The 72,089-nt window shown below is 43.2% G+C and overlaps 4 protein-coding genes across 7 annotated transcripts; 2 read left to right on the top strand and 2 right to left on the bottom strand.

Moving 5' to 3' along the window:
* The first annotated feature begins 48,734 nt into the window (after nt 1-48,734).
* LOC127326153 (pentatricopeptide repeat-containing protein At5g67570, chloroplastic) lies at nt 48,735-59,454 on the top strand. Of its 4 annotated transcripts, none has more exons than XR_007867654.2 (10): nt 48,735-49,375; nt 49,484-49,675; nt 49,808-49,889; nt 50,002-50,193; nt 50,311-50,424; nt 51,024-51,117; nt 51,232-51,389; nt 53,076-53,510; nt 54,025-54,988; nt 59,212-59,454. XR_007867654.2 is itself a non-coding variant. In XM_051353016.1 (9 exons), exons 1-9 carry the CDS (start codon nt 48,834-48,836, stop codon nt 54,766-54,768), a joined length of 2,553 nt encoding a protein of 850 aa, XP_051208976.1. In that variant the 5' UTR covers nt 48,735-48,833; the 3' UTR covers nt 54,769-55,073. The 4 variants fall into 4 exon arrangements, 1 of the variants encoding a protein (XP_051208976.1); XR_011743409.1 differs by lacking the exon at nt 59,212-59,454 and adding an exon at nt 58,068-58,086; XR_007867655.1 differs by lacking the exon at nt 59,212-59,454 and adding an exon at nt 55,099-55,164.
* LOC127326154 (uncharacterized) lies at nt 55,307-57,721 on the top strand. Its single transcript, XM_051353017.2, has one exon. It carries the CDS (start codon nt 55,776-55,778, stop codon nt 57,351-57,353), a length of 1,578 nt encoding a protein of 525 aa, XP_051208977.1. The 5' UTR covers nt 55,307-55,775; the 3' UTR covers nt 57,354-57,721.
* Nucleotides 59,455-63,500: 4,046 nt separating the features above from the next.
* On the bottom strand, nt 63,501-65,047 carry LOC127326151 (uncharacterized). The gene has a single exon (XM_051353014.2). The coding sequence runs from the start codon at nt 64,522-64,524 to the stop codon at nt 63,814-63,816; it is 711 nt and encodes a 236-aa protein (XP_051208974.1). The 5' UTR covers nt 64,525-65,047; the 3' UTR covers nt 63,501-63,813.
* Nucleotides 65,048-65,179: 132 nt separating this feature from the next.
* Nucleotides 65,180-70,793, bottom strand: LOC127326150 (uncharacterized). Its single transcript, XM_051353013.2, has 5 exons — nt 70,358-70,793; nt 66,621-66,885; nt 66,324-66,523; nt 66,062-66,249; nt 65,180-65,780 (listed from the first exon to the last, which is right to left on the bottom strand). Exons 1-5 carry the CDS (start codon nt 70,462-70,464, stop codon nt 65,494-65,496), a joined length of 1,047 nt encoding a protein of 348 aa, XP_051208973.1. The 5' UTR covers nt 70,465-70,793; the 3' UTR covers nt 65,180-65,493.
* Nucleotides 70,794-72,089: the final 1,296 nt, after the last annotated feature.

Here is a 72,089-nt window from a genome sequence, read left to right as displayed (position 1 = left end):
ACCCAAGCATGTCTCTTCGCGGTCACATGACATTTGCGCTTTCACATAGGGGGAGTAATCCCCCGCCCCTCATTGAGCCATCATTACAACTTGATTTGACTATATAAGGCCCAATGATCTTATTGCGAGCATCATTTCAAAAATGACTTATGATTCTTGATATACACTTCGAATCATGCCCATTGTTGCTATTCACATCTTGTTTGGATTTTCTCTCCAATGGGTATGCCTAGAGAACTTTGTGTTTCCAACCCCATGTCTATGCTCATCTCATCATCATCTATCTATCTATATGTACATGTCATCATTTGAGCACTCACACACATTTACACAAAGCATAGGGGCAAAAACGAGGCAAAATTAGACAAATCTGGGCTGGCCGGTCCCTGGCCCGGTTGGACCGGGTCCCTGACCGGATGGTCCGGTTGACCGGGCGGCAACCGGGGTCTGAGCCGGGTCAGCCGGTCACCAGCCCGGTCGACCGGACTCCTGACCGGTCGCGCTGCCTACTATATATTGGGGAAGGTATACCCCTTGGGGTCATCTTCCCATTGTTCCCCAACCTCCACACTCCATGGCCGGCGCCCTGACCATCTCCACTACAGCCTAGGTCCTTCCCACCGCTAGTTTCTCCCCAAACTTCACCCAACCGTAGATCGGGGTCTCTCAAGCTTCTTCACCGAAGGATTTGGTCCTTCTCAAGCTCGTTTGGGAGATCTTGGGGATTTGGCCCTCAAGTCATCTTCACGTGTTCTTCTTGCTCACTTGGGCAACAAGGACAATGTCATCGGGTAAATCTCCCTTCTATTCCCTCTCCTTCTTGCTTTCCCTCTCCCATTGCCACATGTTGAGGAAAGTTGAGAAAACTTAGGGTTAGGGTTAGGGTTTGTAAGTCCTCATGCCTTTAGAGTGTCTCACACCACAATGCACTTCTCCACTATATTGCTATAGTCTATATTCAAGTTTATGAGCTTTTGCATGGTTTTGTGGTAGAAAATCTGGGCACAACATCACAACTCGACAGACCCGGTCACCCGCCCAGTCGACCGGCCGCTCAACCGGCCGGCCCGGTCAACCGGGCGCAAACCGGCCTGTCCGGTCTGCTGCCCGGTTGGACCGGCCTGTGCGCCGGGTTGCCCAGTTTTCGCACAATTTCATCACTACACTTGGATATATGCTATGCTCTTTTGGCTTCCCTCTTACTGATGACATGTACACTTACCCCACTTGAAAGGACACGGATGTCGCCTAGAGGGGGGGGGGGTGAATAGGCGATTTAAAACTTTTACGAGATGGGCTTAACAAATGCGGAATAAAACTAGCGTTTACTTTGTCAAGCCCAAAGCCTATATACTATGGTTCACCTATGTGCACCAACAACTTATTCTAAGCAAGAGTTCACCTATGTGCACCAACAACTTATGCTAAGCAATACAAGCAAGTATGTGATAGCAAGATATATATAACTTCAAGCACGATGGCTATCACAAGGTAAAGTGCATAAGTAAAGAGCTCGGGTATAGAGATAACCGAGGCACGCGGGAGACGATGATTTATCCCGGAGTTCACACTCTTGCGAGTGCTAATCTCCGGTGGAGAGGTGCGGTTGCTTAGTGCTCCCGAACGCCACAAGAGGCTCACCTTGAGGTGTGGTTGCTCGATGCACACCAACGCCACAAAGGCCTCACCCCAAGATGCGGTACTCACACCACACACCGAACGCCACGAAGGCGCCTCACCTAAATCTCCGGTGACCCTCGCCACAAAGGCCTAGGTCACGGTTCCACTAAGGGATTTCCTTCGAGGCGGAAACCGGGCCTTACACAAAGATTGGGGCACACATCCACAACTTAATTGGAGGCTCCCAACAAATCGCCACAAAGGCCTAGAATCCGTCTAGGGTTCCAAGAACCCAAGAGTAACAACTTCCTTGCTTTCACCTCCACGAATCACCGTGGAGAACTCAAACCGATGCACCAAATGCAATGGCAAGAACACCACAAAGATGCTCAAGTCCTTCTCTCTCAAATTCCAACAAAGCTACAAAAGCTATTGGGGGAATAAGAGAGGAAGAACAAAGGAATTCACAAAGAACACCAAGATCAAGATCTAGAGAGTTCCACTCACAAAGAGATGGATTTGATTGGTAGAAATGTAGATCTAGATCTCCTCTCTCTTTTCCCTCAAATGGGGGCAAGAATCATGGAGGGATTGAGAGATGGAGCAAGCTTCTCTAGTTCAACAATGGAGGGGAGAGAGAGTGAGAGAAGCACAGCCCAAGGAGGAAGAAGGGGGGTATTTATACCCCCAAGAAAATCGAGCCGTTTGGGCAAAAACGGGCCGGATATTCCGGCCCAAGTTGGGGCCGGATTATCCGGGGCCGGATAATCCGGCCTCGTGGACAAAACCTGGACAAAATCCGGCCAAAAATCCGGCCCCTATCCAGAGCTGCTTTTCTTCCGGTCCTTAGACGATTTCGGGGGCCGGATATTTCCGAAATATCCGGCCCGGATAATCCGGCCCGGATATTTCCAAAATATCCGGCCTAAGAAAACTGCAGAAACACCAAAACTAAAACGGGCATAACTTTTGCATCCGGACTCCGATTTCGATGATCTTGGGCTCGTTGAAATCACAACAATGAGCTCTACAACAATATGCATAGAAACATCATAGTCCAGCAAAGGAGGATAGAAACAAATGAAGAAAGGTTTGACCTATCTCAAAAAGACATACCGGTAAAACCTCCAATCTTGAAAATGCAACAAGTTGCCCATGGAAAAACCATTCTCAATGAACTAGAGCTTGTCATGAGAATAAGCACAAGCTCTAAAACATCACATGGATAAGATCCAAATAAAACCAAGAAAGATGATGAACCAAACTCGAAAACGCAACAAGTGATCTATGCGAAATCCGTTTCGATGAACTAGAGCTTGTCATGAGAATAAGCACAAGCTCTAAAACATCACATGGATAAGGTCCAAATAACAACCAAGAAAGATGATGCAAGGATGCAAAGGTTTGAGCTCTCTCCGAACGATACGATCGAGTTACTCACTCGAGAGCCCTCTTGATAGTACGGCAACTAAACTATAAACCGGTCTCCAACTACACTATGAGACCGGTGAGAAACAAACCCTATCAAGAGCAAACCTTATACTTGCGCATTCCACTTGAGCTCGATGACGACGATCTTGACCTCAACAAGATGGAACGCCTTTCTTGCTTGTGCTTGCTTGACGAAGTCTTGTGGATTGCTCCCCCATAATCCACCATGGGAGAGCTTCTTCTTCGGCGCATCTTCACATAACCATGACCACCATGTGGATTGCTCCCCCATAATCCACCATGGGAGAGCTTCTTCTTCGCGCATCTTCACATATCCATGATCACCATATGGATGGCAAGACTCAAGCAAAGGATCTCTTCGAGATGGCTCATCTTGAACTTGCACTTCATTTCTTCATTCTTCATCATGTTGATGTCTTGAAGTAGCTTGAGGGCTCACTTCATCTTCATCTTCAAGACATACTTGACACTTGATATCCTTCATCAATTTCTTCTTATTGCAACCTTGAAGCCAACATATGGTTCAAGAATTGCCTATGGACAACTCCTACAAATATAACTCAATGCAAACATTAGTCCATAGGGATTGTCATTAATTACCAAAACCACACATGGGGGCTCCATGCACTTTCAATCTCCCCATTTTGGTAATTGATGACAATCTCTTTGAGAGGGTTTATATAAGGAATTGAAGTAACAAATAAGTTGAATATATAGAGCAAACTCCCCCATAATATATGCATGTGTGAATGATCTTGACTTTCATTGCATATATTGGCATTCAAAGCCTAGTGGAGTTTCCTCTAAATATTCAACTATGCAAAGCAACAAGATGCAATGCAATAAAAGCACATGCTTAAGCACAAAGCAAAGACATAACCAAATTCCTTAAACCCTCCAAACTTCTCCCCCATTGGCACCAATTGCCGAAATGGGTGAAAAATTTAGAAGGCCAATATAGTGAGAGTTCCTCCATAGCGTGTGCATTTCTCATAATTTGAGTGGAATCAAATGCTCATATCCAATGACGAATATTCGGAAGGAATCACACTATAGATAGGATCAAAGATTGCAAAAAGATAACAAAGTCAAGAAGCTTCAACAAATGAAGCAAGCAACCAAATGAACCACAAGGAAGATACCAAAAGAAAGATAGATATTATGATAAGATCAAGAAGATTGCTCTAAATAATATGAGGAAGCTCCCCAAGGTTTGTGCACAAAACTAGACAATTTCCATTAGAGTATAAAGTGCACAAACATGGAATCATCACTCCCATAATATCATTCAAAAATAAAAGATACCAAGTGAATCAAACTCTAATGATCGCCACAAGATAGTGCTCTAAATCAAATGAGGAAGCTCCCCAAGGTACATGCATAAATTAAAATGTTGTATTTGAATACAATATGCATAACATGGAATCCTCACTCCCTTATTACCATTTAAAACACAAACATTTGCAATAGATCATAGATAGAACAATAAGCTTAACACTTGCAACAAACAAATAGTTGAGCAACAAGTAAGAGGCACCATAATAAAAAAGGCTCAACCAAGAGGATATGTGAAAGGCATGATAAAGCATATTATAAGACTATTACAAGGATGAGCAAAAAGCATCATCATAGTCTTCAATGAATTATATTGCTTGGCATGACCAATCAACATGCAATAAATAAAAAAGATATCAAAAGGAGATGTATCATCTCTTATGTGTATAAGTTTCTCTAAGTGGGCAATATCACAAAGATATTTATCCACAAAGAAACATGCACACACAAAATAGATACGCAAGAAAAATAGTATGATATTCAAGACGAAGTCATGCAATATACCAATAAGAATTTTTGCTTAATAGCATGGCCAAAGGCTCAATTTTATCTTATTGTACATTCATGAACTTCAACCACAAACAACTAAAATACATCACAAATATCAACAAGGGATAGAAGATAGTTGGGATGCATTTGAGAAAGGCAACAAGTATCACAAACGGGGATACCAAAAGAAGTAACTAAATTTGCACTTTCATCTATATTGCACATGTGAGAGCCTTGAGGAATTGATATGCAACAAAATTGCTAGATAGGCATAGTTGGGATGGATGAATCATGAGCATGATTTAAAATACTTCCCAACAAATGCACTCATCTCAAATTACTCACATTCACAATAAAGAGGTTTCATTAAGACTTTTGCAAGAAGCACAACATTTGCAAATCAAGAGATTCATGCCAAGATGCAACCATAAGGTTGGATACAAGAAAAGTATGCATGAGAAGATACTTGTTACCAAGATAGCATTGGTGTGGATGTAGTAGATATGTGTTCGTTGATCATCCTAGCTTGCCTCACGTTACCATTGAGTCACCACTTCTTTCCAAGAGTGAGACAAGCATTCAATGCATATCCATTGTACCTAACACAAAGGTAAGTACAAAATGGTCCCCAAACTAATTGGGTCCGAAGTAGTTAGACACACTACAACATATAGGACAAACTCCACAATTCTATGTGCATATAGATATGAAATTGAATTTCATGCACATCTTAGCCAAATTAGGATTTGATGGAGTTTACCCTATATATTGGATCAAAGAAAGTGACACATGTCATAAGATATACATATATTAAATATGCATGCACAATACTTTCAAGAACCAAAGGAGGATACAATTTGGACAAAACACCAAATAAACCAAGAGACAATGGTTGTCCAAATTATATCAAAGAATCAAATCAACACAAGATTGACTCCAAAGACTTATCTCATTATAAGAAGCTAATTAAACCTAAGCACAAAGGAATGAGATAACCAACTCCCAAGAGAGCAAGGTTCCAACAAATAAACCAAACCCTCGACACTTTTTATGATGGCACACAGTACCAAAAAGAAAATTTATGACTCCCAAAACCAAATTTTTGATAAAGATCAAGAGAAGTTTATATAACAAATATAGGAGAGCTCCCCCAAGATTAGTGCATTATCTAGGATTTAGAATATGGATACAAAATGCACACAACTAGGATCATCACACTACCTATATCTACTAAAAAAAGCTAAGAAAGTTTGAATAGAAAAAAGAACACATGGGAGTCAAAGCACAACAAATTCATGGCAATAAATAAGGCAATTTAAACACACGAGCCAATGTAGATATGATCAATAAATATCTACCTCATAATTGATTACCAATTGTCCTAGGACAAGAGGTATTAGGAAATATTTCCCGGTGGTAGTTTGTAAGTATACATAAGATCATATTTACAACGAACAAAGCATATGGTAAAAGATAAGAGTTAACCATCATGCAAAGATAGTTTCTTGATAGCTTCATTTAGTCATACCAACATGCAAGGCAATTAATAGTATTCATACCAACATGCGAAGCAATTAATAGTATTCATACCAACATGCAAAGCAATTAATAGTATGACTTGAAGCACATGGTTTTCCAAAAATGTATTGATGGACACGTTGTGAAAAACCATGCCAAGAAAAACTTTCACAAATAAGATCCACAAAGATATTAGCAATGAAGCCATTTAAGCAAATTGGAGCTTGTTTGAGCAAACATGCCACATAGGAGAGATAATCTACAATATCAATTCTATGTGACACAACCTCAAATGTTCACATTTCCTAGGCTTGTAATATGCACAAAGCTTATTACTCCCCCATAATGTGATAAGGAATTTATTTTCACAAGAGGCAAATAAGATCCAACTAGAGATATTAATGAACATTAGAATTTGAATTTCTCATGAAGATGACATACCACATAGAGACTAGATAATCTTGCAATATCAATTCTAAGTGATATTCCTCATGTACACACATTGTTAGGATTGTGAAATTCCTAAAGGCATATCACTCCCCCAAAATGTTATAGTCCAATAATCTCTCATAAGAGCCATATAAGATACAACAAGATGCAAAGAGGCTCCAACACAAGCACAAATACATGGTGTGCAACCTAACATACATAGCCTTGATTTCTCAAGAAAAACACGTAGGATGCACAACATATACAAACACATGTTAGGAACAAAACTAACACATGCAAAGGGGCGAGTAACTTTCAATATAAATGAGTTGAGCACATGTTACCGCAAGGAGGAACATTGGGTGTATGATAGAAGTAAGATAACCAAAAGACTTGGCTTGAGATAGTATAAATGATGAAGATCCCTTAACTCTTCATGATGTAGCCAAGTCTCCAATGCCCTCCAAAAAGCACCTATTGATCAAGTTTTGGATTGTTGGTCCCCAACTAAGTTGGGTCCTAAGAGGTTAGTCACAATAGGCTTGGCAACCCAAATGGTTCTTTTCTTGACACCACTTTGAGCACCAACATATTTGGCAAACACATTGCCACCCTCATCCTTACAAAGAGAATAAACATCATCAATGGAGATAGAGTTGGATGAGGTACCAATAGTGCAAAAAGAGGAGATGTGGCCCTTCTCACGGCATATGTAGCAAGTTCTTTTCTTCTCCTTCTTCTCACTAGATTTCTCCACAATGGGAGCATTGGCTTGATTCTTCTTGGGAAGTGGAATTTCTTCAACTTGAGGTTGAATATGAGTTTGAGCTTGAGGCCGCTTCCCTTTTTGCTTCTTCTTCAAAGGGCAAGATCTAACATGGTGCCCTTCAATTTTGCACTTGAAGCAAACAATCTTGGCCGGGTCTTTGACTTGTACTTGGCCCTTCTTGTTGTTGTTGTTCTTGGACTTGTTCTTGTTGTTGGATTTGAATCCAAGTCCACTCTTGTCATTGGGGGATTGTTGCACACTTAACATCGTGTCAAGTTTGCATTTCCCTTCATGACTCTTTACCAAGTCGGTCTTCAAAGAAGTGACTTGGGCCTTGAGCTCTTTGATTTCCTCTACATGGTTAGTAACAACACAAGTACTAGAGGAAGTAGAACCTTCATTGTTAGAGCAACAAGGCAAGGAAGATAATTCATCACAAGATTTAGCAATACTATGAGTGGATGAATTACTAGGACTAGCACATGGCAATATAGCATTTTGGGTAGTAGTGCTAGTATCCACATGAGGCTCACAAGGTGTTGCCTTCGATATGATAGTCTCATGAGCTAACTTTAGCCTATCATGGGAGGCTAGAAGATCCTCATGGGAGCTAGAAAGCTTTCCATGATTTTCTTCCAATTTCCCATAATTGCTAGTTAGCAATTCAAGTTGAGCCCTTAGCTCAACATTCTCCTTCAAGATAGATGCTTCACAAGAAGTAGAGTTAGTAGCACAAGCATCATCACAAGACATATTAAGAAGAGAAGGTAACATAGCATGCTCTTTTAAATATGAAGCTTGTAGTTGCTCATATGACTTGGTGAGGATAGAGTGTTCGCTCTCCAAGGCCTTGTGGGCCTTGTCTAGATCATCTAGATCCTTAACAAGTTTATCATGGCCAACACCAACTTTGAACTTTTCATTTTTAAGCAATTTTAATTTAGCTTTAGCATGGTCTCTTTCTTTAGTGAGTTTAGCAAATATTTCATTTTGAGACACCTCAAGGGTTTGAAGTTGCTCCTCAAGAGAGGCTACGGTCTCTTGTTCTTCTTCAAGATCATTCTTTAAAGATGCTACATCATCGGCATACTCTCGTTCAAGAGCACCCTTTTTATCAATGGTGTTCTCATGCATCCAAATAAGTTTTTGGCTCTCAATAGCGGTAGTCAAGATTTCAAAGAAGTGAGAGCTAGCAATTTTATCTTTGTAAAGAACCTTGAATACACTCTCACCTTTATCGCGTAGAGAGACAACCCAATCCTCTTCTTCATATTCATCCTCATTCTTATCACCACGAGACATATTAGGTTCCATGGTAGGAGGTACCGTGGAACCCTTGGCCATAAGGCATATATGAGGACCGTGAAATAAAGATGAGGAGTTACTTGAGGCTCCTTTCAAGATCTTGTCTTGACCAATAGAATCTTTGGTTTCCTCTACATTGTTAGACACACAACAACTAGAGGAAATAGAATCATTTTTATCATGGCCACAAGACAATGCAAGCATATCATCATTAGATTTTTTCAAGCAACTTACACATGATATGCAAGGACTATCAACACAAGCATGTAAATCATTTCTAGTGCTAGATGTGTTTAAGTCCAAAGATGAACCATTGCAATGAGATATAGATGAAGGATCATCAATAGTAAGCTCAATACCAACATTGCAATTTCCATCACCACTCACCATATCATTACCTTGTGTCTTGAAACACTTTGGTGAAGTGGATGAAGATGAGAACTCATCACGGCCGGAAGTGGAAGCAATACAATCATCCTCAATGATATTGGACACATCATATTTATCTCGAAGCTTTGTCCATAATTCATGAGCGCTCCCAAAAGGCATGATTGAAGAAGTAACTACATTGCTCACAACAATGGAAAACACATGAGAAGCAAGAGCATCGAGACAAGAGTTTTTCTTCTCCTCATAAGATAAATTTTGGGGATCCTTAGGAGAAGAAAAACCCATGTCAAGAAATCGCTCCATGTTCGGGAAATACCCCGCAAAATATTAAGCACATAAATTTTCCATAGATCATAATTTGTGCCATCAAATATAAACAAGTTATTGTGATCTAATCCCCTAACCGACATCTTTACTCTCAAGGCGGTGAAGCCTAAGAATGAGAGACCTTGCTCGATACCAATTGAAAGGACACGGATGTCGCCTAGAGGGGGGGGTGAATAGGCGATTTAAAACTTTTACGAGATGGGCTTAACAAATGCGGAATAAAACTAGCGTTTACTTTGTCAAGCCCAAAGCCTATATACTATGGTTCACCTATGTGCACCAACAACTTATTCTAAGCAAGAGTTCACCTATGTGCACCAACAACTTATGCTAAGCAATACAAGCAAGTATGTGATAGCAAGATATATATAACTTCAAGCACGATGGCTATCACAAGGTAAAGTGCATAAGTAAAGAGCTCGGGTATAGAGATAACCGAGGCACGCGGGAGACGATGATTTATCCCGGAGTTCACACTCTTGCGAGTGCTAATCTCCGGTGGAGAGGTGCGGTTGCTTAGTGCTCCCGAACGCCACAAGAGGCTCACCTTGAGGTGTGGTTGCTCGATGCACACCAACGCCACAAAGGCCTCACCCCAAGATGCGGTACTCACACCACACACCGAACGCCACGAAGGCGCCTCACCTAAATCTCCGGTGACCCTCGCCACAAAGGCCTAGGTCACGGTTCCACTAAGGGATTTCCTTCGAGGCGGAAACCGGGCCTTACACAAAGATTGGGGCACACATCCACAACTTAATTGGAGGCTCCCAACAAATCGCCACAAAGGCCTAGAATCCGTCTAGGGTTCCAAGAACCCAAGAGTAACAACTTCCTTGCTTTCACCTCCACGAATCACCGTGGAGAACTCAAACCGATGCACCAAATGCAATGGCAAGAACACCACAAAGATGCTCAAGTCCTTCTCTCTCAAATTCCAACAAAGCTACAAAAGCTATTGGGGGAATAAGAGAGGAAGAACAAAGGAATTCACAAAGAACACCAAGATCAAGATCTAGAGAGTTCCACTCACAAAGAGATGGATTTGATTGGTAGAAATGTAGATCTAGATCTCCTCTCTCTTTTCCCTCAAATGGGGGCAAGAATCATGGAGGGATTGAGAGATGGAGCAAGCTTCTCTAGTTCAACAATGGAGGGGAGAGAGAGTGAGAGAAGCACAGCCCAAGGAGGAAGAAGGGGGGTATTTATACCCCCCAAGAAAATCGAGCCGTTTGGGCAAAAACAGGGCCGGATATTCCGGCCCAAGTTGGGGCCGGATTATCCGGGGCCGGATAATCCGGCCTCAGGGACAAAACCTGGACAAAATCCGGCCAAAAATCCGGCCCCTATCCAGAGCTGCTTTTCTTCCGGTCCTTAGACGATTTCGGGGGGGCCGGATATTTCCGAAATATCCGGCCCGGATAATCCGGCCCGGATATTTCCAAAATATCCGGCCTAAGAAAACTGCAGAAACACCAAAACTAAAACGGGCATAACTTTTGCATCCGGACTCCGATTTCGATGATCTTGGGCTCGTTGAAATCACAACAATGAGCTCTACAACAATATGCATAGAAACATCATAGTCCAGCAAAGGAGGATAGAAACAAATGAAGAAAGGTTTGACCTATCTCAAAAGACATACCGGTAAAACCTCCAATCTTGAAAATGCAACAAGTTGCCCATGGAAAAACCATTCTCAATGAACTAGAGCTTGTCATGAGAATAAGCACAAGCTCTAAAACATCACATGGATAAGATCCAAATAAAACCAAGAAAGATGATGAACCAAACTCGAAAACGCAACAAGTGATCTATGCGAAATCCGTTTTCGATGAACTAGAGCTTGTCATGAGAATAAGCACAAGCTCTAAAACATCACATGGATAAGGTCCAAATAACAACCAAGAAAGATGATGCAAGGATGCAAAGGTTTGAGCTCTCTCCGAACGATACGATCGAGTTACTCACTCGAGAGCCCTCTTGATAGTACGGCAACTAAACTATAAACCGGTCTCCAACTACACTATGAGACCGGTGAGAAACAAACCCTATCAAGAGCAAACCTTATACTTGCGCATTCCACTTGAGCTCGATGACGACGATCTTGACCTCAACAAGATGGAACGCCTTTCTTGCTTGTGCTTGCTTGACGAAGTCTTGTGGATTGCTCCCCCATAATCCACCATGGGAGAGCTTCTTCTTCGGCGCATCTTCACATAACCATGACCACCATGTGGATTGCTCCCCCATAATCCACCATGGGAGAGCTTCTTCTTCGGCGCATCTTCACATATCCATGATCACCATATGGATGGCAAGACTCAAGCAAAGGATCTCTTCGAGATGGCTCATCTTGAACTTGCACTTCATTTCTTCATTCTTCATCATGTTGATGTCTTGAAGTAGCTTGAGGGCTCACTTCATCTTCATCTTCAAGACATACTTGACACTTGATATCCTTCATCAATTTCTTCTTATTGCAACCTTGAAGCCAACATATGGTTCAAGAATTGCCTATGGACAACTCCTACAAATATAACTCAATGCAAACATTAGTCCATAGGGATTGTCATTAATTACCAAAACCACACATGGGGGCTCCATGCACTTTCACCACTGCTATCCATGCTCTATTTTTCTCATTCACAGGTAGTTGGAGTGGTGAGCCCAACCGTGGCAATGTTGCCAAGCGAGGAAGGACTGTTGATCCTCCCCGCCGTTCTAGTAGTCGCGCACCACCTCAAGCTCATCAAGGCACTGACATTGGCAGCTCAGCTCGGGGTAGAAGCAAGTCTGTTGCTAACAAGAAAAAGGATAAGCATGTCGCCCAAGAGGATGATGAGATAGTGCCAACTATCAATGTTGGGAATGCAAACCGTCTTGAGTGGCAGGAATGGAGGACAGTGAATCCGTATCGCTTTGAGAAGCCGACTTACACTGCTGGGGATAAGTCCTTCTGGACCAAGACACAAGCAGCCCTCTGGGAGGGTTACTATGATTCTCATGAGTTTATGAAGCATGGTAATGTTGTATCACCCAAGGCCATCAATCCTGACGAGCTTGCCTTGCATGACGCCACAAAGTACCGCTTTGTGGTTCAAACCTTGAAGCGTATGGGATTGTATGACCTTGTGTGCCTCAAGCCTGATGATACCCAAGATGATCCTACCTTTTGTCCCATCCTTGTCCGTCAGTTTCACTGCACCGTCTTATTCCATGATGATGTGGACCGCACCCTCACCTGGATGACCGGCAGGGAGAAGTACTCATGCTCCTACTCTCAGTTCCGTGCAGCCATGGGTTGTGGTGATGACAGTAATCCAGGGTACATGATTCATTCACGGTCCAGGCTTACTAAGGGTGACATCTCCTTCTGCTATCCTGCGAACCCTACGCCTGGACCTCCCACTATCTCTGGGATGTACTACTCCTATCTGGTACTTGCCAAGATGTTCCGTGAGAACCTCATCAGCAAGTCTGGCGACTCCAGTCAAGTCCGGAACTATCACCTCAACTTGATGTACTATTGTCATCCTGACAGGGTAAGGAAGATTGATGGCTGTGATCTTATCTTCTGTGAACTGAAGAGAGCCATTATGGACCGCATGACTCCCAACTACGCTCAGTATGTTCAGCGGCTAATCAACTACATTGTTCCCGCTCCTCAGAACGTTCTTGGTGAATGAGTCATCATGGACCCATTCAGGTTCCCCATTCAGGAGGCCACTCGTCCAGACGTTCCCTCCATGATGCCCCCCTCTGAGCGCCGTTCCAAGGCACACCATGATCATGATGCTAGCTCCAGTCACTCTCGGCGCTTCCAGCATGGGGCCGCTTGATTCTTCACCAGCATGTGGCAAATGTGCAAGAACAGCAATGATGTTGCACATCAGACCCTTACTATGACCCAGGAGACACGGAGGCGCCAGAATGACTTCATGGCCTCAAGGAACCACCCTGTTCCTCCTCCTGGACCTAAGATGGAGCCTGTGGTAGCACCTCAGTGGGAGATGCCTCCTCTTACCGATGACATTCTCCAGAACTTCGACTTCTCCGTATACGCTCATGGTGCTCTTCCTACTAGGACTGCTCGTGCTCCCACTCCTACTGATGATGATGCTGATGATGATGATGATGCGGGTGATGATGATGCACGCGATGGTGATGGCGAGAGCTCCTCCTTGATCGGGCTTGGTCACTACTGATGGGTGCGATAGCATCTCTCCTCTTTTCTTCGCCTTTTTGGTGTTCCGATGCCAAAGGGGGAGAAGAGAGTAGAGTCTAGGACCACGGGGTTCGTTGATTGCCACAAGCCATGGGAGTTGCTTTATTTGGATTTTATATGGCTTGTGCTTGTTTACTTTGAGTTTTTCAAGAACCATTTGCTATTTCCAATAATTCATGTATGGATGTGTATGGACGACTATTATGTGTGCTACTCTATGTTAGGATGATTATGTGTGCTATGCTTATATATCTTGATATGCACATCTCCATACCATGCTTGTTTCCTAAAGATATTGGGGGAGCTTCTCATGTTTCACAAATGGTGCACTTTGCATTCAAACGCAAATTCTCCAAGTGCACACATTATGGGGGAGCTTTCGTAATATCTTATATGGAATCAAGGTTTAGAGCTTATCATAATATATATTTGTGACTCTAGCTCGGTTTGTCATCGTATACCAAAAAGGGGGAGATTGTAAGGGTATTTTACCCTTATCCATTATTTTGGTAACGATGACACCGTGCTAAAGTATTTGGCCTAATATGTTTATAAGGATAATCTCAGGTATTAGGCAATGAGGCGTAAATGGTGTATCAAAGGAACAAGAAGGCTAAAGGAGACCCCCCATTTCAACAACAATCAAAAAGGGGTTACAGGAGAAATCCGGTCTACAGCCCGGTCCAACCGGGCCAGCAACCGGCCAGTCCGGCGTGCTGGCCGGTCAACCGGGCGGCAACCGGGCTCCAAACGAGGAGCCAGCAGATTCAGTTTGCGCCCGGTCAACCGGGCTACTGACCGGCGGGTCCGGCGCTCCATCCGGTCGACCGGGCGCCAACCGGGCGCCAACCGGCCACCAACCGGAGAAGCGCCAGGACGACGCAAAGGAGATCCGGTCACTGATCCGGTCTGACCGGCCTCACGACTGGGTTGTCCGGTCTGTGGCCCGGTCAACCGGGTTTGTCGAGGAAAAATGCTGAGGTGGCAAGTGGCAACGGCCAGATTTTGAAGAACACTATAAATACCCCTTCTTCTACCTTGGAAGGGTTAGGCAACATACTACAAGCTGTTCTTGAGCTCTATCTCTCTTACTCCATTATTAGAAACACCAAAAGCCTCCGATCTCCCTCCTCCTCCACCCAAACTCAAATCCCTCCGGGGAATCACTAGAGGAGGACCCGATCTACTGTTCTACCAAGCCAAATCTCATTCCCCCTTGGATTCATCGAGAAGCTTGCTTCCTAGGGTTCCTTGGAAACCCTAGGTGGGCAAGAGGAGTCCGGAAGCATCCGGGCTATGGATTTGCTCCGGGCAAGATTGTGAAGGTTTGGAGGCTACCTCAAAGTCTACCACAAGTGAGTGAGCTATTCCTTTGTGGGATAGGCTCCGGAGAATAGGGTGAGCCTTCGTGGCGTGGGGAATCCTTCGTGGGACCTCCACCCCTCCAAACGTGACGTACCTTGTTGCAAAGCAAGGGAACACGGGAATACATCCTCGTCTCCGCGTGCTATCGGTTATCTCTAACCGAACTCCTTACTTGTGATTTAAACTGCCTGAGAGAGCCTTCGTGCTCGAGATAGTTGTATCTTCATATAGGTTGCTTCACCTAGTTTGCATTAGGCTCATCTTTATATTCCGCAAAGCCTAATATTGCAAAGAAAGAATTAAAATTTGTAGAAACCTATTCACCCCCCCCCCCTCTAGGTTTACCATCTCTATACTTTCAATTTCCTTTGTAGGATTTCTGAAACCAAAAACAGCAGAAAACAGCAACTGGCACTTCGGCATCTCGTCAATAGGTTAGTTCCGGAAAACGCATCAAAACGATATAAAGTGTGAACAAAACATGTAGGTATTGTCATAAAACAAGCATGGAACATCAGAAATTATAGATACGTTGGAGACGTATCAGCATCCCCAAGCTTAGTTCCTACTCGTCCTCGAGTAGGTAAACGATAACAAAGATAATTTCTGAGGTGACATGCTACTTACATAATCTTGATCATACTATTGTGAAGCATATGAGATGAATGCAGCGATTCAAAACAATGGTAAAGATAATGAGTAAACAACTGAATCATATAGCAAAGACTTTTCATGAATAGTACTTTCAAGACAAGCATCAATAAGTCTTGCATAAGTGTTAACTCATAAAGCAATAAATTCAAAGTAAAGGTATTGAAGCAACACAAAGGAAGATTTAAGTTTTAGCGGTTGCTTTCAACTTTCAACATGTATATCTCATGGATAGTTGTCAATGCAAAGTAATATGATGAATGCAAACATGCAAGTATGTAAGAATCAATGCACAGTTGACACAAGTGTTTGCTTCTAAGATGGAAGGAAGTGGGTAAACTGACTCAACATAAAAGTAAAAGAATGGCCCTTCGAAGAGGGAAGCATGGATTGCTATATTTGTGCTAGAGCTTTTATTTTGAAAACAAGAAACAATTTTGTCAACGGTAGTAATAAAGTATATGTATTATGTATAAGATGTCCTACAAGTTGCAAGCCTCATGCATAGTATACCAATAGTGCCCGCACCTTGTCCTAATTATCTCGGATTACCTGGATTATCATCGCAATACATATGTTTTAACCAAGTATCACAAAGGGGTACCTCTATGCCGCCTGTACAAAGGTCTAAGGAGAAAGTTCGCATTGGATTTCTCGCTTTTGATTATTCTCAACTTAGACATCCATACCGGGACAACATAGACAACAGATAATGGACTCCTCTTTAATGCATAAGCATTCAGCAACAAATAATATTCTCATAAGAGATTGAGGATTGTTGTCCAAAACTGAAACTTCCACCATGGATCATGGCTTTAGTTAGCGGCCCAATGTTCTTCTCTAACAATATGCATGCTCAAACCATTCAACTCATGGTAAATCGCCCTTACTTCAGACAAGACGAACATGCATAGCAACTCACAGGATATTCAACAAAGTGTTGATGGCGTCCCCAGGAACATGGTTATCGCTCAACAAGCAACTTAATAAGAAATAAGATACATAAGTACATATTCAATACCACAATAGTTTTTAGGCTATTTGTCCCATGAGCTATATATTGCAAAGACAAAGAATGGAAATTTAAAGGTAGCACTCAAGCAATTAACTTTGGAATGGCGGAGAAATACCATGTAGTAGGTAGGTATGGTGGACACTGTAGGGATATGTTGCATAGAAAACAAAAAATTTCCTACCGCAAACACGCAATCCAAGCCAAGATGCAATCTAGAAGACGGTAGCAACGAGGGGATGATCGAGACTCACCCTTGAAGAGTTCCAAAGCCTACAAGATGAGGCTCTTGTTGCTGCGGTAGACGTTCACTTGCCGCTTGCAAAAGCGCGTAGAAGATCTTGATCACGGCGCCACGAACGGGCAGAACCTCCGTACTCGGTCACACGTTCGGTGTTGATGAAGTCGACGTCCACCTCCCCGTTCCAGCGGGCAGCGGAAGTAGTAGCTCCTCTTGAATCCGGCAGCATGACGGCGTGGTGTCGATGGTGGTGGAGAATCCCGGCGGAGCTTCGCTAAGCGTGCGGGAGAGAAGGAGGAGTGGGGCGGCTAGGCTTTGGGGAGAGGGGGGCGCCGGCCACTTAAGGGGTGCGGCCACCTTGTGGTGTTCGGTTGGCCGGCCCCCTCCCCTTGGCCCTCATTATATAGGTGGAACACCCAAGAGTTGGTCTACAAGTCTTCGAATAAGACCCCAAACCAAAACCTTCCATATGACATGAAACCTACCCAAGCTAGGACTCCCACTAGAGGTGGGATTCCCACCTTCCCTTGGGAGGGGGTGGCCGGCCACCTTAGGTGGAGTCCACCTGGGACTCCACCCCCTAGGGTTGGCCGGCCATGGTGGTGGAGTCCCTTCGGGACTCCGCCTTCCAAAGTGACTTTCTTCCGGAATATTCTAGAACCTTCTAGCACCTTCCATAAATGCACCGGATCATTTTCAAACTCATAAAATGACTTCCTATATATGAATCTTATTCTCCGGACCATTCCGGAACTCCTCGTGATGTCCGGGATCTCATCCGGGACTTCGAACAAATCTTCGAACTCCATTCCATATTCAAGTTCTACCATTTCAACATCAAACCTTAAGTGTGTCACCCTACGGTTCGCGAACTATGCGGACATGGTTGAGTACTCTCTCCGACCAATAACCAATAACGGGATCTGGAGATCCATAATGGCTCCCACATATTCAACGATGACTTCAGTGATCGAATGAACCATTCACATATGACACCAATTCCCTTTGTCTCGTGATATTTTACTTGTCCGAGGTTTGATCATCGGTATCACTCTATACCTTGTTCAACCTCGTCTCCTGACAAGTACTCTTTACTCGTACCGTGGTATGTGGTCTCTTATGAACTTATTCATATGCTTGCAAGACATTAGACGACATTCCACCGAGAGGGCCCAGTATATCTATCCGTCATCGGGATGGACAAATCCCACTGTTGATCCATATGCCTCAACTCATACTTTCCGGATACTTAATCCCACCTTTATAACCACCCATTTACGCAGTGGCATTTGATGTAATCAAAGTACCTTTCCGGTATAAGTGATTTATATGATCTCATGGTCATAAGGACTAGGTAACTATGTATCGAAAGCTTATAGCAAATAACTTAATGACGTGATCTTGTGCTACGCTTAATTGGGTGTGTCCATTACATCATTCATACAATGATATAACCTTGTTATTAATAACATCCAATGTTCATGATTATGAAACTAATCATCCATTAATCAACAAGCTAGTTAAGAGGCATACTAGGGACTCTTTGTTGTTTACATATCACACATGTATCAATGTTTTGGTTAATACAATTATAGCATGGTATATAAACATTTATCATAAACATAAAGATATATAATAACCACTTTTATTATTGCCTCTTGGGCATATCTCCTTCAGTCTCCCACTTGCACTAGAGTCAATAATCTAGATTACATTGTAATGTACCTAACACCCATGGCATTCTGGTGTTGGTCATGCTTTGCCCTAGGGAGAGCTTTAGTCAACGGATCTGCTACATTCAGATCAGTGTGTACTTTGCAAATCTTTACTTCTCCATCTTCGATGTACTCGCGAATCGAGTGGTAACGCAGCTTGATATGCTTCAGCCTCTTGTGTGACCTTGGTTCTTGTGCATTGGCGATGGCACCCATGCTATCACAGTATATGATTAGTGGGTCCAATGCACTAGGAACCACACCGAGCTCTACAATGAACCTCTTCATCCATACCGCTTCTGATGAAGCCTCTGAAGCCGCTATGTACTCTGATTCTGTTGAAGACTTCACCACTGTGCACTGCTTCGAGCTTGCCCAGCTTACTGCAGCACCATTCAATATAAACACGTACCCAGACTGTGACTTAGAGTCATCAGGATCAGTGTTCCAACTTGCATCGGTGTAACCGCTTACAACGAGCTCTTGGTCACCTCCATAACAAAGAAACATATCCTTAGTTCTTTTCAAGTACTTCAGGATATTCTTGACCGCTGTCCAGTGTTCCATTCCTGGATCACTTTGATATCTGCTAGTCAAACTAACAGCATGTGCTATATCCGGTCTCGTACATAGCATGGCATACATGATAGATCCTACTGCCAAGGCATAGGGGATATTACTCATCCTTTCTCTTTCTTCTGCCGTAGCCGGTTCTTGAGTCTTACTCAAGACCTTGCCTGGTAACATAGGTAAGAACCCTTTCTTACTTTCGTCCATTCTAAACTTCTTTAGAATCTTGTCCAGGTATGTACTTTGTGATAGCCCTATTAGGCGTTTTGATCTATCTCTATAAATCTTGATGCCTAATATATACGATGCTTCACCAAGGTCTTTCATTGAAAAACTATTATTCAAATAACCTTTTACACTGCTTAATAGTTCTATATCATTCCATTCAATAATATGTCATCTACATATAATATCAGGAATGCTACAGAGCTCCCACTCACTTTCTTGTAAATACAGGCCTCTCCATGACACTGTATAAACCCGAAGTCTTTGATCACCTTATCAAAGCGTCGGTTCCAACTTCTTGATGCTTGCTTCAGTCCATAGATTGAACGCTGAAGTTTGCATACTTTGTCAGCATTTTTTAGGATCGACAAAACCTTTGGGTTGTACCATATACAACTCTTCCTCAATGTCTCCATTAAGGAACGCCGTTTTGACATCCATCTGCCAAATCTCATAATCAAAAAAATGCAGCTATTGCTAACAAAATCCTCACAGATTTTAGCTTCGCTACAGGTGAGAAAGTCTCATCGTAGTCAACTCCTTGAATTTGTCAGAAACCCTTTGCGACAAGTCAAGCTTTATAGATAGTAATATTACCATCAGCATCTGTTTTTCTCTTGAAGATCCATTTATTCTCGACAGCCTTGCGGCTATCAGGTAAGTCTACCAAAGTCCATACTTTGTTATCATACATGGATCCCATTTCGGATTTCATGGCTTCTTGCCATTTGTTGGAATCTGGGCTCATCATCGCTTCTTCATACGTCGCAGGATCCTCATCATTGTTGTCTACAATCATGACATTTAGACAAGGATCATACCAATCAGAAGTGGCACGTTCCCTTGTCGATCTGTGAGGTTCAGTAGTTTCCTCGTTCGAAGTTTCATGATCATTATCATTAGCTTCCTCTGTTGCCGGTGCAGGCGATCTGACTTGATTTACAATCTTTGCGCTACTCTGATCAACGAGTAAAGGTTCATCAATCTCATCGAGTTCTACTTTTCTACCAGTCACTTCTTTAGTGAGAAATTCTTTCTCAAGAAAGGTTCCGTTCTTAGCAACAATGATTTTGCCTTCGGATCTGTGATAGAAAGTGTACCATATAGTTTCCTTAGGGTATCCTATGAAGACGCATTTCTCCGCTTTGGGTTCTAGCTTGTCCGGTTGTAACTTCTTTACATAGGCTTCGCAACCCCAAACTTTAAGGAACGATAGCTTAGGTTTCTTATTAAACCATAATTCATACGGTGTCGTTTCTACGGATTTTGATGGTGCTCTATTTAAAGTGAATGCGGCTGTCTCTAATGCATAACTCCAAAATGATAACGGCAAATCAGTAAGAGACATCATAGAACGAACCATATCTAAGAGAGTTCGATTACGACGTTCGGACACACCGTTTCGTTGTGGTGTTCCCGGCGGTGTCAATTGTGAAAGTATTCCGCATTTCTTTAAATGCATGCCAAACTCATAACTCAGATATTCACCTCCGCGATCAGATCGTAGAAATTTAATCTTCTTGTTACGTTGATTTTCTACTTCACTTTGGAATTCCTTAAACTTCTCGAAAGTTTCGGATTTATGTTTCATGAAATAGATATACCCATATCTACTCAGATCATCTGTGAAGGTTAGAACATAAAGATAACCATCACATGATGCTACACTCATTGGTCCGCACACATCGGTATGTATGATTTCCAATAAGTCAGTAGCTCGCTCCATCATACCAGAAAATGGAGTCTTAGTCATTTTTCCCATTAGACATGCTTCGCATCTATCAAGTGACTCAAAGTCAAGTGATTCAAGTAATCCATCGGTATGGAGTTTTTTCATGCGTTTCACTCCAATATGACCAAGACGACAGTGCCACATATAAGTAGAATTATCATTCAATTTAATTCGCTTAGCATCAATGTTATGTATATGTGTATCACTACTATCGAGATCTAACAGAAATAAGCCATTCTTTTCAGGTGCTCGACCATAAAAGATATTATTCATAAAAATAGAACAACCATTATTCTCAGACTTGAATGAGTAACCGTCTTGCATTAAACAAGATCCAGATATAATGTTCATGCTCAACGCGGGTACAAAATAACAATTATTTAGGCTTAAAACTAATCCCGAAGGTAGATGTAGAGGAAGTGTGCCGACAGCGATGACATCGACTTTGGATCCGTTTCCAATGCGCATCGTCACTTCATCTTTCAGTAGTCTTCGTTTATTCTTTAGTTCCTGTTTCGAGTTACAAATATGAGCAACCGAACCAGTATCAAATACCTAGGTACTAGTACGAGAACCAGTGAGATAAACATCTATAACATGTATATCAGATATACCTTCTTTCTTCTTCTTGACAAGGCCGCTCTTCAGATCAGCCAGATACTTGGAGCAATTACGCTTCCAGTGTCCCTTCTCCTTGCAGTAATAGCACTCAGCATCAGGCTTAGGCCCGTTCTTAGGTTTCATAGGAGGCGTGGCAGCTTTCTTGCCACCCTTCTTGAATTTTCCCTTAGACTTGCCCTGTTTCTTGAAACTGGTGGTCTTGTTGACCATCAACATTTGGTGCTCTTTCTTGATCTCAATCTCAGCAGCTTTTAGCATGCCAAAGAGTTCAGGTAACTCCTTATTCATGTTCTGCATATTGTAGTTCATCACAAAGTTCTTGTAACTTGGTGGCAGTAATTGAAGGACACGATTAATCCCTAGTCTATTAGGAATCACTATTCCCAAGTCACTGAGTTTCTTCGCATGCCCGGTCATAACGAGCATGTGCTCACTAACGGAGCTGCCTTCTTCCATCATGCACTGAAGAAGTGTTTCGATGCTTCATAGCACTCCACGGCCGCATGAGTCTCAAATATAGCTTTCAGCTCATTGACCAACTCATGAGGATCGTGGTGCTCAAAACGTTTTTGAAGATCGGCTTCGTCGCACAGGAGGGCACACTGAACTTGAGAGTACCGAGTTTTCCGAGTCGCGTAAACATTCTTTACTTCATCGGTTTCAGTTTCTGCAGGAGGGTCACCTAGCGGTGCATCAAGCACAAATTGCAGATTTCTGCCAGCGAGGAAGATCCTCACATGACGGAACCAGTCGGTGAAGTTGCTACCGTTGCTCTTAAGCTTTTCTTTCTCTAGGAACTGGTTAAAATTGATTGGGGACGCCATCTCCTTAACATATATTTGCAAAAGTTTAGACTAAGTTTATGACAAAATGAGTTCAAATTTTAATTCAACATAATTAAAAATCTAGGTGAACTCCCACTCAAAACAATATCCCTCGCATTGTCTTAGTGATCACACGAACCAAATCCACTACACCTAAGTCTGATCATCACGAGACAAGGTGTAATTTCAATGGCGAACACTCAAAGTGTTCATCATATCAACCATATGATTCATGCTCTACCTTTCGGTATCACGTGTTCCGAGACCATGTCTGTACATGCTAGGCTCGTCAAGGCCACCTTAGTATCCGCATGTGCAAAACTGTCTTGCACCCGTTATATGCACTTGTTGATTCTATCACACCCGATCATCACGAGATGCTTCGAAACGACAAGTCTTGGCAACGGTGCTACTAAGGATGAACAATTTATTATCTTGAGATTTTAGTGAGAGATCATCTTATAATGCTACCGTCGCGATCTAAGCAAAATAAGATGCATAAAAGGATTAACATCACATGCAGTTCATATGTGATATGATATGGCCCTTTTGTCTTTGCGCCTTTGATCTTCATCTCCAAAGCACGGACATGATCTCCATCATCTTCGGGCATGATCTCCATCATCGTCGGCGTAGCGTCAAGGTCAATGGCGTCGTCTTCATGGTTGTTCGCCTCATGTAGCAACTATTACAACTACTTTGAAATACTACTCAACATGAAATTTAAAGACAACCATAAGGCTCCTGCCGGTTGCCACAATACAATAATGATCATCTCATACATATTCATCATCACATTATGGCCATATCACATCACCAAACCCTGCAAAAACAAGTTAGACGTCTCTAATTTGGTTTGCATAATTTACGTGGTTTAGGGTTTTCGATAGAGATCTAATCTACCTACGAACATGAACCACAACGGTGATACTAGTGTTGTCAATAGAAGAGTAAATTGAATCTTCACTATAGTAGGAGAGACAGACACCCGCAAAGCCTCTTATGCAATACAAGTTGCATGTCGAACGAGGAACAAGTCTCATGAAAGCGGTCATGTAAAGTTAGTCCGAGCCGCTTCATCCCACTATGCCACAAAGATGCAAAGTACTCAAACTAAAGATAACAAGAGCATCAACGCCCACAAAACCATTGTGTTCTACTCGTGCAACCATCTATGCATAGACACGGCTCTGATACCACTGTAGGGATACGTTGCATAGAAAACAAAAAATTTCCTACCGCGAACACGCAATCCAAGCCAAGATGCAATCTAGAAGACGGTAGCAACGAGGGGATGATCGAGACTCACCCTTGAAGAGTTCCAAAGCCTACAAGATGAGGCTCTTGTTGCTGCGGTAGACGTTCACTTGCCGCTTGCAAAAGCGCGTAGAAGATCTTGATCACGGCGCCACGAACGGGCAGCACCTCCGTACTCGGTCACACGTTCGGTGTTGATGAAGTCGACGTCCACCTCCCCGTTCCAGCGGGCAGCGGAAGTAGTAGCTCCTCTTGAATCCGGTAGCACGACGGCGTGGTGTCGGTGGTGGTGGAGAATCCCGGCGGAGCTTCGCTAAGCGTGCGGGAGAGAAGGAGGAGTGGGGCGGCTAGGGTTTGGGGAGAGGGGGGGGGGCGGCCACTTAAGGGGTGCGGCCACCTTGTGGTGTTCGGTTGGTCGGCCCCCTCCCCTTGGCCCTCATTATATAGGTGGAACACCCAAGTGTTGGTCTACAAGTCTTCGAATAAGACCCCAAACCAAAACCTTCCATATGACATGAAACCTACCCAAGCTAGGACTCCCACTAGAGGTGGGATTCCCACCTTCCCTTGGGAGGGGGTGGCCGGCCACCTTAGGTGGAGTCCACCTGGGACTCCACCCCCTAGGGTTGGCCGGCCATGGTGGTGGAGTCCCTTCGGGACTCCGCCTTCCAAAGTGACTTTCTTCCGGAATATTCTAGAACCTTCTAGCACCTTCCATAAATGCACCGGATCATTTTCAAACTCATAAAATGACTTCCTATATATGAATCTTATTCTCCGGACCATTCCGGAACTCCTCGTGATGTCCGGGATCTCATCCGGGACTTCGAACAAATCTTCGAACTCCATTCCATATTCAAGTTCTACCATTTCAACATCAAACCTTAAGTGTGTCACCCTACGGTTCGCGAACTATGCGGACATGGTTGAGTACTCTCTCCGACCAATAACCAATAACGGGATCTGGAGATCCATAATGGCTCCCACATATTCAACGATGACTTCAGTGATCGAATGAACCATTCACATATGATACCAATTCCCTTTGTCTCGCGATATTTTACTTGTCCGAGGTTTGATCATCGGTATCACTCTATACCTTGTTCAACCTCGTCTCCTGACAAGTACTCTTTACTCGTACCGTGGTATGTGGTCTCTTATGAACTTATTCATATGCTTGCAAGACATTAGACGACATTCCACCGAGAGGGCCCAGAGTATATCTATCCGTCATCGGGATGGACAAATCCCACTGTTGATCCATATGCCTCAACTCATACTTTCCGGATACTTAATCCCACCTTTATAACCACCCATTTACGCAGTGGCGTTTGATGTAATCAAAGTACCTTTCCGGTATAAGTGATTTATATGATCTCATGGTCATAAGGACTAGGTAACTATGTATCAAAAGCTTATAGCAAATAACTTAATGACGTGATCTTATGCTACGCTTAATTGGGTGTGTCCATTACATCATTCATACAATGATATAACCTTGTTATTAATAACATCCAATGTTCATGATTGATACGTCTCCGACGTATCGATAATTTCTTATGTTCCATGCCACATTATTGATGATATCTACATGTTTTATGCATACTTTATGTCATATTTATGCATTTTCTGGAACTAACCTATTAACAAGATGCCGAAGAGCCGATTCTTTGTTTTCTGCTGTTTTTGGTTTCAGAAATCCTAGTAAGGAAATATTCTCGGAATTGGACGAAATCAACGCCCAGGGGCCTATTTTGCCACGAAGCTTCCAGAAGACCGGAGAGTCAACGAAGTGGGGCCACGAGGTGGCCAGGGGGTAGGGCGGCGCGGCCCCACCCTTGGCCGCGCCGACCTGTCTCCTGGGCCCCTCGTGACGCCCCCTGACCTACCCTTCCGCCTACAAATAGCCTTCATCGCGAAACCCTGATGCGTGTGGTTGGCACGTCCGTTGGGAACCCCAAGAGGAAGGTGTGATGCGCACAGCGGCAAGTTTCCCTCAGTAAGAAACCAAGGTTTAATCGGACCAGTAGGAGTCAAGAAGCACGTTGAAGGTTGATGGCGGCGAGATGTAGTGCGGCGCAACACCAGGGATTCCGGCGCCAACGTGGAACCTGCACAACACAACCAAAGTACTTTGCCCCAACGAAACAGTGAGGTTGTCAATCTCACCGGCTTGCTGTAACAAAGGGTTAACCGTATTGTGTGGAAGATGATTGTTTGCAGAAAACGGTAGAACAAGTATTGCAGTAGATTGTATTTCAGTAAAGAGAATTGGACCGGGGTCCACAGTTCACTAGAGGTGTCTCTCCCATAAGACGAACAGCATGTTGGGTGAACAAATTACAGTTGGGCAATTGACAAATAAAGAGAGCATGACCATGCACATACATATCATGATGAGTATAGTGAGATTTAATTGGGCATTACGACAAAGTACATAGACCGCCATCCAACTGCATCTATGCCTAAAAAGTCCACCTTCAGGTTATCATCCGAACCCCCTCCAGTATTAAGTTGCTAACAACAGACAATTGCATTAAGTATTGCGCGTAATGTAACTAGTGACTACATCCTTGAACATAGCACTAATGTTTTATCCCTAGTGGCAACAGCACATCCATAACCTTAGAGGTTCTTGTCACCCCTCCAGATTCACGGAGACATGAACCCACTATCGAGCATAAATACCCCCTCTTGGAGTTACTAGCATCAACTTGGCCAGAGCATCTACTAATAACGGAGAGCATGCAAGATCATAAACAACACATAGATATAACTTTGATAATCAACATAACAAGTATTCTCTATTCATCGGATCCCAACAAACGCAACATATAGAATTACAGATAGACGATCTTGATCATGTTAGGCAGCTCACAAGATCCGACAATGATAGCACAATGGGGAGAAGACAACCATCTAGCTACTGCTATGGACCCATAGTCCAGGGGTAGACTACTCACACATCACACCGGAGGCGACCATGGCGGCGTAGAGTCCTCCGGGAGATGATTCCCCTCTCCGGCAGGTGCCGGAGGCGACCTCTGGATCCCCCGAGATGGGATCGGCGGCGGCGGCGTCTCTGGAAGGTTTTCCGTATCGTGGCTCTCGGTGATCTTTGGGGGTTTCGTCACGGAGGCTATTTGTAGGCGGAAGGGCAGGTCAAGAGGCGGCACGGGGGCCCCACACCACAGGGCCGCGCGGCCAAGGGGGGGGCCGCGCCGCCCTAGGGTGTGGCCCCCTCGTCGCCCCTCTTCGTCTCTCCTTCGGACTTCTGGAAGCTTCGTGGAAAAATAGGCCCCTGGGCTTTGATTTCGTCCAATTCCGAGAATATTTCCTTACTAGGATTTCTGAAACCAAAAACAGCAGAAAACAAAGAATCGGCACTTCGGCATCTTGTTAATAGGTTAGTTCCAGAAAATGCACGAATATGACATAAAGTGTGCATAAAACATGTAGATAACATCAATAATGTGGCATGGAACATAAGAAATTATCGATACGTCGGAGACGTATCAGCATCCCCAAGCTTAGTTCTGCTCGTCTGAGCGGGTAAAACGATAACACGTATAATTTCTGGAGTGACATGCCATCATAATCTTGATCATACTATTTGTAAAGCATATGTAGTGAATGCAGCGATCAAAACAATGTATATGACATGAGTAAACAAGTGAATCATAAAGCAAAGACTTTTCATGAATAGCACTTCAAGACAAGCATCAATAAGTCTTGCATAAAAGTTAACTCATAAAGCAATAATTCAAAGTAAAGGCATTGAACCAACACAAAAGAAGATTAAGTTTCAGCGGTTGCTTTCAACTTGTAACATGTATATCTCATGGATATTGTCAACATAGAGTAATATAATAAGTGCAATAAGCAAGTATGTAGGAATCAATGCACAGTTCACACAAGTGTTTGCTTCTTGAGGTGGAGAGAAATAGGTGAACTGACTCAACATTGAAAGTAAAAGAATGGTCCTCCATAGAGGAAAAGCATCGATTGCTATATTTGTGCTAGAGCTTTGATTTTGAAAACATGAAACAATTTTGTCAACGGTAGTAATAAAGCATATGCATCATGTAAATTATATCTTATAAGTTGCAAGCCTCATGCATAGTGTACCAATAGTGCCCGCACCTTGTCCTAATTAGCTTGGACTACCTGGATTATCACCGCAATACATATGCTTTAACCAAGTATCACAAAGGGGTACCTCTATGCCTTTGTACAAAGGTCTAAGGAGAAAGCTCGCATTTGGATTTCTCGCTTTTGATTATTCTCAACTTAGACATCCATACCGGGACAACATAGACAACAGATAATGGACTCCTCTTTTAATGCTTTAAGCATTCAACAACAATTAATTCTTTTCTCATTAGAGATTTGAGGATGTTTGTCCAAAACTGAAACTTCCACCATGGATCATGGCTTTAGTTAGCGGCCCAATGTTCTTCTCTCACAATATGCATGCTCAAACCATTCAACTCAGTGTAGATCGCCCTTACTTCAGACAAGACGAACATGCATAGCAACTCACATGAAATTCAACAATGAATAGTTGATGGCGTCCCCAGTGAACATGGTTATCGCACAACAAGCAACTTAATAAGAGATAAAGTGCATAATTACATATTCAATACCACAATAGTTTTTAAGCTATTTGTCCCATGAGCTATATATTGCAAAGGTGATGATGGAATTTTAAAGGTAGCACTCAAGCAATTTACTTTGGAATGGCGGAAAATACCATGTAGTAGGTAGGTATGGTGGACACAAATGGCATAGTGGTTGGCTCAAGTATTTTGGATGCATGAGAAGTATTCCCTCTCGATACAAGGTTTAGGCTAGCAAGGCTTATTTGAAACAAACACAAGGATGAACCGGTGCAGCAAAACTCACATAAAAGACATATTGAAAACATTATAAGACTCTACACCGTCTTCCTTGTTGTTCAAACTCAATACTAGAAATTATCTAGACCTTAGAGAAACCAAATATGCAAACCAAATTTTAGCATGCTCTATGTATTTCTTCATTAATGGGTGCAAAGCATATGATGCAAGAGCTTAAACATGAGCACAACAATTGCCAAGTATCACATTACCCAAGACATTTATAGCAATTACTACATGTATCATTTTCCAATTCCAACCATATAACAATTTAACGAAGGAGAAACTTCGCCATGAATACTATGAGTAGAAACCAAGGACATACTTGTCCATATGCTACAGCGGAGCGTGTCTCTCTCCCATAAAGTGAATGCTAGGATCCATTTTATTCAAACAAAACAAAAAACAAAAACAAACCGACGCTCCAAGAAAAAGCACATAAGATGTGATGGAATAAAAATATAGTTTCAGGGGAGGAACCTGATAATGTTGTCGATGAAGAAGGGGATGCCTTGGGCATCCCCAAGCTTAGACGCTTGAGTCTTCTTAATATATGCAGGGGTGAACCACCGGGGCATCCCCAAGCTTAGAGCTTTCACTCTCCTTGATCATGTTGCATCATACTCCTCTCTTGATCCTTGAAAACTTCCTCCACACCAAACTCGAAACAACTCATTAGAGGGTTAGTGCACAATATAAATTGACATATTCAGAGGTGACACAATCATTCTTAACACTTCTGGACATTGCATACTGCTACTGGACATTAGTGGATCAAAGAAATTCATCCAACATAGCAAAAGAGGCAATGCGAAATAAAAGGCAGAATCTGTCAAAACAGAACAGTTCGTATTGACGAATTTTAAAATGGCACCAGACTTGCTCAAATGAAAATGCTCAAATTGAATGAAAGTTGCGTACATATCTGAGGATCATGCACGTAAATTGGCTTAATTTTCTGAGCTACCTACAGGGAGGTGGACTCAGATTCGTGACAGCAAAGAAATCTGGAACTGTGCAGTAATCCAAATCTAGTACTTACTTTTCTATCAACGGTTTAACTTGGCACAACAAAACACAAAACTAAGATAAGGAGAGGTTGCTACAGTAGTAAACAACTTCCAAGACACAAAATAAAAACAAAGTACTGTAGGTAAAACATGGGTTGTCTCCCATAAGCGCTTTTCTTTAACGCCTTTCAGCTAGGCGCAGAAAGTGTGTATCAAGTATTATCAAGAGATGGTGCATCGTTATCGTGAGCTCCCCCATCCATAGTGGTACTAAGGGCTTTGTCAATTTTAGGCCTATAATAATACTTCTTTGGTCTAGGCACTTTAGAGACATACATAAACTTTTGCTCCTTACCCACATAAGCTTTCTCCTTATATTTAAGAGAAGAAAATGTTGAACCCAAGGTTCCCATAGCTTTTTCAAGTTCGTCAATCCTATTGATTTGATCATCATGGACAGCATTAGTTTCTAGGACACTAATTCTTTCATCAATTCCTCCTAAGGATTTATCAAGTTCATCAGTTTTATCAAGTAATATTTCCAATTTAGCTTCAATACTTGGAAAATTTTTCTCTATGGTTTCCAATTTTTTCATAACATCTTCAAGAGAGATTTCAGTTTTAACTTTATCAACAGGGGGTATTCCAAATAAACTCTCAATAATGCAGCTAGCTTCTAATGCAGGAGTACTTAGGAAGTCACCTTTTGCGAGACTATCAAGAACATATCTATTCCAGCTAGAGATACCAACATAAAAATTCCTGAGTAAAATAATGGTGGAGTGTTTCTTAGTGCATCTATTATGAGCATCGCTAATTCTATACCAAGCATCTCTCAAACATTCTCCCCCTCGTTGCTTAAACGTGCGAACTTCAACTTCAGGATTACTCATTTTAGTAATAGTAAATAAAGCAAACTAGATAAAGTAAATGCAAGTAAACTAATTTTTTTGTGTTTTTGATATAGCAAACAAGATAGCAAGTAAAGTAAAACTAGCAACTAATTTTTTTGTATTTTGATTTAGTGCAGCAAACAAAGTAGTAAATAAAACTAAGCAAGACAAAAACAAAGTAAAGAGATTGAGAAGTGGAGACTCCCCTTGCAGCGTGTCTTGATCTCCCCGGCAACGGCGCCAGAAATTTGCTTGATGCGTGTGGTTGGCACGTCCGTTGGGAACCCCAAGAGGAAGGTGTGATGCGCACAGCAGCAAGTTTCCCTCAGTAAGAAACCAAGGTTTAATCGGACCAGTAGGAGTCAAGAAGCACGTTGAAGGTTGATGGCGGCGAGATGTAGTGCGGCGCAACACCAGGGATTCCGGCGCCAACGTGGAACCTGCACAACACAACCAAAGTACTTTGCCCCAACGAAACAGTGAGGTTGTCAATCTCACCGGCTTGCTGTAACAAAGGGTTAACCGTATTGTGTGGAAGATGATTGTTTGCAGAAAACGGTAGAACAAGTATTGCAGTAGATTGTATTTCAGTAAAGAGAATTGGACCGGGGTCCACAGTTCACTAGAGGTATCTCTCCCATAAGACGAACAGCATGTTGGGTGAACAAATTACAGTTGGGCAATTGACAAATAAAGAGAGCATGACCATGCACATACATATCATGATGAGTATAGTGAGATTTAATTGGGCATTACGACAAAGTACATAGACCGCCATCCAACTGCATCTATGCCTAAAAAGTCCACCTTCAAGTTATCATCCGAACCCCCTCCAGTATTAAGTTGCTAACAACAGACAATTGCATTAAGTATTGCGCGTAATGTAACTAGTGACTACATCCTTGAACATAGCACTAATGTTTTATCCCTAGTGGCAACAGCACATCCATAACCTTAGAGGTTCTTGTCACCCCTCCAGATTCACGGAGACATGAACCCACTATCGAGCATAAATACCCCCTCTTGGAGTTACTAGCATCAACTTGGCCAGAGCATCTACTAATAACGGAGAGCATGCAAGATCATAAACAACACATAGATATAACTTTGATAATCAACATAACAAGTATTCTCTATTCATCGGATCCCAACAAACGCAACATATAGAATTACAGATAGACGATCTTGATCATGTTAGGCAGCTCACAAGATCCGACAATGATAGCACAATGGGGAGAAGACAACCATCTAGCTACTGCTATGGACCCATAGTCCAGGGGTAGACTACTCACACATCACACCGGAGGCGACCATGGTGGCGTAGAGTCCTCCGGGAGATGATTCCCCTCTCCGGCAGGGTGCCGGAGGCGACCTCCTGGATCCCCCGAGATGGGATCGGCGGCGGCGGCGTCTCTGGAAGGTTTTCCGTATCGTGGCTCTCGATGCGGGGGTTTCGTCACGGAGGCTATTTGTAGGCGGAAGGGCAGGTCATGCGGCGGCCGGGGGCCCCCACACCCCCGGGCCGCGCGGCCACGGGGGGGGGCCGCGCCCCCCTAGGGTGTGGCCCCCTCGTCGCCCCTCTTCGTCTCTCCTTCGGACTTCTGGAAGCTTCGTGGAAAAATAGGCCCCTGGGCTTTGATTTCGTCCAATTCCGAGAATATTTCCTTACTAGGATTTCTGAAACCAAAAACAGCAGAAAACAGCAACTGGCACTTCGGCATCTTGTTAATAGGTTAGTTCCAGAAAATGCACGAATATGACATAAAGTGTGCATAAAACATGTAGATAACATCAATAATGTGGCATGGAACATAAGAAATTATCGATACGTCGGAGACGTATCAAACCCCCAGTACCGAGAGCCACGATACGGAAAACCTTCCAGAGACGCCGCCGCCGCCAATCCCATCTCGGGGGATTCAGGAGATCGCCTCCGGCACCCTGCCAGAGAGGGGAATCATCTCCCGGAGGACTCTACACCGCCATGGTCGCCTCCGGAGTGATGTGTGAGTAGTCTACCCCTGGACTATGGGTCCATAACAGTAGCTAGATGGTTGTCTTCTCCCCATTGTGCTTAATTGTCGGGTCTTGTGAGCTGCCGAACATGATCAAGATCATCTATCTGTAATTCTATATGTTGTGTTTGTTGGGATCCGATGAATAGAGAATACTATGTTATGTTGATTATCAATTTATATATATGTGTTGTTTATGATCTTGCATGCTCTCCGTTATTAGTAGAGGCTCTGGCCAAGTTGATGCTAGTAACTCCAAGAGGGAGTATTTATGCTCGATAGTGGGTTCATGTCTCCGTTAATCTGGAGGAGTGACAAGAACCTCTAAGGTTATGGATGTGCTGTTGCCACTAGGGATAAAACATTGATGCTATGTCCGAGGATGTAGTTATTGATTACATTACGCACCATACTTAATGCAATTGTCTGTTGTTTTCAACTTAATACTGGAAGGGGTTCGGATGATAACCTGAAGGTGGACTTTTTAGGCATAGATGCATGCTGGATAGCGGTCTATGTACTTTGTCGTAATGCCCAATTAAATCTCACTATACTCATCATAATATGTATGTGCATGGTCATGCCCTCTCTATTTGTCAATTGCCCAACTGTAATTTGTTCACCCAACATGCTGTTTATCTTATGGGAGAGACACCTCTAGTGAACTGTGGACCCCGGTCCAATTCTCTATAATGAAATACAATCTACTGCAATACTGTTCTACTGTTTTCTGCAAACAATCATCTTCCACACTATACATCTAATCCTTTGTTACAGCAAGCCGGTGAGATTGACAACCTCGCCGTTTCGTTGGGGCAAAGTACTTGGTTTGTGTTGTGCAGGTCCCACGTTGGCGCCGGAATCCCTGGCGTTGCGCCGCACTACATCTCGCCGCCATCAACCTTCAACGTGCTTCTTGGCTCCTACTGGTTCGATAAACCTTGGTTTCATACTGAGGGAAAACTTGCCGCTGTATGCATCACACCTTCCTCTTGGGGTTCCCAACGGACGCGTGCTGTACGCGTATCAATGATTATGAAACTAATCATCCATTAATCAACAAGCTAGTTAAGAGGCATACTAGGGACTCTTTGTTGTTTACATATCACACATGTATCAATGTTTCGGTTAATACAATTATAGCATGGTATATAAACATTTATCATAAACATAAATATATATAATAACCACTTTTATTATTGCCTCTTGGGCATATCTCCTTCAGACACAAATGGCATAGTGTTTGGCTCAAGGATTTGGATACACGAGAAGTATTCCCTCTCAATACAATGCTTAGGCTAGCAAGGCTATTTGAATCAAACACAAGTATGAACCGGTACAGCAAAACTCACATAAAAGACATATTGCAAGCATTATAAGACTCTGCACCGTCTTCCTAGTTGTTCGATCCTTACTAGAAAATATCTAGACCTTAGAGAGACCAATCATGCAAACAAAATTTTAGCAAGCTCTATGTATTTCTTCACTAATAGGTGCAAAGTATATGATGCAAGAGCTTAATCATGAGCACAACAATTGCCAAGTATCACATTGTTCAAGACATTATACCAATTACTACATGTAGCATTTCCCGTTTCCAACCATATAACAATGAACGAAGCAGTTTCAACCTTCGCCATGAACATTAATAGTAAAGCTAAGAGCACATGTGTTCATATGAACCAGCGGAGCGTGTCTCTCTCCCACACAAGGAAGCTAGTATCCAACTTTATTCAACCAAAACAAAAACAAAAACAAACAGACGCTCCAAGTAAAGCACATAAGATGTGATGGAATAAAAATGTAGTTTCACTAGAGGAACCTGATAATGTTGTCGATGAAGAAGGGGATGCCTTGGGCATCCCCAAGCTTACATGCTTGAGTCTTCTTGAAATATGCAGGGATGAACCACCGGGGCATCCCCAAGCTTAGAGCTTTCACTCTTCTTGATCATATTGTATCATCCTCCTCTCTTGACCCTTGAAAACTTCCTCCACACCAAACTCAAAACAACTCAATAGAGGGTTAGTGCATAATCAAAATTCACATGTTCAGAGGTGACATAATCATTCTTAACACTTCTGGACATTGCACAAAGCTACTGAAAGTTAATGGAACAAAGAAATCCATTCAACACAGCAAAACCGGCAATGTGAAATAAAAGGCAGAATCTGTCAAAACAGAACAGTCCGTAAAGACGAATTTTTAAGAGGCACCAGACTTGCTCAGATGAAAATGCTCAAATTGAATGAAAGTTGCGTACATATCTGAGGATCACTCAAGTAAATTGGAAGAATTTTCTGAGTTATCTACAGAGAATTCAACCCAGATTCGTGACAGCAAGAAATCTGTTTCTGCGCAGTAATCCAAATCTAATATCAACCTTTCTATCAAAGACTTTACTTGGCACAACAATGCAATAAAGTAAGATAAGGAGAGGTTGCTACAGTAGTAACAACTTCCAAGACACAAATATAAAACAAAAGTACTGTAGCAAAATAACACATGGGTTATCTCCCAAGAAGTGCTTTCTTTATAGCCATTAAGATGGGCTCAGTAATTTTAATGATGCACTCGTAAGAAATAAGAGTTGAAGCAAAAGAGAGCATCAAGAAGCAAATTCAAAACAAATTTAAGCCTAACCCACTTCCTATGAAAAGGAATATTGTAAATAAACAAATTCATGAAGCATAATGCAACAAGCATAAAAAGACTAAAGAAGCGCAACTTCAAGATTTTCAGCATATAGAGAGGTGTTTTAGTAACATGAAAATTTCTACAACCATATTTTCCTCTCTCATAATAATATCCAGTAGCATCATGAGCAAACTCAACAATATAACTATCACATGAAACATTCTTATCATCAGCTTCATGCATAAAATTATTACTACTCCCAACATAAGCATAGTCATTCTTATTAATTGTAGTGGGAGCAAATTCAACAAAGTAGCTATCATTATTATTCTCATCAAGTGTAGGAGGCATAGTATAATCATAATAAAATTTACTCTCCATAGTAGGTGGCACCAAAAGACCACTATCATTATAATCATCATAAATGGGAGGCAAAGTATCATCAAAGTAAATTTTCTCCTCCATGCTTGGGGGACTAAAAATATCATGCTCATCAAAACCAGCTTCCCCAAGCTTAGAATTTTCCATATCATTAGCAACAATGGTGTTCAAAGCGTTCATACTAATATGTTCCATAGGTTTTTTAATTTTCACATCAAACCATCCATGTCTTAACTCAGGAATTAGATTAAAAAGCTCCATGTTGCTTTCCATTATGCCTAACTAGTGAAATAAAAACAAGAAACAAAAAGATGCAATTGCAGGATCTAAAGGAAATAGCTTCGAGCACTTACAACGGCACCAGAAAATAACTTAGTTACCTGGGACCGGAGTGTGAGTGCCTTTTTACCTTTCCTCCCCGGCAACGGCGCCAGAAAATAGCTTGATGTCTACGCACGCTTCTATTCCTGTAGACAGTGTTGGGCCTCCAAGAGCAGAGGTTTGTAGAACAGCAGCAAGTTTTCCCTTAAGTGGATCACCCAAGGTTTATCGAACTCAGGGAGGAAGAGGTCAAAGATATCCCTCTCAAGCAACCCTGCGATCACAATGCAAGAAGTCTCTTGTGTCCCCAACACACCTAATACACTTGTCAGATGTATAGGTGCACTAGTTCGGCGAAGAGATAGTGAAATACAAGTTGTATCAATGTATATGAGAAGTAATTGCAATCTGAAATATAAATTGCAGCAAGCGAACATGTAGCAGAATAGTAAACAAACGGAGATTCGATGTTTGGAAACAAGGCCTAGGGATCCTGCTTTCACTAGTGGACACTCTCAACATTGATCATATAATAAAACTACTCTACACTCTCTTGTTGGATGATGAACACCACTAATTGTGTAGGGCTACAAGAGCACCTCAATGCCGGAGTTAACAAGCTCCACAACATTCGATGTTCATATTTAATTAACCTTAGAGTGCATGATAGATCAACACAATTATACCAAGTACTAACATAGCATGCACACTGTCTCCGTCAAGCTATGAAAGGAGGAATAGATCACATCAATACCATCATAGTAATAGTTAACTTCATAATCTACAAGAGATCACAATCATAGCATATACCAAGTACTTCATGATGCACACACTGTCAACATTACATCATGGAGGAGGAATAGACTACTTTAATAACATCACTAGAGTAGCACATAGATGATATTCAACTAGATCACAAAGAGAGAGAGAGATGAACCACATAGCTACAGCGGAGCCCTCAGCCCCGGGGGTGAATTACTCCCTCCTCATCATGGAGACAGCGATGGCGGTGAAGATGGCGGTGGAGACGACTCCGGGGGCAATTCCCCGTCCCGGCAGGGTGCCGGAACAGAGACTTCTGTCCCCCGAATTGGAGTTTCGCGATGGCGGCGGCTCTGGAAGGTTTTCTTGGGTTTCGTCAATCGGTGTCGATGTTTTAGGTCAGGAGGCTTTAAATAGGCGAAGAGGCGGAGTCGGAGGGGCCATGGGGCCTCCTCACACTAGGGGGGCGCCCCCCTGGGCCGCGCCGCCCACACATGTGGGGCCCCCAAGGCTCCCCTCTGGTCCCCCTTTGACTTTCTGGAAGGTTCCGGGAAAAATAAGATGTTGGGCATTGATTTCGTCCGATTCCGAGAATATTTCCTTTGTAAGATTTCTGAAACCAAAAACAGCAGAAAACAGCAACTGGCACTTCGGCATCTCGTCAATAGGTTAGTTCCGGAAAACGCATCAAAACGATATAAAGTGTGAACAAAACATGTAGGTATTGTCATAAAACAAGCATGGAACATCAGAAATTATAGATACGTTGGAGACGTATCAAGTACCTAAAAATCCAATAAACAACTTTTCAATGTTCATTACTAGGATTAGCCATGTATCAACTGACCAAATTTATAACATATGATAAATCGGGATGAGAACAAACCATGACATGCATCAAAGAACCAATAGAATATGGAACTCATGACATGTACGCAAAATCTTTTTCAGAAGTAGGACATTGGAAAGCTGAAAATTTGAAGTGAGGAACAATTGGAGTAATAACAAACTTAGCATCAAGCATATGAAAATGTTGAAGGACTTTATTAATGTAAATTTGTCTGACTAAGAAATAAAAAAACCTATATTTATGTCCTTTGTAATTTCCATACCTATTTTCTTAACAACACCAAGATCCTCCATATCAAACTCACTACTTAACTAAGACTTTAAAGTAGTGATCCTTTTCTTACTCTTGGCAACAATTAACATATCATCAACATATAACAATATGTACATATGTATCCATCAACAAACTTAATATAGACACAAATATCATATCGTGAGCTTTTAAAATCATGTGCAAGCATAAATTAATCAAACCTTTTGTACCACTGTCTTGAAGACTATTTCAGACTATAAATTAACTTAGGAACCTATTTAATTTCCAAACCACACCCTCCTTACCAGGCACAATAAAACCTTCACGTTAGTTCATGTATTACTCCTCTGTAGTTCTCCATGAATAAAATCAGTCTTTACATCTAGTTGCTCAAGCTCAAGCATGGACACAATACTAAAAAAATGCATGAATGGAACTATGCTTCACAGTCGGAGAGAAAGCATCATTATAATCAATACCTAGAATCTGGTTGAAACTTTTGCTACTAACCTTCCATTAAACCTTGGAGACTCATTAGGAGACAAACCCGCCTTTCTTTTAAATACCCATTTGTAGTGAATGTCCTTTTTTAAAGCAAGCGCACAATATCCCATGTACCATTTTTCTCAAGTGATTGCATCTCCTTCTGCATAGTAGAAATCCACTTCTCGCGGTTAGTAGATTGCATCTCCTATCGGTCAATGGATTGCATAGAAGAAATCCACTTCAAGAGATTGCATCTTCTCTCGGTTCAAGCCTCCTGGCGACGGTCCCCACTCTGCTCGTTAGAAGTTAGCCCCTCTTTTATACAATTTCGGATCACAACAAAATAGTACACGTGGCATGCCATGTTGGAAACATATGCACATGAGCATTATCTACACCCTTTTATACCATTTGCTGATAGCCATATGTTCTATCCCACGTTTAGTGCATCAAAAGTACATTCATTTGTTAGGTGTTAAGGCTCAACCAAACAATTAATATGTTGCCATATATTTACCATGATTTGGGTCTCTTGGTGTGATGAAACAAACCATACCCATGCATTCGAATTGTATTGATATGGACACGACACATATATGATTACAAAGCGGCTCCCGATGAGTTGAATGACTAACTCACTAGGTCGACCTAGGGTTTAGGGCTATATGGTGTATGTCGATGGTTAATGTGTAGATGAATAGCCTATATCTTCTCATGTGGTCTTCTTAACCCTTATATAAGAGTAGGTATTGAGAGTCATCATATATATGTCACATGATGATATTTTAACTTATACGCCAAGCCTTGCATATATGTCCTTCCATATCTTGAATCCAGTAGATCTTTATTTGAACATAGTCAGTGTAGCACTTCAGGTTAGGTCGGTGGAGTCCTAAAGTGCCCCTAAGGCGTTAGTCGTAGCGGGATGGTACATGACCGTAGGGTGTAGGACCTGGGCCCTCACGCGTTAGTCTAGTTGTAGTGGGATGTGATTAGTGTTTAGGACGCTTGTGCTAGCCCCGTATATCATTGATGATTTTGGGACGATAAAGAAAGTTTCTTGGGACGACAACAACAACAACAATAACTGAGGAGCTTTATCATTGGCAACATTTTCTCACATCCTCTCCCCGAGATTTAACGGGTCCACTCCCCCCCCCCCCCCACACACACACTAGCATGATTGAGGGGATAGTTTGTCTTAGGGATGGTCTAGATTGGAAAAGCTTAATGTACTAAGGTAATCCATGGTGTTTTCCCTGAACATGGAAATACCGTGATAAAAGTATTGAAATAAAATAACTTAAAGAAAAAAACCAAAAGTGCTAAGCTCACTGGAAACGGCGCCGGAAAATAGCTTCATGTTTTCAAGAGCACAAGACATATGTAGCTAGTTTTGCAAAGTAAGAGTATCGAACCACGGTGGAGCTGATTGGTAATTATTTTATTGCTTATTTTTATCTTCACTAGAATGTATTTAATAACTATTCTTAATTCTGGGCAAGGTGAATGAAAGTAATTTGAAATGGGTAACAACTTAATAGTAAATAAAATTGTAAAGAGAAACGAGACAATGCTTATGCTATGAAGTACTTGAAACTCAATGGGGTGAAATGTTCTCGGGGAGTTGTGGATTTATCACTAGCATGGTTACTAAGTTGATTAGGATTCAATATGTTTGTTGCTACATGTGTGTTCATTGAGGTGAGGCCCGTATAAAGGTGCTCCCACTGTTCCACACCCCTCATAACCACTACCTTTTTCTCATCGCATGTTGCATAGGTCTAGAAATTAAGGGTCTCCCCGTGGCTATGGTCATAGGCTCTTGTACTTATTGCTCCTCGTTAAGAAATGATCGAAAGAGGTGGTGGATTGTTTTCACTTGTATGCCTAGGTACCCCCAACCATGCTTAACACGATGATTGCCTTCAATGTCCCCAATGGAAAATATTGTATGGTGCATGAAATACAATATTATCGAAGACAACGAACACTTTCACATATTGAAACTAAACAACACAACTATTTATTTCAAATCATATGAATGCTAGGGTTCCTCCATCTCCCCAAGAACATATGGAACTACTCACTCATGGGGATGAAGTGCGATGGACCAGGTGGACACAAGTGCAAACCAATCTAAGAGTTGGTATTACAAACATATGGATGATGATTAGGTTGGTGATGGATGTAATGGTGTTGATGAAGATGATGCCAAAGCCTCCAAGATCCAAGCAACGGTGTGATGGACCCCTTTGGCGAGTTCCCCCTCTAGATTCCTTCTGGAGGCGAGGTTTCATGGTTTTCTGGCGTCTCTACGTCTCTGATTCGAGATCCATCTTCACATGGTTGACATGCTTGACGGGTGTGACCATACCCCAGGTCGTTAAGTCTTGTGTCTACTCAGTTGTGTGAATTTCCTCCTTCATTCGACTTATGGGTATGTGGCAGGTGTAAGGAAGGTGTTTTAAAGCCCTCAATCGTCATTTTTACTCCCAGATATGATCTCTTTTATTGATTTGTCAAATTTCCTTCTTAATTGTGGGATCCTGTAGAAACAAGCAAAGTAGGTGGTGTAATATCCCAGTATTCGAGACGATTGCGGGGTAGATTTTAGAAAGGGATGTGCATTGCATCGTAAAATCTGGGGAAATTCCGTGCTTTATTACAAACTACATCTTAAGGGGGGACAAGTTTCTCTCTCTACACCAGATAGGGTTAGGGTTTCGAGAGTGCGATAAAATTGGACCTATCCTATCTTAAATTAGGGTTTCGAGAAGAGAGGGGAACATTTCACATTTTAACTTAAGTTGCATGATTGAATTCAAATAAGTTAGGTTTGAATTTCAAACTCAAACCTCATTTAGGCATAGTATAATTCAAATAAAGAATAATTCATAAAACAATACTATAAATTGGAAAAGTATGATTATAAAAGAATACAAATTCATATGAAATTCTCATGAGAGAAACTTGAGCTTTATTGATTATCACACACGAGATACATTGTCATTTACAATATCCATATGAATTATAAATATTACAACACATTTCAGAAATTGAATAAATGAAAAATAAAAAGGAAAATCACAAAGAATTGTAATATGCTAAACTACACGAGTTAATTTTCAAGAACTTCTTGATCAACATGGTCTTGAAATCTTCTTGACCATCCAATTGATCCCCGCACACACACACAAAACAGAAATATGGCATTAAGCCAAGTGGCAAAGCCACTTGGCAGGTTAGGGAAAGAAACCGAATTTGGATGGATAATATCAAAGCTCAGCCGAGCTGATCCACCAACAACCCAAGTTCCAACCAAGGAACACACAGGCAGCTCACAAGGCATAGTGCATGCCCAACATCACACAGGCCAGGGGAGAGTCACCAAAATGGTGCCAGGCATTGCTGTCGACCAAGAGAGCAAGGAGAGGATCACATATAAACTTTTTCAAGACAAAACCCTAGCAGCTCATCGACAACAGCTTCACCAGGGTAAGAACAGGAAGAACAACAAACCACCAGAAACCATCCAAAAACAGTTCCACCAAGAACTGCTGACTGTTGATCAAGCACATGATGGTGTATATCATCACAAGCCACCAGGAGGATCAGGGCAAGCACAAACAACAATCCAGAAGCAAAACCTCTACACCAACACCATTTTCTAGGAGATGGAGTGAGGTATAACCAATAAATCCATGAGCAAGCATTTGTTTTGCTCATAATTAAGCATATGCATCACACACAAGCCAAAGGATAGGAATACCCTATGTGTTTCATCATCTGGTGATTAGCCACTAGTTACTGGCAAAATAAGAGCCAAGACAGTATAGTTAATCCTAGGGAAACACTGGTTAGAGCCAAGTGTATCACCACTACAACCAACCAAAGGATCCAGCAAGGATTTGATGCACCACTAGCCTAGCCCAACTCACCTAGCAGCTAGAGGTTCACTAAAACGATCAGAAATAAAGACAGTAAGCTGTCTATTTGATTTTCAACACCAAAAGCAACTGGAAATCCAAAAGAGGATCAACCAGAAAGCATTTATCAAGCCACAGAAAGCCATAGAAGGGGAGCTACCCTAGGACAGAAACTAGGTGTTGTCAGGGTCACCTCAACCCCAAAACAGATAAGCCAAGCCACTACATCATCACCCAGAAGGGTTCAGAGTGAGCTAGGGTTGGCATCCCTCTAGCTCAAGACAATCAATTGAAAGAATCATCACTGTATCATAGTTCATCTCATTTATCCATTTAATCAAGTCAAGCTACACAGATAAATGAAAATACACAAGCAACCGGTGGCCTAGACACTTGCGAAAGATCCAGAGGATCACTGCAAGCATCAGCAGATGCTTGATCAAGCAATAGCATGCACCAGCACAAGGTTTGGAGCTACACATGCACAAGGATAAGCATCAGAGGGGCACATACATTAAGATAGCAAGCAACCAACAAGCAGCTGAAGAGCTTGCTAGAGCATATTAGATTCAAGCCTAGCATCAATTCATGGACCAGTTAAATGAAATGGCCACAGTTAAGCAACAATTGCATCACAGAAAATCATATGGTTTTTTTATAATTGTATCCAGAAGCACATCATCAAGAAATGGATGCATTTAGACAACAACCAAGCCTATCAGAGCTTTACCATGAGCTAGAGCTCAATAAGCAGCACTCACATAGCACTGGTCCTTGCATAAGCAAGGATTACTCACATTAATCAAGCCAGGGGCAAGATTTATGAAGGAACATGACCATCTAGTAGTAGCAGCAGCAGCTGGAGCAACATGGCAAGCCATGAGCATCACAGCATGCTCATGAGCAATTGCACAAGTGCCACAACATCAACAATAGCATGAGCATAAGCATAGGAGTAGCTGCAGAAGATATACATGCATAAGCAAGCCAATAGCATCTAGGAATTTCACAGAACCATGCACAACAAGTAGGGAGGAGCAACATAGGCTAGAGCATGGAGAGAGCAATAGCACATGCATGGTCACAGAGCAATAGCATGGCAAGTTAGGGTACACAGGAACAACAGCTAGCACACGCAACACAACAACAGCTAGCACACGCAGCACAACAACAGCTAGCACACACAAAGACAAATAAAAGCTAGCACACGCAAAGACAAGATAACGGCAAAGACAAATTTGAAAGAACATCTCTCACATTATGTTTTGTGTGTTTGATGTCAATATATGTGATACACTAATGTTTGTTTAAGTGGTACATGGATTACATAGATACATATACTTGTGTGTTGGATATGGTCGGTCTGTCGAAAGAAAAACAGCAAAGTTGGTCAGGCCGGATAATCCGGGCCGGATATTGTTGAAATATCCGGCCCCCTGATTTCGGCTAAGTCAAATGAGGAAAAGCAGCGCAGTATAGGGGCCGGATTTTTGCCCGGATATTGTCCCGGTATTGTACCAGGACCGGAATATCCGGGTCGGATATTTTGGAAATATCCGGCCCCCTCGAATTTGGCTAAGGACTGGAAGAAAAACAAGTCTGGCATAGGGCCGGACATTTGGCCGGATAAAGTCATGGTTTTGTCCCGAAGGCCGAATTATCCGGGGGGGGGGGGGGGATTATCCGGCCCTTACTTAGGCCGGAATATCCGCCCCCCGGAAGCTGCAACGGCTCATTTTTGTGGGGGGGGGGTATAAATACCCCCTTCTTCTACCTTGGTTGCTTGCTCAATCATTGCACAAGAAAGCTGCCAAGCCACCTCCATTAGAGCCACCTCAAGAAACTCAAGATTTGAAAGATCTCCTTCCTCCCCCAACCAAAGCTCTTGATCTTTGGAGATTCGAAGGAGAAGACACCGATCTACATCCTCACCGAAGCGATTCTCATTTCCCCCTCTCTTGTTTGAGGGATCTCATGCTAGTGTTCCTATTTGGTTCCCTAGTTGATTTGTGTTGATGTATTGTTGTTGATTGTTGTGTTGTAACAGATTTGGGAGCCTCCAATTCGGTTGTGGATGTGTGCCCCAAGAACCTTGTAAAGGCCCGGTTTCCGCCTCGAGGAAATCCCTTAGTGGAAGTGGGCTAGTCCTTCGTGGCGTTGCTCACCGGAGATTTGAGTGAAGCCTTCGTGGCTGTTGGTTTGGCTTTCGTAGCAACCACACTCCTCCAAACGTAGACGTACCTTCTTGCAAAGGAAGGGAACTACGGGAATCATCTCCGTGTCATCGCGTGCTCCACTCTCGGTTACCTCTATCCTATTCTATCTCTTATATTGCCTAGCTATATCTTGCCTAGTTGTTAGCCTTGTCATATAGGTAAATTCACTTAGTTGCATATCTAGAGAATTTACCTTTTGTGTCAAGCCTAAATTGAAAAAGAACTAAAAATTGGTTAGCACCTATTCACCCCCCCTCTAGGTGCGGCATACGATCCTTTCAACAGCACAGCCGCAACAGCCTGGCATGGTAGCATCTCCAGGAGGAGAAGCAATCAGCAGCCAAGGCTAGACGAAGAGGAGAAGGAGAAGAAGAGAAGGAAGATAAGAATGGAGGAGGCGTACCTGGAGCAGAGCACCGCAGCGTGCCATGGCGGCACAGCGGCACAACCGGCCACGGTAGTACCTATCCGCGGCTAGGCCAGGCATCGACGAGGCACGCACGCTTCAGCACAACCACGATGTGGTTCACCGCCGCACCACCGTGACCAAAAGCCTCGGCGACCGGCGAATCGCCGCAGCGCCGTGAACCCTGGAGACAGTAGGGTCGAGGACGAGAGGGCAGGGACGAATCCGTAGGATCGAAGTGGACATTTTGACGCGCTGTCGCAAGACGCGTTGAATGCGCCCCACGGCATCGGTGGAGGCGACTGGAGTCGGCCGGAATAAAACGGCGACGACGGTGGCGACCACGGGGTCGCGCAAGAGAGGAAAAGTTAGGGTTAGGACGAGGTGAGGAGGACGACCGCGTCTGGATCAGTTGGAGTGAGCCCAACGGGCTGGTCCAACCTAACCAGCTCGGCCTACTAACATGTGGGCCTAGATGGGTATTTTGGGCATTTCTAGAATGTCTAAACAACAGAAACTTTGACAAAATTCTATAAACTGAATATCACTCTAAAAAAATAAAGAAAAATATGCAAACCACTTAAAATTTTATTCTCTAGCATAATAAAATATGAGATAGAATTTTTGAAACAATAAAATTTGAACCAATATTTAATTCAAAGAAAAATGAGTTAATAAAGGATCATTAAAAATAAGACCATATTTTTTAATGATAACATAAGTCCATAAATTAAAAAGGACTTCAACATAACTTGGCAATATTCCAAGTTGATATTTTCACTCTTAAGGAGTATTCCTAAATTGTTCTTATTCGACACCTCCGACATAAAATAAAAAAGCACCAGGAAGGGGGGAACCAAACCCTAAAAGTCGAAAGCATGCATATTTGAATCTTTAAATATTGCCCTTATCGGACAATGATGCTATCTTTCAGAAACAGAGGACCATGGTCAGTCCAAACAATCCAACTGCACTACATTGCAGTCGCCAGGCAAGTTCATCGCTTGCTCATGTTACTTTGGGTATTTTTACCAAATTACTTGCAAAGTACTATGCTTATCACTCTTGCATGAAAAGCAAAGATGTTAATTTCATAACTATAAATATGACTATGTGGTGGGCAATAAAACCATGGTATGAGTATGGTGGAGGTTCCATTGCAAGGGTTTATATCCATCTAGGATTAACAACCAATATCGTCCAGTGATTCTTGTGTCGTAAAACTCGTGTTAACCATAAGATCTGGAGTGGGATGGAGTAGTCAATTGTATTTATTCCTCTCGTACATCAACGGATGCGCTTACCATAGCAGTTGTGTCTTGCGAGAACAACTGGTGGGTGGGGATCCCATGCTAATTCCCCACGGTAATGCAATATATGATGAATTGCAACGACCAGTGAAGGTATCAAGGTCGCGAAACCTGATAGTTGTCGAGGTCGGAAGGTATCCAAGTGATACAGACCGGTGAGGACCCAAGGTCGGAATTGCAACAAAGGGTGGGTGTGCGAGGTCACGAAGGAGTATAATTTGACTAAGACCTTATACCGGGCCTCACACCATGGAAGTGTGGATGGGAAAGTTGCCCGGTTGGCACCAAGGTTAAGATCTCTTATGGGTAAAGCAACAAACCTCTGCAGAGTGTAACAAATCGTGACCTGTCACTCCTTGTTCCGGGATTTGAAACTGCGAAAGCTGCCGGAAAGGAACTACATGAAGTTCTAGTAAACCGGTGAAGGCTGACTGACATAGTTCTTCTGAATAAAAGCAACCTTTTGAAGAATGATTATGAAAACTTGCATTGGTATTAGACTTTCTGGTCTAATGCCGTAGCTAGTGCATTAAATACCTCTTTCCTATAATGAACTTCTTGAGTACGCTCGTACTTATACCTCTTATAATCCCCTGCTTAGATTGTCTGAATCAACTTGAGGAGGCCACCGAAGGACCAGACAAAGCAGATGAGATCTGCTACGAAGAACCAGATCTCTCTGGAGGAGTAGAGGGGGTCGACAACCTGATTGTCTACAGAACCGGGGAGGTTCCAGAAGGAGAACAAGAGTGAACCACGATAGTAGTAGTAGTAATCGAGCAACACAAACTCTTTAGAATTTAGCTGCTCGAGTCCAATAATGTTTCACTTATTAAGACTTATATTATGTAAGTTAAGTCGGGTTTAACTCGAACCTAGGAGTAAACCTCTATGGACCCAGGAGGAGCTCCGAGATGATGTACATATATGGATTGTAATAATATGTGAATGAGTTTAAGACCAGCTATGTTTCTGTTGTACTACTCTGATGGATGTAATATTTACGGATTGGTACTTCATGAATGTTATATCAACGACTGGCATACTACAACATGCAGTGGTATGCAGGGTCACCACAGGTGGGCTCTAGCACTGTAAAATGACAAACTCCCTACTACCACTACAACATTTATAAGTCACAAAACATGTATCTTTTTTGCACCCATCAGGATCCTCCATAAAATCCATGACTCTTCTATATTTTGTGTTTCTTCATATTTCTTGGGTACTTAGAGCAACTCTAGCAGATTTCGTAAACCGTGGCCTGTAAAAACGCGAGTACATGGCGCAGAAAACATGATTTCTACGCCCATATGGGCAGCATACGATCAGATCCCGTAAACCAAAACTGCAAAACAGAATCAGATATTCTGTTTTGCAATTTCAGTTTAAAGGATCTGGTCGGATGAAGGGGACTTCAAACCAAAACCGTAAACATCAAATTCGACAATATGACAACAAATGCAACACCATGACATTGTTTGACAGCAATGTTTGCATCTAAACCCATAAAAAATAAACGAAAAACATCATATTCACACATTTGGTGTTTAAGCATTTGGTGGTAGGATTATAATCAATTCTTAGTGCTAGCGGGATCGAAGAATCCCACGCACGAAACAAAGGCGACAACTAGGGTGGAAACAATAGCAGCCGCCACCATCTGCCTCGTCCTCGCCATCTATCACCGAAATCGACGGATCCTCGCTTCCTCTACTTGCCACTTCAGCGGCTGTAGGAGGTGGGGACCTTGAACCTGCGCGCTGTAGAAGGGTTTTTATTGGTTCACCAACATCGTTGTTATGGTAGCTATAATTATGTTTTCCGAGACAAGAATAAGGTATACCCGCCTCCTCTGCCACCTCGTCAGCGGCAATCTCGCTTGTGGTACTGAGGAGGGTGAGGAGTCGTCTGGAAATGGTGGATCTCATCCAGCTTACTTGTGTGATAGGTTTGGTGTTAGAAGCTTCAGATCAATTAAAGGGTTCTGACGACGACTTCAGATCTGGGGCGCTAGTCCTTCGGGGCACGTGCATGGCGACTTCTTATTGTCATCAACATCGTCATGCCGGCTCCGTAAAAGAGCAACGACAACGATGCGTCGGCGGCTTGCTCTGGCAGCAGTAGTGGTCGTTTGCTGGTTGAAGAACCTCGATATAAGGGTACTTTACTTACGAAATCATGGAATAGATTGGAATCTTTCCCGCAAAAAAATTAAAATTGAAGAAGAGAACAAGAAACAAAATAGTACTCCGCCTGATAGGCCGGCCCAGCAGACGGAGGAGGTAGGCAATGGCAATCTGCAGAAATTTTGCAAGTCCTCGTAGCCCAGTACTACTGTACTGACAACTGTGCTGCTGCTGCCTGCTCTGCATTCCGCGCGTTCCCGGCCATGGCTATCGCCTCGCCCTCCCCTCGCTTCCACCTCTCCCTCCACCTCCAAAACCCCAACCCAGCCCCCAACCGCAAGCCCCGCCCGACGCCGACCACCGAGACCATTCGCCGTCGCCTCCTCCGCAAGGGCGTATCCGCGACGCCCAAGATCCTCCACGCCCTCCGCAAGAAGGAGGCCCACAAGTCGCTCCGCCGCGCCAGGAAGGACATCTCCACCGCCAACGCGCCGCCCAAGGAGGAGGCGCTAGTGGCAGAAGAGGAGGCCAGCTTCCGCGCCGCCGCCGAGGAGTACCGCGCTCTGATGGGGCGGCCCTGGGACGGCGCCCGCAGCGGTGCGGGCCCGCCGCGCGTCGCCTCCGGCCAGGAGGGGCTCGATGGCCTGCGGAAGATGCTCGAGGGAAGGAGGGGTGGCGGATTCCAGTGGCTTCTCGACGACGACGTAGAAAAGGAGGAGGCGGAGGGAAAACAGAGGCGTGTCGGCTCCGGCTGGATTACGGAAGTGGGGGACGAGGAGAGGAAGATTGAGATGCTGCTGACTAGGTAAGCCATGTTTACTGCGCTTGCTCTTTCAAGACGTTCTTGATTTAACCGTGTACTGCTATGGAGTAATGTTGGCTGCGGCCCCTGCTTCTTAACTTTTGCCACCAGGCTCACTGGAGTGGACCTAAGTTCGGGTGATTGGAGGCTTACTAGAATGATGAAACAAGCTGACCTCATATATAATGAAGATAATCTACTGCAAATTCTGAAAGGGCTTGAGGCACAAGGAAACTGGAGGCAGGCTATTGCTGTAACTGAATGGGTGTATAATGAGAACAGCTACAAGCATCGAAGAAGCAGGTAATTTTCTGTTTGTGCGTTCATATTCTATACTCACTTCTTTCTTTCCTGCCACTGCAAGCATAATTTATAAAGCACATTTGTCCTGGAAAATATTGATAGTATTAACTAATAGGACTATTCCATATCCAGGTTTGTGTATACAAAGTTACTCTCAATCCTTGGGAAAGCATCGATGGCAACTGAAGCACTTCGAGTTTTCACCATGATGCGGGTATTTTTTTTGCCCATAATAATAATTAATTAATCAACTTAATTTGTATGGTTCTTCCTTCCAAAACTAGGAAAAATAAATGCCACAAACGTTTTACGTTGCTTCACCTCAGGGAGATGCTCAAATATATCCTGATATGGCTGCATACCATAGTATCGCCGTTACACTTGGTCGAGCTGGCCTTCTCAGTGAGCTAATTAAGATAATAGATAATATGAGACAGAAGCCTTCAAAAAGGGTAATGGCGATGCGACGCAAAGATTGGGATCCTTTGTTGGAGCCTGATGTTCTCGTTTATAACTCGGTGAGGGTAGCTTCTGAAGCTTCTCTTGTCATTTATTTTCCGTAGTTCCAAGTCCGAAGAAGTCTTGATCTTGTTGGAAACATGATTGTCTTTTCACTTTGACCTTTGGTTTTATAGGTTCTAAATGCATGCGTACTATCACAGCAGTGGAAAGGGGTATTTTGGGTGTTTCAGAAAATGCGATTTAGTGGATTGACGCCTACAGGTGCAACATTTGGTTTGGCAATGGAGGTAACGATGTGTTAGTTGATCACTGTTATTTATATTTGCGTAATTTGGTGCATCTATCTATTCTTGTTTGGTCTGCATACTTACAGATCTTTGTGGAGTTCATAACTCGATGAGGATATCGCTAACTTCTTTGATTATTGGCATATTTTAAATCATTATCACAGCATCATCTGTTAAGATACGATGGAAACTATGATCTAGACATTCTTATATTGTAGACACAAGTTGTGTTTATTTTTTTAAGAATATGCATGCATCTGGTTTAGAAGTGTTGGCCTATATTTACATTGTTCGAGACTTCCACTGCTCTGGACTTGTCCTGCCTATATTCCCCTATGTCAAGTTATTTATCTTCCTCCCCCGCAATTTTTATTTTATTTATCTGCTCCTTCTTGTACATTTCCTTTATCTCATATCTTCATAGACTCAAGAACCATTGTGATATTGTAATGTGGTTAAACCTCTCTGCTGTCCAATCCGTTCTACTCTTGAGCAACTAATATGGTATCAGTTTCTACAATAGAATTGTGGTTTTTCTTGGTTGAATATTTGATCTGTTATGACATATTACTATTCTTACTGGAGCTGCTTTCTGAAAGGTTATGCTTAAAGCCAAGAAATATGAGTTTGTCCAGAAGTTCTTCGAAAAGATGCAGAGAAAAGGGGTTCCTCCAAGAGCGATAACTTATAAAGGTAGTGTTGCAGTAAGCTTCGTCTGGTGTACTGCATTCGTGCATTGTGGTGGGATATACCATTTGAAATTTCGGTTATGTAGTTGACTGTTGACCTTCTAATATTTTCAATCAGTGCTAGTAAGAGCCTTCTGGGAACAAGGGAAAGTAAATGACGCAGTTGAAGCAGTTCAAGACATGGAACAAAGAGGAGTTGTTGGAGCTGCAAGTGTGTACTATGAATTAGCTTGCTGTCTTTGCAATAAAGGAAGGTGGAAAGATGCTATGCTACAGGTTGTGAATGATTATGCATTTATATCTGGCTATCTGCATCTCTATTGCTTTCTTGTTTTCATTACAAGTAGTCAGATATCGCTGCCTTTTAGAGTTTGTGCTATTTGTCAACAACAACAACAACAACAACAACCAAGCCTTTCAGTCCCAAACAAGTTGGGGTAGGCTAGAGTTGAAACCCATAAGATCTCGAAGCAAAGTCATGGTTCCGGAACGTGGATAGCTAACTTCCACGCACCCCTATCCATGGTTAAATCTTTGTCGATATTCCAAACCTTCAGGTCTCTCTTAACGGACTCCTCCCATGTCAAGTTTGGTCTACCACGACCCCTCTTAACATTCTCATCACGCTTTATCCGTCCGCTATGCACCGGCGCTTCCGGAGGCCTCCGTTGGATATGTCCAAACCATCTGAGACGATGTTGGACCAGCTTCTCTTCAATTGGTGCTACCCCAACTCTCTCCCGTATATCGTCATTCCGTACCCGATCCTTTCTTGTGTGGCCACATATCCATCTCAACATGCGCATCTCTGCTACACTTAACTGTTGGATATGTCGTCTCTTCGTTGGCCAACACTCAGCGCCATACAACATCGCAGGTCGGATAGCTGTCCTATAAAATCTGCCTTTTAGCTTTTGTGGCACTCTCTTGTCACAGAGTACGCCAGAAGCTTGGCGCCACTTCATCCAACCAGCCTTGATTCGGTGGCCCACATCTTCATCGATATCGCCATCCTTCTGCAACATGGACCCCAAATATCGAAAAGTGTCTCTCTCCGGTACCACCTGCCCATCAAGGCTAACCTCTCCCTCCTCGTGCCTAGTTTGTGCTATTTGTATGATTTTTTTTTATTTCTTCATCGAGATTTGCTAACTAAACAGCTCAGGATGTGCTACGAAGCTTACGAAAACATGTGATTGGTTTCTTTTTGATGGCAAAAAAGCTGAAGAAGAAAAAAAAACTCTGAGAAACCCACTAGGGATCAAACCTGCTGAAAGTTGAGTTTTGTCTGTACAAAATCTCGGACGTTACTAAAACATATGTGGTGTTTAGTTTTGGAGGTGGTTTGTTCTAATTTTCAGATTGATTAAAGGTGCCACATTTCTCAATATGTTTCAAATGTATAAATAGTCCTTTACTCCTGTTCACAAGTACGTGATATTTTAGAATTTGAGTGATTGAACTTCCCTTCAACTGATAATTTGTACTAAACTAACTAGATTAATTATATGCCAATCGTACCAATATAGATTTTGAGGTAAAGTAAGTACTTCAGTAGAAAGATGCTCCTTCCATTCCAAATTAATTCACTCAGCATTGTCTAGATACGCATGTATGTACACGCTAAAAAGCGTCTGCGTACATACATATCTAGACAAAGTTGAGTCAATTAATTTGGAACTGAGGGAGCACTACAGAAGTTCTTGGTCAAACTTGCTTATTGAAACCTCTAGCTTGTCACAGGTGTCATATATTCTAGATATGCTCTTTCCTCTTCCTTTAGGGTTTTGTTTAGTAGGTCCACTCCTGCATCATTTTGCTTCCCAGTTATTTTAATTAATCTTACTTTCACAAAAAGCTGGCATTACATTTGCATCCTTATTGCACAAACAGTATCTCCTTCTGGGGACTGGGAGAATAAAGACAATAGAAATAATTTTAATGATAATTTTTCTGTTTCAGCTTGAGAAGTTGGAACAACTTCGCCTCACTAAGCCACTGGAGTTTGCATTTACTGGCATGATCTTAGCCTCTTATGATGGTGGATATATCTCTGAGTGTATCTCGATATTTGATTCAATGAAGGACTACTGTACTCCAAATATTGGGACCATAAATGTCATGCTAAAAGTGTATGGGCGTTGTGATCTGTTTGGGAAGGCAAAAGACTTGTTTGAGACCACCACATATAGCTTTTCTAGTTTGCAGCCACATATCCAGGATCATTCATCACTTAAAGCGGATGCATATACATACAGCTCTATGCTTGAAGCATCTGCATCTGCCCAACAGTGGGAATATTTCGAAAATGTTTATAGGCAGATGACTCTCACTCATCACCATCTAGATCAAAGGAAATATTCATGGTTGCTCATCAAGGCATCCAGAGCTGGAAAGGTGCGTTAATTATCTACTATCTGCTGACCTTTTTTTGAGATATATATGACTTGGTGGTTCGATTCTCAATGCAGTACTGGGTCAAAACCAAAATTTCTTTAGGATGATATGTTTTATGATATTTCCCCAAAGAAAAATGTTTATTGATATTTGTGCAAATATGGCCTTTACATCTTATTTGAATATTAGTAGTAAAGTTGAGTTCATCATGGAGTTTAATGCGTGTTTGTTATCTTATTAGTGTAATATGGATCCATCCCCAATTGTGTTACAGTTTTTACTCCTCAAAGGAAATGTGGCGGGTCAACTTCCACCTTAGAATGATCCTCATTGTCATCATCATCCAAGTTTTTATTGCTTTCATATCTGAATTTAGTCTCAATTTGCATTGGAAAAACTTATTTTCAAGTATTTACTGTTTTGTGCATCTAACCTCAAGGGAGGGCATTCAAATACTTCTAGCCTGTGGTGACCAAGTGCAGAAATTATTTGCTCATCTTGATTTTGTTTGCAGCCCTATTTGCTGGAGCATGCGCTTGATTCAATACTTGAAAGAGGGGAAATCCCTGATGTGCAGCTGTTCACTGAAAATATTTGCCAGACTATTGCTCAAAGTGACTACGGAAGGACACTGCATCTCATGAATGTTATGGCTGCGGCTTCAGTCAATGTCACTGAACTGGAATGGAGTGATCTACTTCAGCAAAATTTGCATCGATTCAATGTGGATGCGTTGAAAGACCTTATAACGCACCTTAGTGCCGGTGAAACCATCAAAACAGATCCTGTGCATGGTTTTGTAAGAGTGTTGCAGTCCCAGTGTGCGACAACCTTAGTGAAAGAGAAATCTTCTGTGACTGATTGTGGTGATACTGAAGAACCTCAAGTAGATAAATGTTCAAATAGCAATCTGATGGACTCATCGGGCACGAATATATTTCCTGATGAGAAAGGTAGTAGTGAACTCGATTGCAGTACTAATATCCCTGAATTAGATGCCAAAACTGGCTTGGGTGGGGACATTGTATTATGCGATTCACATTCTGAAAACAAAGAAAATGAACAACACAATCTTGGGCATTGGGGCAAGCAAGTATCTGCAATTGACAGAGTACTTGATTCCATGAACTCATATGGTAATAGTAGTTCATATGAGAAGATGCCAGCAGCATCAGAAATTCTTGAGTTATGGGAACAGGAGGGTTTGAATGACATATTTGTTCAGAAAAAAGAAACCAGAGCAACTATGAGAGAATAATTGAAGCACTCGAGTATTGTCTGATGTTACCAGTGTAATTCTGTGAAACTGGCCTGGTAAATGAGCAAATTATGCAGTTCCATAAGCTGGAGTCCCATAAGCTTTCGTGGCTTAGGGTTTTTGTGATCACATCGGAGGATTCTATAGAAGAGTAGGATTACTACTGTTCGGACGGTAGCGTTACTTATTTGCACAGGTGTTGATAAGGGCTGCCCCAGAGGTAAATGCTAAACATTTTGTAATATTTTAGTGACAACACTGTGTATTAGCTCATATAAGTTGATTTAGATCATTACACCTAGATATATTGAAGGCATGTATTCTTTGTAGGTACTATATAAAAGAACTTTGTTTCAAACTAGCCCCATCACATGAAAAATTATGGTTAGATGGTTAGTTGGGCAGTTGTACCCTAGCATAGGGATTGAACTTCAGGTTTGATGCCCGAGATGTCCCATTGTGCAGAAATTCTTTCAGTAGCATACAAAGTTAACCTTGATAGTGAGGTGTATAAGATGACTTGATTAATCTGGAAGTAGTCCATGGCCGGTTTAAGGCTTCGTTAATTCAAAGCCAAGATCCTTCTGTCTAAAAAAATAATCTGGAAATCTTTAGCAGACGATTTTTTCTTCCAAAAATAACATACGTTGTGTCAATTTGTGTGGGTTGTGCGTGTATGCATGTTTATGATGTGCTATCATTATTCTCTATGTACTAGACGTGCACAGTTGCTTAGCCGTTCCCACCTGCCACCGCTGCGCTGACGCGCGCGATGCGTATCGTGAGTGGAGTCACCATGGTCAGGCCGCAAAGGAAGACTTGCTTGATTCCATTCATACGTGGACTCACGCGTAGAGGAGAGACTCTCAAGAGTCAAAGCCAAAGCAGATCATTCTCAAGCTAGCTACCTCTTCAGTTGAGCGTTCCTCCATGTCGCCATTAATTAGTTGCACCAGTCCTGACTCCTGAGTAGCGATAGATTTCCTTGTGGGAGAGTGACCCTAATAATGGCCGAGATGGTTGCTTCTGCCGTGGTCGGTGAGACGCTGAGCAGGATCTCCGCCTTCCTCATCGACCAGCCCGAGCAGAAACCAAGTGAACAGGACGACGAGGAGAGGCTGGAGATGGCGCACATCAAGATGGAGGCTGCGCTGCGACTGTCCAGCAAATGGCAGATCACCGAGGTGCCGATGCTACGCTGGCGGTGCAAGCTGAAGCGCGCTGCCCAGGAGTGCGACAGCTGGCTGCGCCACCGCAAGCAGCGCGCCCTGGAGCTGGAAAACGACGACACCAGGCGGTCCTCCTTCCCCAGACGGGTCGCTCGCGCGGCCAAGTCGTTCGTCTCGTCTTTCCACAGCCGCGGCAAGGCCGACGCGGACGAGTCAAGCAACAGCTCCGTGGATATCAGAAGGCTGGAGCGGTTTGCGGAGGGCGCGAGTGAGTTCCTCAGGTTCGTCGAGTTCGGCGGAGCCCCGGGGCGGCAGCACGTGTTCTTCAACCCTCTCGTCGGCGACCTCCTCGCCGGGAAGACTCTGCGTTACCGAGCGCTGCGAGGAGGACGGCTCTACCATCTCGGCATGCGTCCCACCAGGTTCGCAGAGCGCGGAGTGGAGGCGATGGTCTGGTTCGCCTTTCAGGATCTCAGGGAGCCTGCAAAGAGCATCAACTTCAGGTTCATGCTGCGTCTCTCCGAGAGCAGCGACGTGTTTGGGATCATAATCGAGTGCCTGCGATCAGCAGCTACGCCTCACTTCATGGCTGCCGCTGAGGATGTGAGGAGAGAGCTCGTCCAGCTTCCCACGCAGGATTTTCGCTGGGTGTCACAGTTTCCTTACGCCGAGAAGGAGTATTGGGTCGATGTTCACAGCACTTTGACTCGCTGGCTTCGTCCAGACCCACTCTGCTGCGACCAGCATGAGCATGACCTGGCTACCGTTAGCAACAGCAACGCAAACTCATCGTCATCGACAATGCCACGGTTGTCGAGTTTGTATCCTGAAGAGGTTATTGTGCTGTATTTGCAGTGCTACGTCGAGCTCTCCGACGAGCAAAGAAGCCGGCAGAAAGCTACTGAAAACGGAAGAACAAGCAACCGAAATTCAGGTTTGGCTCCTCCTCTGAAGCTGGGAGCTCTATTTATTCCACATGACACACCGATCGGCATAGATCATGGAGCTGAGACCTATGCGTTGGAGGTGATTGATGGAAAGGAGCAAGAAACAGTCCACAAAAATCTAAGTCTACAAGATGTAGATGAGAAGTTGCTTCACAAGGCCATAGACCACCTCTGTCAGAATCCTAATTCCAGGACATATCAAATGTGTCTGAGGTCCAGCCATGGCACTGCATATCTCTGCGCGGACAAGGCAGGGACACGGGCACCAAGTTCAGGTAGAAGTAAAACCGCTGGATCACCGTCGACACGGGTTCGGAACAAGAGGATGATGGGTAAAAAACAAGAGGGGGACGGTATGGAGGGATGGCTGGAGGTATCCAGGGACCTGCTCAAGTTATGGGCAGTTTGTGCATCTGACCAGCTACACGGCTCAGTCAGGTCCTGGATAGTTAACTCCCCTCAGCCCTAGGCATAACTAATCTCTCCCTCGATAGGTTACGAGATTTGACATGCACATTTACGCACCTAGATTTGTTAAGTGGTTTATGTTTATGTTAACTTTGAGATGGTGGTTTATGTTTATGTTAACTTTGAGATGGTGCTGTGCCGTTAGAGCATTTTAAATTACATAAACCTTGTAGCCCAAATTCATCATACGAAAATGTATACCCTATTAGATTCTCTCAGAGTTATTTGTCTCGCACAAACATTGCTCAATGTAGTAGTTTGCCTCTATATGACAAGGCCTATGACATGCCAATCGAAATTAAGGCTCTCAATGGTTTCTTGTCCTGCTCGATGGAGCTCGATGGAGTCAGTAAGGAGATTTGTGGACAATCGGATATATCCTTATGCTTTTTCTTGGTGTGCATGGCATCTTCATGACGATGGCAAGGCGGTCATCAGAGCCAGCGTGATGTTTCCTCAGAACTGTTGAATGTGCATGTATGATCCCTATGAGGTTTTTATCGAAAAAAATGTATATATGATCCCTATGAGGTTTTTGGCAATGAGATTATCAAACACACTTGTTTAGGTGTTGCGTGTTTTAGTTAGAATTTAGCCTAAACCCTACACACTGGTTCCTTCTCAATGTTTTGGACTGTCAGTCTCTTGTTCTAACAGGTTACCAAATTCCAAAGATTTCATTAGAATGTCCAACAAATTTCATTGTGCTGCATAGGTACCTCCAAACTAGTGAAAGAGCTTGGCAATCTAATGCTTGCATTGATGGCACTAGATGAACCAAGAAGACCCACATGTAGAAGCTCAAGTGGTCATTTGGTCGTCATGATGTTGCTGGTCAGATGGACTTTCAGCTTGCTTGTCGGATCGGCATTGGATGCAAGGCAGTGCAAGCCTCTAGAAGGTTTATCCCAATGCCACTTGGAAGAAATCCTGTGTTCAAAAGGAGAAACTTGCAGAATAAGGTGATCAAATTGGAGAAAATAAAAGAAGGCGTGAATCACATGAAAGGACTTTCAGCCATTGACCCTCCAAAGCTCCAACTCAATATAAAAAGAGGACATGAGGTTCTTCCAAAGGCCAAACTCTTGAGAGCTACAAGAGCGCATACCCCCTCCACCGTCATTTTCATCCAGAAGCTGGATCGATCTGTGGCACCCGCATTTTCGAACCCCACAGCATCTTTTGAGTTCATCATCTTTCTTCTCGAGGTTACACCCTTATAATCCTATGTGTAAGTCCTCATATAAAACAATCTAAGACATGAGAGCTTTACCCGCACAAAAAACTAGCCTAGAACTGAACCTGGATAAATTGTGCCCCCGTGGCATCGGGTGATCTAGTCGTCTGCATGATCAAACAGGTAAGTACCCAATTAGGTACACTCGTGAGATCTCCAAGGTTATGAGACTCGACTCTACATGAGAATGGTAAATTTTCGGTAGCTTCCATGTACAATGCACTTATTCATCCGGATTTACCAATCGATACACCTAATAACAATAAACTTTGGAAGTTGAAAATCCCTTTGCGAATAAAGGTATTTGGATGTACCTCCGAAAAGACGTTATTCTCACCAAAGATAATCTAGCTAAGCAGAATTGGCAAGGGAGTAAACAATATGCTTTATAAAGCACTTATTTTTCCATTGCAGGTTCGCTAGGTCTATATGGTCAGTCATCCAGTTAGCTTCGAGCTTGTATCAGCCACGTAGTGTTACCAATATCTTCGGGAATTGGCTAAATGGCATTGATCCTAGGTTCAAGAAGCATATTAGGGTGGGAGCGATTGCCATTATTTGGTCGCTTTGGCTATGTAGAAATGATAAATTGTTTAATGGTACTAATTTTTCTCTGTTGCAGGTTATATACCGGTGTACCAACACCCTCCGCTTATGGTCGTCGCTCTAGCGTGTGGAGCACCGAGATCTGTTTACGGAGGTCTGTTCACGGTTGGAAGCTACGGCAAGCGATATTTTTTCCTACATGGATGGCAGCATAATCTAAGGATCGAAGCTCCTCCAGTTTAGGCGTCTTTACAATTTCTCAATATGATATGTAATCTCGCCTTTTATTTTGATATCAAGACTAAACAACGGCTGTGCGCATCTTAGATATAGAGGTTGGGTGTAATGGCTTAAAACTCTTAAGTAATAAAAGCGTCCCTTATCGAAAAAATTTGGTAATTTGTCGTAATTGGAAATGAAACGGACAGAAGACCCATATCTAGTTGGGGGTCCTCGTTCCCCCTCGTCGCTCCCGTGGGCGACGGGAGGGAACCCTAGCCGCCACCGGCCCAGGCCCCTCCCCCTGCTCCTCCCTCCCCTCGCTGCCGCCGGAGGGCGTCGCTGGGCAAAGCCCGGGCGCTGGCGGCGGCGGGGATTCCTCTCCCCCTCGCGCGGAAGCCTTGGCGCGGGCCGACGCGGCCGGTGAGGGCGGCGCGCTCGACGAGGGCGCGGCGGCGCGGCTGCCTCAGCAGCGGCGTGGCGGCTTCGTGGCGTGGCGGCGACCCCGTGCCGGAGGCGGCGGCTGCCCTCGGCGACCACCAAGTCCGGCGGCGGGCGGCGCGACCAAGCTGTAGGGGTGGCCAGCGACGGCGACGGCGCTGGGGATGGCAGCGACGGCGCTGGGGCAACGGCGACGGCGCTGGCGGCTGGTTGTGCTGGGCGGCCGGAGTTGACATCATGGCGGCGCGGGCTTGCTGGCTCGGATCTGGGCCCTTTGGGCCCGATCTGGGTTTGGCGGGCCCCGGCCGTCCTGCCCTCCAGCGCCTGGGTGCGGCCAGGCACCTCCTCCTTGTCCGTCCTTCTCGGCTCCGAGCGCATGTCTTCTTGCCGCTCGGCCGGGTTGGGCGGAACCCTACGCCATCTTGGCGTGGCGGCTCGTGGCGTCCGCGCGGCGCTGGTGACAAGGTGGACGATGCTGGGTGGCCGGCGATGCTCTCTGAGGTGGATGTGTGCAGTCCCGCAGTCCCGCAGCGACCCACCCCATGGTGGCACCTGCGCCGCTTGCGGCTCAGTAGTGCCCCTCTTAGGCAGCCTGTCCCTTTGTGGGCATGGCTGCCCCCGACCTGGCGCGCTGGACGTGCTGCCGGCGAGTTGCGCTGCCAAAGCTAGCGCTTTGAGAGAAAAGGGTCAGCGTAGGAGGTCTTGGCGAAGGATGATAGTGCCTGCAGTGGTGAGGAACCATGCTCTGGGTGAAAGCCCTGCCTTTCGGGGCCGGTGACGGCGACGCCTGAGGGCGCCGTTTTCCTCTTGTGGCGTCACCGAGGAGTTTCGGCACCTCCCTTGCCTAGGGTCTCATGTTTCGGGTGAAAACCTCAGATTTGGCTAGCCAAATCGGGCGACGACGGCGTCTTGGACGTCGTACCCTCCTTGGAGGCGTCGTCTTGGGAACTTGAGTTCGGGCCGTAGGTCTTCCTCGTGGATCTCAGCGCTGACCACATGGGAGGTGTCTTGCGATGCAGGTAGCGCGCCAGCCTCTCGAGTAGTATCGCGGTGGCTTGCGCGATGAGGATCTTCCTCGATCAGCGCGAGCATGCCTCTGGATGAGCAGTGTTGGGCTGGCCTCTGTGTTTGTTGGCGGGCTGCTGAAGATTGTACGCTTGCACGTCTATCGAGGTTGCCGGGAGCTAGCCGCTGCGCCGACGGCGTTCCTCGGATTTGGGTCGAGGCCGGAGCAGCAATGCTCCCAGCTGAGCCGTGGTGGGCTCGCGGGATTCAGGTGGTACGCGTCTTGGCTGCAGCTGGCAGGTTCTTGGTAATTTCGACGATGCGCGAGCACTGCGACTTTCATCGGCAAGGGTTCTGTCTTGCGGAGGAGCTCACTCTGTAGTGTCCCGGAGGAGCACTCTTCGGATTTCGGCCTTTTTGTCGTAGTCTAGTTTGAGTGTCGGATGTGTATTGTGGGTGTTCGGCCTTTTCTTAGGCTTGTAATGTAAACTTCCTTTCTATCAATGAATCGAAACGCAAACCTTTTGCGTTATCGCGAAAAGAAGACCCATATCTCCCGCAAAAGAAAAATCAGGAGCCTGTATTTATGGCAAAACAAAATAGATAGATGACCAATGCCTTCAAGACTTGACATTACCAAGTCTTCTTCTTTGGCGGTATCTTGCTTCGTCTGCCGTTTCTGCCAGTTCGTAACTCGTAAGGTGGCAGGAGCGCACATAGGACATCCGTGTAAACTATTTACGACCCACTCTGCTACCACTAGATTATCTCTGCCAGGTCCAATATCATCCATCCATGTTTGCATTGCAGCCACTAATTCTGTGTACGAGCGAGCAATTAGGCCTGCTCGATGGAACGGCCGTCAAGACCAGAGACTTCCAGCGGTACTCCAAGGCTGACCAGTGATCACTGCAATTGATTTCGTCGTCATAGACGCACTGCGTCGTGCAAGTACTGTTACATCCACTGCCAACCAAATGATTGCCGCCAGTTTGCACTCACCACTGCAAGTTTATCTTCCCATTACGTGTTCTGAATATACAATTAACACTGGATCAGATCCAAGTATATTTCCAACTTCTAGAGGAACATGTGCGCGACTTTGGTTCCAAGGTTGCTGCTATCAGATGCACCCACGAGTCCGATCGATAAGGATGGAAGCTCGCAGGTCCTCAGCACAAGTTCGCCATTTCGCACTCATGTAGAATTTTCTAACCAATACAAGATTATCTGCCCACGGTTGCCATCAATCAGGGGGCATAAATCATGCATTTCACCTTAAAAGAAAGTACGACTACGGCATCATGAGATCTGTTTTGTCCCTTCTAAGTTCTATCTATAAGAAAACGATGAAACGACGTGCACTCTCGCTTAGAAAAAAGATCTATCTTGTTTGGCAGTGACTAATTCCCAGTTGACTGGGAATTAATTTAATTTAGTAAAACTGATTGAGAATTACGACAGATCCTTCTTACCCGCCAATCAACATCACATTTTAACATGTTCTTTTTGCACCACTGCAAAAAACATGTTCTTTTTTTCTATACATAAATTCTGCCTTGCCCCTACGACGTATGGGAGCTGTTACTATGAATAGAGGTGAAAAATGTTACCGAACCCTTATAACTTTGTACATTTGCAAAAAAAAAAAAACTTGGTAGGGTAGAAACAAAAACAAAAACAAAAACTTTAGGAACCCCAAGATAGACTAAATCATCTTTACCAGGGAAAAGTAAACAGAGACATGATGACAACTTTTGATGAAAACGAAACAGAAATGGAATGATGATTTGAATGAACGATGATTTCGGATGAACACATGGTATAAGGTCTTTATCGAAAAAACATGGTATAAGGGGAATCTAATTTGCACGACCCATTGCCCATCTCGGTTGTTTGTAATGATTTTTTATGTTGTGTTTTATGTTTGAAGAAAGTTCATGCACTATTAGTTCTTCAACTCATGAGAGGGTTTTCTTGTCATCATAAAACTTATGTTTGGTCCAAAACAAACATTGAACTCCCTGAAAAACTTACATCCTGTCCAACCAAGGAAAAATGGTAATTTGAACACAATAAACATTTTCTCCAACCCGAGCCATAATGCACCACAAGATCATAAATAGTCTTACTTAACGATTTTTAAAATTTAGAACTTGGTATGCGGACTGAATTGTTTTTGTGATTTTTGTACTGATCACGAATCTTCGTACTCCTATTTAATTTTGAAAATTTGCATGCACATTCTTATCCATTCTTTACATTTGTAGGGTAGAAACGAAAACAAAAACTTTAGGAACCAACATAGACTAAATCATCTTTACCAGGGAGAAGGAAACAGAAACATGATGACAACTTCTGATGAAAAGGAAACAGAAATGGAATGATGAGTTTGGATGAACGATGATTTCGGATGAACACATGGTATAAGGGGAATCTAATTTGCACGACCCATTGCCCATCTCGGTTGTTTGTAATGATTTTTTATGTTGTGTTTTATGTTTGAAGAAAGTTCATGCACTATTAGTTCTTCAACTCGTGAGAGGGTTTTCTTGTCATCATAAAACTAATGTTTGGTCCAAAACAAACATTGAACTCCTGAAAAATAACTTACATCCCGTCCAACCAAGGAAAAATGGTAATTTGAACAGAATAAACAGTTTCTCCAAACCGAGCCATAATGCACCACAAGATCAAAAATAGTCTTACTTAATAATTTTTAAAATTTAGAACTTGATATGCAGACAGAATTGTTTTTTGTGTTTTTTGTACTGATCACAGATCTTCATATTTAATTTTGAAAATTTACATGCACATTCTTATCCATTCTTGACATTTGTACCGGTAGATGCTTAAATATGGATTCCGGTGTACCTAGATTTCAAAAATTCCCCCTTTACAGACTGCACAATATCTCTACATTCCACACCGGTACGGCATCTGTACACCAGTACTACACCACGTCTTTATTGCAAACTGGTAGCAATATCAACAGTTGAACTCTTTGCACAGTTCATTTGCTTCCTTTGGCATGGCTTCTCGGCGAGCTGAGCACCTTGTGGTGCGGTTTCGCCGGCGGTGAGGCGACCTTCCTCTTCTCCATAGACCGCCTAAGGTCGGCGCCGTTAGAGCAGCTGCTGCTTAGGCTGGGCACGAGGTACCACGCGATGGAGGTGCAGCAGATGGCGAACGTCCTACCGAACACGGCCAGGCTCAGCAGCGTGAGCGCCATGACTGCCAGCCAGTAGCACGCCGGCGGCCGCAGCCTCCCCCGAGAGAACGATGTGGTCCTCCCACGAGAGAACGATGTGATCCTCCTCCTCGCCGGCTCCACGCCTAGAGCAGTAGCTTTCTTGGCGGCGCCGTCCCTCGAGCTGGCCGAATCCGGCAAGGGGCAGGACGAGGGCGACGCGGACGTTCTGGGTACTTTCTTGGGGGCGTCGGCGTCCTTGAGCTGCTTCTCGCCGCCGGGAAGCTTGACGACGATGGGCACCCAGGTGCCGTTGCACTGGACGAAGCGGACCATGACGAGGCCGCTGTCGGAGCCGACGCGGCGGAGGATCTTTTCCCGGCGGGACTCGAGGTCGGATCGCACGGTGGAGAACTTGTCCAGGCCGCGACCAGCGAACGGGTTGTCGCCATGCCTCCTCCTCCTCCTGGGCTTGGGCGAGTCCTCCGCCGGGTCGTCGTCGATGTGCTTGAAGCTACCCGTGCCGCACAGCATGGTTTAATTGTCGAGTTGGCTTTGTCAGTTCCGGCGCGTTAAGGGCGAGCAGCTTTTAAGGACGTACTCGCTCAAGTGGTGGTCGTAGTGAGGAAAAGTTGGGCAATCAGGACTATGAGCAGAATGGTCAAGCAGAACCTTCTCCGCACAGGGCTTGACTTCGTACATAGTGGCTGGTCATTCCTTCTGCGGCCACCGCTAGGATATAGAAATTCACCGTAGATCGTATTACTACTTTATTTACAGCACGATTTGGCGACTGGTACACTGAAATAAGAAATTCTTGAAGTTTCAGTCAAATGTTGACCTCCTCCACAGTAGACTCTTCCTCCTCTGGTCGACTGCCACCTACGAATCTGAATCAAAATTTTAACCTCGTCATACTACCCAGCAGGCTATTCCTCCTCTCTGCCTGCCTCGTCAGATGAACCATTCCCCCGCGTTCTAGCAATCTACAAGCCAGAGAGATTTTTTTGCGGGCAAGATGTGGCTAGATCTTTAGGATGACACTACATGTTGATGCAGTGCCATTTCATGCTCGCTTTCAGATAGTTGATAGCTTTGAACAACGTGGACAGAATACCAGCCCATACGAACGAACTGATATTCAGATTGATTCTACAACCCTCGCTTCACATGCACAGTGAAACCCATATTAAACTGAACAATTTCCTTCCGCTACAGAAAAAGATCTGTCTTTTAAATTACAGAACAATCGTTCAAGTTAATCAAAATACAAATCAGGACGACAATAACAAAAGGCACACCAGAAACAAGATGCTGAGTTTGTCGACCAAAATCATGATGCTGAAAGATGAATTACTTGACCTGGTCAATGGGAGGAGCTCCAAGGAGTCAAACATGCCAAGCTTTTGCCGATGTGATCTTGGTGCCCTCGTGTTACCTTTCAATAGTACAATAAATCTGGTGTCCGCAGACCCTGAGCTAATGACCTGGCAGCACCTTAGTTTACTTGGCCTTCTTGACAACCGTTGAGGTGCGGAATTCTGCATCATCTTTAATGAAGCTCCACCAGAGATACGTGAGAGGAATCGTGCTTGCGTGCCACATCGAATGTGCATCAGCATACCCCTTGTATGGAGGAAAGTCATAGACTTCAAGAAGCATAGCTAGCGCTCCTCCAAATACAACCACCCAAAGCTTAAATCGTGACGGGTGATGGGTCACACCAGCCCAGATTGCCCATGCAAGAAGTTGAACCGCACCCATCGCAATACAAACTTTCATGTTCCATCCTGAAAGGGGGGATTTGGCACATAAACACAGATGCACATAAATTAACATGCTGGTGCAAATAACCACAAAGGCAAGTCTGCGCAAGCCGAAATCAAGACATGATTATTTAGTTATTCCGTCGTGAATTTTATCTATGAGTAACTTGTGAGATCACAAAGATATGGTAAAAAGAGCAGCTGGACGATTATTGAGCATGTTAAAATATTTATGTGTGCAGGATAAATCTTGTATGAAGATGGCAAAAGATCAAATACTTAAGCAAAAGCAGAAGGAACTTTACCATAGTCGAGGTCATAGAAGTTAAGGTACAAGATGTGTGTTGTAACGAATGCCAAAATAGGCGCGGCAAACATCACCCTCGTAGCCTCATCCTTGACATTAAAAGTTCTTAGCAATGAAAGGATTAAAGAGTAGCCAAGTAGGGCCACAGCTGAAGAGTAATCCAATTTCTCAGTCAAGTCAATATCCCTACAAATGAATAAGGATGCTCAGCAAGATATCAAGTATTATGACAGCATAGTGAAGCTTTGAGTAATGCACACCTCGTATGGAATATAGAGCTCCAGAACCATGCATTCATTGATAATATTGCATAAATATGCCATAAGCCAGTGTATTCGTAGTATGTTCTCTTAGTCTGGGGTCTAATAGGTAATCTGTAATTCACTAGCAGGAAAAATGAAAGCCAGCCAGTGAAATGCATCAATAGGTTGAGGGCAGACAAAGCAGTTGAGAGGGGCTCCTGATAAAAGGATGGCAAACAAGTTAGACATGTAGTAACCATGGTGAAGTAGTTGTATACTTGTATCAGCCATGAACATGCAAGCCACAAAACATGCCTGGAAGACAGAAACACGTATGAAGGGCCATTTTCCATGATATTTAACAGGGCTCAGGCCACCTGATTGTCGTTCCTCTTCTCTTTGCATCATACAGTAGTAGCGGCAGTCCGTCATACAGTTTAGTTGCTTCCACTGTGTGTAGAGTGGCTCCTGTGTGTACCAAGAACTTCCAGCAGGTGTACTGTCATTCTCTGGGGACTGGCAGTGGCTGATGATGTTACTTCCAATAATCGCTGTACTCTGACATTCCTTCACACAAGTTCTGCATGTTGATCAACAACGCAAGTATTACAAGAAACTTCTAAACAATGTAATATCAAAATGACAGCAACTTAAAGGTGGATAAATAAACAAACTTGAGGAACCCAACCAGTTTTTCAGGTCAAATTTTCTTAATGAAAACAAAAAGGAAAAATACATATGGTGAATTCGGTTACTTTTACAAAATATATCTGAGAAGGGAAAAAAAAGGACAGGCACAGAGCAGATATTACTAGTGATAGACTGGTTGTAGACGCACAATGGAGGGAACCTAGAAGAAAATTAGTACCACAAGCATGAAACTATAAAACTCTGCCTATGTTTAATTAGGCATAAAGGGTCCTAAGACTGAGTAAAGGAGGTGGGTTGTGATAGACTTGGCGAGCCAACGTAACAACTAGCCATTTCCTATGGATATGAGAAAAAGAGGTGATATGGAAAGTGGCGGTAAAAAGGGACTTGAAGGATTGGAGTGCACCTAGAGATTTGGCACTTGATAGGAGTGCATGGAAATCAGCAATCCATGTGCTGGAACTTTAATTTACATTTTGTTTACCTTTTTCTCTCTTCACTCTTTGTTGCCACAGTTTTCGAGCCTACCCCAACTTGCTTGGGATAAAAGGCTTTGTTGTCCTTTTTGTTGACTTATTGTAAGTATGAAACTAGAACTAATGATGGGCAAGTTAAACACTGGAAAATAAATAGTTTTCACAAGTGTTGCCTACTTACTGACTTATGTCAATGTATGAGAACTGGGGTTATTCTGCAATACTATTGTGCTGTTACATCTCCAAAAATGCAACCAATTAAATCAAAATACGTACTATATGAGATACTATTTACTATTTGTATTTGTATCGACTAACTGCACGAGGACCCAGGCATCCTGTGACCCCAAGGTTGCGTCAACTCGCTATCACAACACAACTATGGAACAAACTATGTTTAAACAAAAGCGTCAGTGCTTAAGACCATACCTTTAACCATGCCTCACAATTTAGCAGAATGCCAGAATCTAGTCAACTGCGTCTGAACTTTTATTTACATATTCAGATAGCTAATCATATGTTATGGACTTATGGTAAATGACTAAGGTTTTTTGGATTGAAGGAAATTCATAAGATTCCTGGAGGAAACTAAATCATTTGTAATTTGATTCTACCCCTTCGAACAAACAAATGAGCCCATAAAATTTTATAGGAGCAATGTAGCTTTCCTACAATTCAATAGGAATCAACAACTGTTTCTACTCTTGTGCGTAGGAATGGGACAGTTTTCCTCTGTTCTGCGCTTGTATCCTGTAAAATTCATTTGCGCAATAATAAAAAGACGCCTGAAGTTGCAGTTCAAATAGGAGCAGATGTCCACAGCAGAGACTAACAGCAACTGGGTCACACAATGAAATGGCAATATAAAGCATGTAGTTCATTTATGAGTCACTGACAAAAAAATGTTGGATAGTATTATACTCTAGTTAGAGAGTTTGAGAAAGAATAAAATGACCATTATAGCATTCTAAGTGTCATAGGTAAACGGGTTTGCTCAGATATACTCCCTCTGTCCCGAATTAGATGTCACAGATTTGTGTAGATTCGCATGTATCTGTGCACTAAAACGCGTCTACATACATGCGTATCTAGACAAATCAGCGACAAGTAATTCAGGACAGAAGGAGTATCATTCATGAAACGCGACAGGACCTATTAACACAAGCTGGTGTGTGAATTAACTCCTAGCCAATGGTTCCACAATATGGTACAAATAAAGAACTGTAAGAAAACAAAATTCCAGCAATTATTGATGCTACAACGTCACAGTATTAGCCAAAGGTGGTCAATATATGCACACCAGCTACTGTAAAAATTGAGTCTAATCAGTACAATTATCATAATCAAACAAAAGTGGAAGAAGACATACTATGTTTTGTTAACAATGTCAACCACCTGCTGGAATAATGGTCTGCCATTCACAGCTTACATAAGAAAACATATCCACATCATGATAGCCAAGTATCACTTTGAACTTAGTGTTTTTTTTCAAAATAAGGTATGAATTACTAGAGTATTTCAGTTAAGTTAGCAAGGAAAAAAAACATATTTCACAATGAAGTAGTACCAAGAAAGGATCAAACATAAGGTATAACCATTATCACAATTCTAAACATACAAAGCAGTCAAGTAAGCAAGAGAAATAACATAATACCCAATGAAGTAACAAGCAAGGATAAAAAAAGGTGGCAACAGACATTATCAGTCCTTAACATATCACCCACTGCCCTGGATTTCGCCCCTAAAGAGTTGCTGCTCCATAATTCAAGGTATGATATGTCTATATACTTTTAGATTCCCCCACGTAAGTGAAGTAATATAGTAGAAAGCCCCGAGTTGCAACTAACCAATAGCTAGTCCTCCACTGCAAGGAATCACTCATTGTTTATCCTTCCACTGTCCCTGTTCTATTCCATCACCATGGCTAAAATACTGATCATCTTTCATCACTTAATCTTTGTGCGTCTAAAGCATATATAATGGGAGACAGAATTATAGAATTGAAATTATGGCACCATTTTCTCACATAATATTACTCCATGCGAGTGTTCACTACCAGATCCACTTAATATTTCAAGCAACTGGCAAGTGCTGTGCCTTCTCGTTGAGTATGGAAAGATTTCACTGGCTAATGAGGGAAACCAACCGAAAACCAAATCAAGGATCTAAAGCCTACTACACCTGGAGCCCACACATGTCAAATGCAACAAGTAGACCCACCACTTGACCACCAAAGGCCAAAGGACAACCAACCATGACAGGAAGAAACCCACTTCATGACTCTACCAAAAACTGTATCCACCTTCCTACCATTTTCCGATTACACTAGAAAGTAGAGTGTGATATCTGAAAATTGACTAATTGGTCATATGACAGCAGGGAGTATAAATTGTATTCTTGAAAAAATACCCACAATAGTTTATGGAGTTTCAGGTTGTATAGTTCCATTGTCAGGCTGAGTCAAAGAATAACCATCTTAGACCCACAATGTCCAGATTTTCTGTTGAGATGTTTTCAATTACTTAGGATGGTCCAATGTGGATTCCAAACATGCTTACCAACAGGTCTAAGGCTAACAATATCACTATTTGGAGACAGTAAAAGAGATCAAATACTTTTAACTTTTAAGCAACTAGATATGTAAAAATTACCTACTCCCTCCGATCCATAATAAGTGTTGGGAACTTGGTACGTATAAAAGTTGTACTAAGTACTAAATCCCCAACACTTTTTATGTATCGGAGGGAGTACTAACTACAACTAGAAGGGCAGCCCAGCTACGCAAACTACCGGTATTCCATAGCCGACTTATCCAGCACGCCTCGAATCAAGTAAGAAAAAAATAAAAAGCAATCTGGCGCAATAATACATCACTGCAGCAAGAGACGAGTCAAGAAGTGCACAGAGATGCTTCCTTGGTCTCACCTGTAGTGCGGATCAACATCGCCCTGGCTGGCCTGGACGGAGCCGAGCACGAATCCGAGTGCAAGAAGGGAAGCCAAGTGAACCACCCGAAGGCTGCCTCCGGCCATCTCGGCGGCCGCGCCCTGGGTCCAGTCCGTGAACCCCTCACGCACGGCAACCAGCTAGGGATCCGTTACCGGTCAAAGGGATCGCCTCCGGATGGATCTCCACACTCAACGCCAGTCCAGTAGAGGATAGGAGGAGCAGGAGGACTAGGAGAGAAACGAGCTTAGAGGTGGCCGGCGGCGTGTCCCTGGGGTGGGTGCGAGGACTGGAGGTGGGTTTCGGCGGCGCTGGCAACGACGAAGAGACTTTGGGTCGAAGAGGAGTGGTCGCAGTCGCACGGACGCGTGAGGTGTGGTGATGTGAATTTTGGATCAGGAGGCAGGAGAAAGAAGTAGAAGACCCCCGGTTTTGAGACTAGGATTCAGATTTGATTTTAGCTCAACACAATCCCTGCAGAGATGTCTTGTGCTAATTTTGTTTTTGGCTCTGATTCCTTAAATTGCTTATTTTTAAGTTTTTTTTTCTTTTTTCGAAATGGGTAGCTCAGCTTCTGCATCAATTGATGCACACGGCCTCTTTTATTAAAAAAAATAGTTTAGCGATACAATACGTAGCTAGACGATTCTTATTACAATTAAAGATCCTAAAGAGTCTCGACAAAGATAGGCCATCTAAAGAGCATAACATGAAGCGTCTTTGCATCATCATGTCAGACGACGATCAGCACGCCGGTTGTAGAAATCACGTACTACTGTTGCAGTCGGTTGTACCTGGTGCTCCTCCGCCGCCTGAAGATAGGATCACATATGGATCCAATGTGTAGCCTAATGGATAACCTGCAAAAATGGTGGAAAGCTTTTTCTATTAAAAATATAATCATTGCGTACATTCCAAATTGCCCAAAGAAAGCGCACACACCAACTCTAATGTGGACTTTGTCTTTATTTGCAACTCCATTTAACCAATTGCCAAACATATTTGTAATATTCGGGTATATTAAAAGCCATATAAACAATCCTCCAAATCATCTTAGTAAAAGGGTATGAAATAAAAAATGTGTTGTATTGTCTCATCTTGATCACAAAAACAACATTTAACACAACCCTGCCAATTACGTCGAGCCAAGTTATCTTTTGTAAGAATCACCTTTTTATGAAAAAAAACATATAAAAATCTTTATCTTTAGAGAAACTTTCATCTTCCAGATATACTTCTTTAGGAAAATAGTATTGCCATTAAGCAAGTCCATATACATAGATTTAATCGAAAAAATGCCAGATGTAGTTAACTTACATTTGAATGAATCCTCACTATCGGTTAACTGAACCAATATGAGTCTATGCAAAAGGTGTGTCCATATATCCCATTTGTTGCCATTCAAAGTCCTCCTAAAACCTATATTTAGAGGATTTGAGGCCAATACATTTTCAACAATGGCATTCTTGTGATCAGCAATATTATAAAAATATGGATACTCATTAGCAAGAGACTTATCACCTAACCAAATATCCTCTCAAAACCTTGTATTACGCCCATTACCAACAACAAAAGAGCCCCAGGAAAAAAATCCTCCTTTACATTCATTAAGCCTTTCCAAAAAGATGACTCAGTAGGTGAAGTTGAAACTTGAGATAAAGTTTTAGAACGTAAATATTTTTTATGCAACAACTCTTGCCACATACCATCC

Source organism: Lolium perenne, chromosome 4 (genome assembly GCF_019359855.2).
Source record: "Lolium perenne isolate Kyuss_39 chromosome 4, Kyuss_2.0, whole genome shotgun sequence".
In the NCBI taxonomy this organism is placed as follows: domain Eukaryota; kingdom Viridiplantae; phylum Streptophyta; class Magnoliopsida; order Poales; family Poaceae; genus Lolium; species Lolium perenne.
The sequence above is the reverse complement of the archived record's forward strand: the minus strand, read 5'-3'. Positions and strand labels throughout refer to the sequence as shown.

Coding starts and splice junctions, on each gene's coding strand:
- LOC127326150 (XM_051353013.2), bottom strand. CDS start 70,464: ATGGCCGGAGGCAGCCTTCGGGTGGTTCACTTGGCTTCCCTTCTTGCA. Junction 66,250..66,323: donor AGCTCTATATTCCATACGAG/GTGTGCATTACT, acceptor ATTCATTTGTAG/GGATATTGACTTGACTGAGA. Junction 65,781..66,061: donor CTTCTATGACCTCGACTATG/GTAAAGTTCCTT, acceptor CCCCCCTTTCAG/GATGGAACATGAAAGTTTGT.
- LOC127326151 (XM_051353014.2), bottom strand. CDS start 64,524: ATGCTGTGCGGCACGGGTAGCTTCAAGCACATCGACGACGACCCGGCG.
- LOC127326153 (XM_051353016.1), top strand. CDS start 48,834: ATGGCTATCGCCTCGCCCTCCCCTCGCTTCCACCTCTCCCTCCACCTC. Junction 51,118..51,231: donor AAGAGCGATAACTTATAAAG/GTAGTGTTGCAG, acceptor ATTTTCAATCAG/TGCTAGTAAGAGCCTTCTGG. Junction 53,511..54,024: donor AGGCATCCAGAGCTGGAAAG/GTGCGTTAATTA, acceptor TTTTGTTTGCAG/CCCTATTTGCTGGAGCATGC.
- LOC127326154 (XM_051353017.2), top strand. CDS start 55,776: ATGGCCGAGATGGTTGCTTCTGCCGTGGTCGGTGAGACGCTGAGCAGG.